Source organism: Lactuca sativa, chromosome 4 (assembly GCF_002870075.4).
Source record: "Lactuca sativa cultivar Salinas chromosome 4, Lsat_Salinas_v11, whole genome shotgun sequence".
Classification (NCBI taxonomy): domain Eukaryota; kingdom Viridiplantae; phylum Streptophyta; class Magnoliopsida; order Asterales; family Asteraceae; genus Lactuca; species Lactuca sativa.
Window position 1 is genome coordinate 298,571,933 of NC_056626.2, and position 72,089 is coordinate 298,644,021.

At 38.5% G+C, this 72,089-nt stretch overlaps 2 protein-coding genes, 1 long non-coding RNA gene and 1 pseudogene across 6 annotated transcripts; all 4 read right to left on the reverse strand.

The window, feature by feature from the left end:
* Positions 1-1,649: 1,649 nt before the first annotated feature.
* LOC128134027 (5S ribosomal RNA) lies at positions 1,650-1,767 on the reverse strand (annotated as a pseudogene).
* A 19,055-nt stretch (positions 1,768-20,822) lies between these two features.
* On the reverse strand, positions 20,823-24,446 carry LOC111900913 (protein HEAT INTOLERANT 4). 2 transcript variants are annotated; one of them, XM_023896784.2, is made up of 15 exons: positions 24,341-24,443; positions 23,991-24,253; positions 23,567-23,605; positions 23,428-23,481; positions 23,244-23,307; positions 23,095-23,138; positions 22,850-22,974; positions 22,724-22,783; positions 22,575-22,633; positions 22,349-22,428; positions 22,207-22,245; positions 21,918-21,980; positions 21,703-21,750; positions 21,421-21,549; positions 20,823-21,261 (listed from the first exon to the last, which is right to left on the reverse strand). In XM_023896784.2, exons 2-15 carry the CDS (start codon positions 24,195-24,197, stop codon positions 21,214-21,216), a joined length of 1,059 nt encoding a protein of 352 aa, XP_023752552.1. In that variant the 5' UTR covers positions 24,198-24,253; positions 24,341-24,443; the 3' UTR covers positions 20,823-21,213. The 2 variants fall into 2 exon arrangements, with proteins under 2 accessions (XP_023752552.1, XP_023752551.1); XM_023896783.3 differs by having other exon boundaries at positions 23,991-24,446.
* A 1,285-nt stretch (positions 24,447-25,731) lies between these two features.
* Positions 25,732-31,501, reverse strand: LOC111900915 (protein BONZAI 3). 3 transcript variants are annotated; one of them, XM_023896787.3, is made up of 17 exons: positions 31,302-31,501; positions 31,013-31,209; positions 29,504-29,551; positions 29,277-29,425; positions 29,140-29,188; positions 28,779-28,835; positions 28,479-28,652; positions 28,244-28,378; positions 27,987-28,048; positions 27,784-27,883; positions 27,523-27,637; positions 27,365-27,441; positions 27,144-27,272; positions 26,894-27,058; positions 26,687-26,800; positions 26,151-26,247; positions 25,732-26,002 (listed from the first exon to the last, which is right to left on the reverse strand). In XM_023896787.3, the coding sequence occupies exons 2-17, from the start codon at positions 31,196-31,198 to the stop codon at positions 25,863-25,865; spliced, it is 1,797 nt and encodes a 598-aa protein (XP_023752555.1). In that variant the 5' UTR covers positions 31,199-31,209; positions 31,302-31,501; the 3' UTR covers positions 25,732-25,862. The 3 variants fall into 3 exon arrangements, with proteins under 3 accessions (XP_023752555.1, XP_023752554.1, XP_023752553.1); XM_023896786.3 differs by having other exon boundaries at positions 31,013-31,199; positions 31,302-31,500; XM_023896785.3 differs by having other exon boundaries at positions 31,013-31,501.
* Positions 31,502-42,464: 10,963 nt separating this feature from the next.
* Positions 42,465-43,879, reverse strand: LOC111900916 (uncharacterized). Its single transcript, XR_002853347.3, has 2 exons — positions 43,115-43,879; positions 42,465-43,024 (listed from the first exon to the last, which is right to left on the reverse strand). It is a non-coding gene; the product is annotated as an uncharacterized LOC111900916 (long non-coding RNA).
* Positions 43,880-72,089: the final 28,210 nt, after the last annotated feature.

The window sequence follows — 72,089 nt, forward strand, 5'->3', positions numbered from 1 at the left end:
TGAATGTCCTAGATCTACCTTCTTAGCCCTTAATCCCTATTCTATGCATTTCTACACGTAAAGTTGGAAACTTTACGTGAAAATCCTGCCCTAAGAACCCAGATCTATGAATGGCATGAGCTGGATCCAAGCAGAATCGCGTGTATAGTTTTTGCATGTGGCCGACTCGGCGAGTCGTTCATCTGAATCGGCGAGTCGAGTCGTGAGTCCCCGAGTTTCCCCCTTTTCGCATTTCCGGGTTGAGAGTAATGAGTCATTAGGTGTGACTCAGTGGGTCGGAAGCTAGACTCACTCATGAAGTCACTCGGCGAGTCAATGCCATGACTCGGCGAGTTCAAGGCAACCTTCTTAGATCAAGAACAGACTCGACGAGTTGTTCATACAACTCGGCGAGTCATAGCATAAAGTGTTCATCGGATGAAGATGAACTCGGCGAGTTGTTCATACAACTCGGCGAGTAGGATGAAGGACTATTGGCCTTGGGTATAGAAGGAAAACTCGTCGAGTCTACGTCTAACTCGACGAGTAGAGACGAATTTATGGTCAGACTAAGGGAAAGGGACTCGGCGAGTTAGCAAAGCCAACTCGGCGAGTCTGGTCAACTGGCAGTTGACTGTGACTTGACTCTTGATTTGTAAGGGTAAATGGTCAATTTACCCTGAAGTCGGTTAGCAGTATTTGACTAAGGGTTTTGTGGGAATTATAGCCGGAGGATTTCCGGAGCGGCAGTAGCAGCAGACAGTCAGTTCCCACACAGATCGGCAGGGACTTTGAGGTGAGTTTCCTTCCAGTAGTAACGGGTCTAAGGCGCCAAGGCCGGCCCGTATAGACGAGATGTTACTATTAGAGTGTGGGCCGAGCCCGTATCTCTTGGTTGAGTTGATTATGATATATGCCAGTATGATAGAGATGTCTATACTCGTTGTCTGTGTGATACTTGTATACTATGGGTTAGCGGATGAGTGTAGGCGAGGTGTCACATCCCCCTCTGGCACGTATCACAATATTGTCCGCTTTGGGCCACTCGGCACGAGGACTTCCCAGGGGGTCACCCATCCCGGTACTACTCCCGCCCGAGCACGCTTAACTGCAGAGTTCTTATGGGATCTGCTGCCCTCATGGCTTTAAAACGCGTTGTGACAAGGAAGGTATCCACACCCCTTATATGCAGATGTTTCGTTCTCCTTCCAAGCCGATGTGGGATCAGATCTAACCCACTTTCACCCCCCATTATAGGGTTCGACGTCCCCGTCGAACACATCGACCCGTGCCCTAGCTCTGATACCATTTGTCACATCCCCCTCTGGCACGTATCACAATATTGTCCGCTTTGGGCCACTCGGCACGAGGACTTCCCAGGGGGTCACCCATCCCGGTACTACTCTCGCCCGAGCACGCTTAACTGCAGAGTTCTTATGGGATCTGCTGCCCTCACGGCTTTAAAACGCGTTGTGACAAGGAAGGTATCCACACCCCTTATATAGAGATGTTTCGTTCTCCTTCCAAGCCAATGTAGGATCAGGTGCAACCCACCTTCACCCCCCACTATAGGGTTCGACGTCCCTGTCGAACACATCGACCCGTGCCCTAGCTCTGATACCATTTGTAACACCCCCCTCTGGCACGTATCACAATATTGTCCGCTTTGGGCCACTCGGCACGAGGACTTCCCAGGGGGTCACCCATCCTGGTACTACTCCCGCCCGAGCGCGCTTAACTGCAGAGTTCTTATGGGATCTGCTGCCCTCACGGCTTTAAAACGCGTTGTGAGAATGGGTCTCTCAGTCGTTCCGGAATGGATAAAGTGGGATTCAGATCGGGGATCCGATGGTTCATGGCTTTCTAGCCCTTATGGGTCGATCGGTTGTTGATATTTGGAGCAGTGATACATCTCGGGTAATTCTCGATTGTTGAGTGTGATTATCAGAGGGTACAGCCGGTGCCTGGTTTGAGACGGTGGTCAGGACACCGCAAGGAAAGAGGAAGTGAGTTCGAGTACGATGGTTATGCTTTGATGAACCTGGTCCAGTTAGGGCCAGGTGGCGCGCCGTGGGAGTATTTTGGAGTTGAGTTGCCATAGGCTTCGAGGACGAAGCATAATTTAAGTGGGGGAGAATTGTAACATCCTGAAATATCAAGAGTAGAGTTGAAGGGCTAAAAGAGTAAGTTGTGAAAGAGTGACTCGGCGAGTCCATGGATGGACTCGGCGAGTAGAGTCGCGACTGGGTCGCGTGCTAAGTAGCCGACTCGGCGAGTCAGTGAGGAGGACTCGACGAGTAGGCGCTGATTGGAGAAAACCCTAATTCTCGGGGTTGAGCCCTATATAAAGAACATTATGTTTTCCTCCCAGCCTCCTTATCACCCCTTGAGCCCCAGAAAACCCTAAATCGCGGAGAAGCACCATTGTTGAGTGGATTGGAGCTTGGAGAAGTAATTGTTGAAGGAATTTTGGGAGATTGAAGGCTTGGAGGAAGGGGCTTTGCTTGGATTCGAATTACATTGCAGTTGGGGCATCTCTTGGAGGTAATATCTCGTTCTTGGGCTGTTATTATGTGTTTCTTCATTTTGGGGTTTGTGGGAACTTGTCTATGGATGTAATGGGAAGTCTAGAGGTTAGATCTGAGGTTGCTACCTCAGATCTAGAAGGGAGAAGAATCAGAGAGCATGAAAGTCCCTGTGTTGGAGTGTTTAGTGAAGCTTTCATGTCCCAAACCCTATCCCAATGTGCAAATGGCCTAGATCTCTTTGGATTCACGTAAAGTTTGCCACTTTACGTGATGGATGAGTGGTAGGAGGCTAGATCTATGTTTTGGAGCAATTGCATGGCCTGGAATGCTTCCGAATGGATTCAGACCGGTGGTACTCGGCGAGTCACATGGGTGTACTCGACGAGTTGGATGAAGATGGCCTGGAACTCGGCGAGTTGTATGAACAACTCGACGAGTAGGTTGATGATAGTCTTGGACTCGGCGAGTCTGTTCTTGGACTCGACGAGTCTTGTCGAAGAGTCCCGATATTCCCTGGTTGAGTCGAGAATCGGTGAGTCAAGGGATGACTCGGTGAGTTGTGTGCGAGTGGACTCAGAGTTGTTGGACTCGGCGAGTTAGGTCGCGGATTGAGTGAAGTTCTGATTATAGAAACTCGGCGAGTCATAGAGTTGACTCGGCGAGTAGGGTCAGTCAGGGGTTGACTTTTACTGAGGACTTTGACTTTGACCAAGGGTAAAAGAGTCATTTTACCCCAAGTGCAGTGTTTAGTATTTGATTGAGTGTGTTCATGGGCTTGTAGCCGAGGAGATTCAGGAGCAGCAGCCGGTAGCTTTCAGAGACACACACTCAGCCGCCAGTTTACGAGGTGAGTTTCCTTCAAGTAGGGACGGGTCTAAGGCCACAATGCCGGCCCGTCCAGTTAGCAGTAGTTTCCGGACTTCGGTCCGATGTAGCAGTTAGAATGTTTGATGCCTTCGTGGCTCAGACAGGAATTATGTGCTATGTTTTATGTGTTACGTGTTATGTGTTCCGGGCTACGGCTCGATGTAGTATGCAGTATATGTGTTCATGCTAGTTGATATGTCATGATATGTTCAGCCAGTTCCGGACTCCGGTCCGATGCAGGGGACAAGGTCCCAGCTAGTTCCGGACTTCGGTCCGATGCAGTTAGTTCCGGACTTCGGTCTGATGCAGTTAGTTCCGGACTTCGGTCCGATGCAGTTAATTCCGGACTTGGGTCCGATGCAGGGGACAAGGTCCCAGTCAGTTCCAGATTTTGGTCCGATGCAGTTTCCGGGCTTCGGCCCGATGCAGTGGGCAAGGCCCAATATGTGTTATATGCTATTGTATGGTATGTGGTATTTTGGGGGAGCTCACTAAGCTTCGTGCTTACGGTTTCAGTTTTGGTTTCAGGTACTTCCGCAAGCAAAGGGAAGAGCTCGGGATGATGGCATCGCACACACCACCGCCTCAGCTTTAGCCTGGGATTGATTTAGATGTTTTGATCTGATGTAGTATGATACAGTTTTTCCGCACAGTATTTTATTATGTTTTGGAATACATCACGTATGGTTTTATTATATGATGCTCTGATTACAGTTTTGATTATATTAAAAACAAAAATTTTTGGGTCGTTTCAAGTTGGTATCAGAGCTAGGGCACGGGTCGATGTGTTCGACAGGGACGTCGAACCCTATAGTGGGGGGTGAAGGTGGGTTGCACCTGATCCTACATCGGCTTGGAAGGAGAACGAAACATCTCTATATAAGGGGTGTGGATACCTTGTCACAACGCGTTTTAAAGCCGTGAGGGCAGCAGATCCCATAAGAACTCTGCAGTTAAGCGTGCTCGGGCGGGAGTAGTACCAGGATGGGTGACCCCCTGGGAAGTCCTCGTGCCGAGTGGCCCAAAGCGGACAATATTGTGATACGTGCCAGAGGGGGGTGTTACACGAGGCCTGTATCTCTCCGAGAGTGGAGTGTGGGCGAGGCCCGTATCTCCCAGATAGTAGAGTGTGGGCGAGGCCCGTATCTCCCGACTAGCGGAGTGTAGGCAAGGCCCGTATCTTCCTGAGTGTGGGCGAGGCCCGTATCTCCTAGCTGTACGTTGTATGCTTGCATGGTATGAGGTATTATGGGGGAACTCACTAAGCTTCGTGCTTACAGTTTTCAGTTTTGGTTTCAGGTACCTCTTCGTCGAAGGGGAAGGAGCTGGCGCGGTAGCGTTACATCACACACACCTGCTTGTATTCCGCATTATGACATCTACCTGGGAGATTGTACTCTGACATTTTTATGATTATTACAATGTTTTCTGACATGCAACATCTTTTGTGAAATGAAATGGTTGTTGAATGATTTATTTCTAAATGTTTTGCTAAGTACATGTTTTAAAAACGAAATTTTTGGCTCGTATTTTTGGGATGTTACAACTACGAAGGAAGACTCACCTCAAATTGTACTTAGCGGATGACTCGCGAACTCCTTTCCCTATTGTACAAGCATAAAACCATATACGTACTAGCTGGCACTCACAATCAATCATCACCCTATTAAGGCTCAACAAATCCATCCCCAATATAACCTTGTTCTAGCGCAAAGGAATGAGAACTAAGTCAATCAGATACCGCTTGGTAAACATCCCCATAACACAATCTCGATGAACCCGCGATGCTCGAACGGAGAAATAGAGCTTTCAGTTTAGAAGTTCTGTCTGCGCAAAGTCCGGTTTTTCACTAAACCACCTGTAAGTTGAGTTATGCTTACCGTGCTTTAAGTATAACTTATATTTAAGTTTATTATCGTTATTATGAACCTATAAACAAGATTTATCAGTGATTCCAATTCGTGATACTGATTGATCTACTTACGGGGATGATCACCTGCTAGATTTAGTGAGGTGTTTAAAGTGGACTTTCCAAACAGTATACTCTGTATACAAAAATGGACCATACCTCTAATATGATCTTACCTGGTTGTCCCTTATCGACTATAGATCATTAGACTTTGAATTAATGATGAATCTAGACTAATAATTAGTCGCAATAAATATTAGACTAGAACTTAGTGATAATGATACTAGGTTATGTCAAAGGAAAAAACAGTTGCTAGAAGCGAAGCGCTGCCTGAATTTCGAGCCTTCACTTTAACAAGTGAGTGAATAGTTACTTTCATCTTACACATAGATATGAAGTATCTAATTAATTAATTGCTATATATGCTTATGTGCAAAGATGTTATGTGTTAGATGAAATGTAATAAATATAAATTATATGATTTATACTGCATATGTATTTTTATAGATATAATACATTGGGTAACGAAGGGTAGTGAAAGATGTCATAGTACGATGAAATATAGGATGTCATAGTATGTATGCAAAGATAGGATGCCACAAATTTAGGAATGGTACTGGAGTACCAACGATGTAGTCAATTAGCAAAACATAGGTGACAACTACCGGACTAATTGATGACAATCCTGTAAAACATAGGAAGTTATGGATTTAGTGCCTATTAGATAAACAATGGAAACTATGGTCTTAGTGTCTATTAGATAAACACTGACAACTATGAACTTAGTGCCTATTAGATAAATAGTACTAGCTATAGACTTAGTGTCTATTAGATAAACACTGATAGCTATGGACTTAGTGCCTATTAGATAAACACCGATAATGATGGACTTCATTCCTATTCCTTAGGACAAACCTATAGGAATGAAAATAGAATAAAACCTACTGACAAGTATCATGGAGTAATCCCTGAACTAGTATTGTCAGCATAGATGATCCTTAGGGTAGATCCTTAAGAATACAGAAGATAATGAGGATGGGAAATTGGGTTAATTGTTTGATGGTTAAGCATATTAATTATATTATTATGGGTTGAAAATCTTATATACTCACCATGTTTCTCAGCCTGACCCACTCAGTTTATTGTGTCACAGGTAGCAATATAAAAGATACATTTTGTTGAGAGATTCGAGGAGTAAGGCTTGTAATATTTCGTTATGTTTATGTTTTTGTATTGAAGATGACACCCCAATGTTTTATTATAAATAAAATACATTTCTTCACAAATTCTTTGATAATATCATTATCATGTTTTTTGGAACAAATTCCACAATATTATTCCTAAAAAAGAATACTCTGATTTTAAATAAACATAAACAAATCGGTCTTTTCTGACTGTGAAATTGGGGATGTCATAATAACTGACTATGAACTTTTAAAATAATAAGATTATTCATGGATTAAACATGTTAATATAGAACACAACAATTATTGATGTCATGATCATATCCTAATATATCAAAACATTATATAATAGTTGTTGCCACAATGTTCCAATATCCAAATACTAAATCCAAATCAAAATCTCATTTCTAAAACAATGAAGTTTTGTAGATGAAGTGTGAAAATTCACGCTTAGCTCCATCGAATACGACTCTAGGAGAGTTATATTTATAGTTACAGGTAGGGGTGTGCAAAAAACCGCATAAACCGCCCACACCGCACCGCATAATGCGGTTTAGAATTTCGCGGTGCGGTTTGTGGTTCGTAATTTTGTCAAACCGCACTATGCGGTGCGGTTTGCGGTTTATAGTTAACAAACCGCGGTTCAAACCGTACCGCATCGTATTAATAAAAATTATATATATATATATATATATATATATATATATATATATATATATATATATATATATATATATATATATATATATATATATATATATATATATATATATATATATCAAAGTTTCCAATCACCAAATACTTTATACTGTCGAATAACATTTTTCTATATCACGATGGTGAAATATAGTAATTAAAGACTTAAAAGACTAAGATATCAAATTTCATAAGTCACAACAACTTAGCAAAACATTTTGTGGTATTTTTGTTTGCAATATCTATGCCTTTTAAAGGGTATGCAATATAAATAATAAATTTTGAAAGTGTTTAAATGGAATGAATAACAACAAAAGTTATAAATTGGAACAATTTATCAAACCGCACACAAACCGCCTGCATGAAACCGCACCACATAATATGGTTTAGAGATTCCGCGGTGCGGTTTGCGGTTTCAACTCTAAACCGCACCGCGGACACCCCTAGTTACAGGAACCGGAACCCTGTAAGGCCTAAAACCATTCATTGACAATAATTATCATACAAACCATGATCTTTATTTGCATGTTATGGATTTTAATGGTGCTCCACCAACCTCTTCCTCTGGTACACTACTATTTTGGTCGAAAAGTTAACTTAAAATGTATTAACCAAATCCGTAAATATAATGTGATGTTTTGGAGAAAGATCCAAGATGTTTTAATGTAAAATCGTAAAATGTTAAAGATGCGCAAAAACTTTAAGATCTTAAAATACGTAAAAATACTAAGATATTTAAGATGCGTAAAAGCTTTAAAATATTTGGTACCATCCCTTCTAAAAACTATCACTGTCTTATATTTATTGTCTACTTTTGACTTTTGAGTCTTTATTCTTCAACTTTGAACTTAAATATTTTTATTTATGTTATATATTACTTGGTGAAACTTATAACAATGAAAAGACATTTAAAATACAATTCATTCATATATTTTTTTGCATCAAATATTATATATAAAAAAGTATTTCAGGTAAAGTTGAAAACTAATGACTTCAAAAGTAAAAAATGGACAATAAATACGAGATGTAGAGAATATAATATATAAACTCATATTACGTATAATACCTATTTTTAAATATAAATATGTTTTATATGTATTATTTATGTATTAATATGTATCTATACATATATATGAAGTGTTTTTATAAATGAATATGTATTTTTACATATAAATAGGTATATAAATACATTTTGTTAATATATTTACAACCAAAATTATATGTATAAATGCATAGTATTTATATATTACTATGTATAAATACACATAAAACATATTTTTATGTATAAACAAAGTATTTTACCAAATAAATATGTATTTCTTTTGCATATAAATACATAATTTTAAACTACAATAAAGTCCCTACATATTGGTCTCATAATCGATTTAGTCCTTATATATTTTTTTTTATTCAATTAAGTCCCAAATACCGGTAATCGTATTCAATTTAACCCTTTGACCCGGTCAACAGGTCATCCAACTTTCAAAAATTACATTTTTGGCCTAGATTTCAAATTTTATTACAAATTTGGTCCAAAATTTATACTTTTGGCCCATATTTTAATTTTTTTTTTTACAAATTTGGTCCAAAATTTACCCTTTTTGCCCAAATTGTAGAATTTTATTATGATCTTATCCTAACTTTAGTTTTTTTACAACTTTTTTTCTCAAAAATTTGTTTCTAATCTGTTTTTTCTCTATAAACTCATATTTATACAAAAAAACATATTTTCACATAAAAATCTTATTTTTTTTTATATAAAGTTTTTTTTTAAGTTTTTGTATATGAAATATCTACTTATAAAAATAGGTTTGAATTATTTGTGTGATTTCTCTTAAAAAATCAATTAAGAAATTAAAAGTAACCCTAAATTATACTATCAAATTATAATTTGTCAAAAACTAGTTACACTCATTTTAATATTATTTATTTGTTCTTTAATCACATTTATAGGACAAATGATGTTAGTTCTTAATTGTAGTTCATAGAAAAAAACCGTTGACATCATGTTTTTGAGTAGGTTGTGATACTTTTCTTGTGAAGCTAAACTCAATCATGTTTCAGGTGTTTGAGTAATTTTTTTTTAACCAAACTCATGTGTAAATTCTTTAGAACTTTAGTTAAAGTATTCTATTTTGTTATTGATAGTTATAATATTTTATATATTTATGTTGCTATTGTATTTTTGGTCATTTCTCACTCCCCTAAGAACATGTTTATCGATAATAAATTACAACCGATATTTCATATAACAAACATTAAAAAATAAATAAAAATACAAGATTATAAATAATCCAAGTAAGAAGAGGTTGAATGACAATAAAAAATTACAACTTAGATTGGACACGTGCCATGAATGAATATGTTTTATTTAGATAATATATTTATTAAAAAGTTATAAAAAATATATCAAAGTTATGATTTTAACTTTTTTCTTAAAAAAATTCTTACGAATAAAATATAATATTATTATATTATATATATTTTAAACTTTCATATACAATGTAACTAGTTTAAACTTTCATATAAATGTGATTAAAGATCAAATAATCCAAACGTGTTTTTATAATTTATGGATACTTTTAAAATCTTAATTGATTTTTTAAGAGATATCACTCAAATAATTCCAACCTATTTTTATAACTAGATATTTTATACTCAAAAAAAATTTTAAAAAAGTTTTTATATAGAAAAAATAAGATTTTTATGTGAAAATATGTTTTTTTTTGTATAAATATGAGTTTATAAAGAAAAAAGATATTAGAAACAAATTTTTGAGAAAAAAAAAAGTTACAAAAAAAACTAAAGTCGGGATGAATTCATAATAAAATTCTAATATTTGGGCAAAAAGGGTAAATTTTGGACCAAATTTGTAAAAAAAATTTAAAATCTAGGCCAAAAGTGTAAATTTTAGACCAAATTTGTAATAACTTTTGAAATCTGGGCCAAAAATGTAATTTTTAAAAGTTGGATGACCTGTTGACCGGGTCAAAGGGTTAAATTGAATACGATTACCGGTATTTGGGACTTAATTGAATAAAAAAAATATTTAAGGATTAAATCGATTATGAGGCCAATATGTAGGTACTTTATTGCAGTTTTCCATATATATATATATATATATATATATATATATATATATATATATATATATAACATATTTTTATGCAAAAATACACTCATTTGTAATAGAATACTTCATTTTATATGTAAAAATATGTTTTATATATACATTCATTTGTAATAGAATAGAGAAAGAGAAAAAGGCAAAGTCGTGTTTTAGCCCTGCTTTTATAACCACCGTGTTATTTTAGGGCGTTTTACTCATTGACTCGCCTAGTCCGCCTGACTCTTTTAAATATTTTAAAATTTTCCTTGATATTAAATTTTTTTTTTTTAAATAACTTACTCATATCCCGTTATGGTCCTGCTTGAATAGTCTTACTCATATCCCGTTATGGTCCTGCTTGAATCATGGTATCAGAGCCATGGAATACTATGTGATATTACCCCGATTTATTATGAGTATATTCAATAGATTTAAAAACAGTAATAAACAATTGATTAAAAACCAGTTAGTAGAAGAATATGAAATACCAAAAAATTTAGACCTTAATAAATGGACTATTCCTAGTATCCACCCTAAATTCATTTATGAATTAGGAACTTTTGAAGAATTAGGTTTTATCCAAACTGTTAAAACTACAGAAGAGAATTTAACTATGAATGAAGATGACATGACAGTTCAGTTAATAACTCCACAAGATATTAATAGATATAAACATATTTATAATTACTTGCATATTGGTTTAGTGCAAATTGCTTTTAAACCATTAACATTACAAGGATTACCTGAAAGTTTTTTAGCAGTTCTTAGGGATGCTAGAAATAAAAATTGGAAACAATCTTTAATGGGTATAATAGAATCTAGTTTGTCTCATGGACCGGTATATTTTAATGTTTACCCAAATTTACAACTTTCTTTGTCTGATAGGAATATTTTTCAAGCTTTAACATTAAATGTCAAAACTCATGGTTATAATTATTTACCAGGATCGGAAGTAATATGTATATGTTATCGTATATATTTTAAACCATTAAAAACGATGAATCCTAAATGTAAGAAAGTTAATAAACCTATAAATGAAACAATTTTAATAGAAAGTAATTTTGATATGTCAAAAATTACAACTAGAAAAGCCATAAAATGGGATGAAATAAAATTTCCCCAACACTGGATTTTAGAAGATAATATACCACCCACGCCTTTAATAAATAATAATATAGAAAGTATTATACAAACTTCTGATGGGGCTGTTACTATAGAATTTAACAAGGAAATAGAATATGAACACGACCTAATAAAACGAACAAGATCGGCAAGATCTTCACATTCATACATATCACCACTAGATTATAAGGTAGAAGTCCCATCTACTCGTGCTTCTGTTGATATCAGAAAAATAAATAATCTAAATATACATGATGATATTGTGTATGAGGCGGAGGCATCTACTCCTTCTGAAATGAATTTTACAGTTTAATGGATTTAGACGAAAAAATAGATTTTAGCCCTGGTTCTCAGGCAAGAAAAATTATTTCACAAGAATTTTATTCAACTAAATGGACATTTTTTAAAGATTGGTTATTTAGAAATTATTCTAAAGAAGAGTTACAAGAGATACAAAATAAATTTTATGAACATTTATCCTCTATAAATCAGATTATACATTTTATTCCTTGGTTTACTTATACTTTTCTACATGATATTCACAACATAGAAAGAGATTATACTCTATCAGGAGATAAGATAATAACAAGCATATTTCCACCTCAAATCCCTTTTACAATTACAAATAACAATGTTACCATAAAATTTTCAGCTTATCAAAAACTTTTTGAAGAAAAGACTCTTACTGTAGATATAAATCATATTAATAGTATGATCCAACAATTAAATTTCCATAATTTATATTCTATAATAATAGGAGAACAATTAATGGATTTACATAAAAAAATAGAAAAAATAAATAGTCAGAAAGAGATAATAATACAAAAAAAAGAGAAAGAAAAACAAATAAACGCTACTATTCAACCACCACCAAATATTACTGGTTATAAATTAAAAAACTACGATTATATACTGGATATTATACAAGAACAAATGAAAAAACTACACATTAATACCATAAATAAAGACTCGGATGATGAGTCAGACATAGATGATGCCCAAATAAATAAAATTAATAATTACGATAGTAAATTTGCTAGAAAGCCTGTCCAAAGATTATATTATTATCCAAGACCAAGTCCCCAAGATGTCCTACACGAGGAACAAGAATATGAAATTAATAATAGTTACAGTGGTAAAAATGTTTATGAATGGAATCTAGATGGATATACTGAAAGACAAATATATAATATGATTCATAGAATGTTAATGTATAGCACAATTGCTAAAAATACAGGAAATAGTGATAAACAAGTAGCTAACATGCTAATTGCCGGATTCACTGGCCAACTAAAAGGCTGGTGGGATAATTATGTGGATGAAAAAACTCAACAAGCTATTCTTAATACAGTAAAAACAGAAAATGGAGTAACTACTCCCAATGTAGTATACACTCTTACTTGTACCATAATAGAACATTTTACAGGAAGATGGTCAGATAATTCTGAAAACATTCGTACCTTATTAAATAGATTATTTTGTAAAACTCTTACGTCCTTTCGATGGTATAAGGATACTTTTCTAAGTAGAGTTATGGAGCTTAATGATTGTAATAGTGTTTATTGGAAATCAAAATTCATAGATGGTTTGCCAAATCTTTTTGCTGAAAGAGTTAAAAACCAACTAAGAATAGATAATACAATTCCTTACGAAGATTACACATATGGAAAATTAATAGGAACTTGTATACAGGAAGGTTTGGCCCTATGTAGTGAAATAAAACTCAACCATCAAATAAAAACCCAACATCTTAATGAAAAAAGACAATTAGGAGAATTTTGTGATCAGTTCGGAATAGAAACCAGTAAAAATAAGAAGAAACAGAGAAAAGAATTTCAACAGAAAAAAAGATTTTATAAAAGAAAACATAACGATTTTAATAGAAAAGATAAACACATAAAAAAGAAATTTATTAAAAAGGAAAATAAAAAACCTCCTACTTGCTTTTCATGTGGGAAAACCGGTCATTATGCTAATAAATGCAGAAATAAAAAAATAAAGAAACAAATTAATAATATGGATATAAGTGAGGACATAAAACTTCAGTTAATAAATTTAATAGATAATTCGTCAGACGGCGAGGAAATCTCAGACAATAATTCTGATATCAACATGACAGATTATGATTCTAATTATGATTCAGATTCTGAAGAAATTGAATGTAATTGTGATAATCTAGAACAATGTTCATGTAACATGGATCATCAATTATATCTAATCCAATCTCAATTTAAAGAAAATTTAACCATAAATGTAATTAGTAATGATATTGCAGACTTATTAAAAGAAGTTAATGATCCAGAAATAAGGCAAAAAATACTAGACAATTTAAATACCAAGGAACATAATATAAAAGAAGAAGGGATTTATTCAATGAAAAATGTACATAATATGTTAAGAGAAAGAAGAAATAAAAATTCTACTAATATACCTACAGTACAGGACTTACAAGATGAAATTCAATCTTTAAAACAGGATATATCCAAATTAAAAAGTGATCAATTAATAAACAATCAAAGAATTAATAAATTAGAAAAACTACAAAATAACCAGGATGTTGGTGCTAGCAATAATACTGATAATAATTTTCTTCAATCAATGGAACTAGTAATATCTAGAAAATGGCATGTTACAATTAATCTATTTATTACTTACAATTATCAAAGGAATTTTGTTGCCCTAATAGACAGCGGAGCAGATCTAAATTGCATAAGAGAAGGATTAATACCTACGAAATATTTTCAAAAATCGACACATACGTTAAGAGAAGTATCAGGTTCCAAATTAGATATTAGATATAAACTAACAGACGCAAAAATTTGCACAGAAAATGTCTGCATACCTATTAATTTCACTATAATTAAAAATATGACTAGTAATACAATGATTCTAGGAAATCCCTTTTTGGAAATGATATTACCTCTAACTATTGATAAAAACAAAATTGTAGGATCTTATAAGAATAAACCTGTTATATTAAATTTTGTCTCTGACCCTTACTCTATCTGGGTCAATGAGTTAAATTTAAAGAAAAACCAAATAAACTTTCTTAAAGAAGAAATTAGGACGGTTCATATAGATGAACAGTTAGAATAACCTAAATTACAGGAAAAAATTAAACTTTTAACAAACCAATTTTCCTTAAACATTTGTAATGACCATCCTAATGCTTTTTGGGAAAGAAAAAAACATATAGTTATGCTTCCCTATGAGGAAGGTTTCAATGAAAAACAAATTCCTACCAAGGCAAGACCATGTCAAATGAATTTTGAATATTTGAACATATGTAAAAAAGAAATAACTTCCTTATTAGATAAAAATTTAATACAACCTTCTAAATCTCCATGGTCGTGTACCGCGTTTTATGTGAACAAACATTCAGAACAAGAAAGGGGAGTACCAAGACTTGTTATCAATTATAAGCCACTAAATAAGGTCTTAAAATGGATTAGGTATCCCATTCCTAATAAGAAGGATTTATTAGATCGTTTACATGACTCTTTAATATTCTCAAAGTTTGACTTAAAATCAGGGTATTGGCAAATTCAAATTGATACCAAGGATAGATATAAAACTGCCTTTAATGTTCCCTTTGGACAATACGAATGGAATGTTATGCCATTCGGCCTAAAAAATGCCCCTTCGGAATTTCAAAATATAATGAATGATATATTTAATCCTTATAGCAATTTTATTATTGTTTATATAGATGATATTTTAGTATTCTCAAAAAATATTCAAGAACATTTTGATCATCTTCATACTTTTGAAAAAATAATAATAAACAATGGTCTGGTAATATCAAGATCTAAAATGTCTTTATTTCAAACAAAGGTAAGATTTTTGGGTCATAATATTGAAAAGGGACAAGTCATCCCTATTCAAAGAAGTATAGATTTTGCTGCAAAATTCCCAGATGAAATAAAAGATAAAACTCAGCTACAAAGATTTTTAGGTAGCCTGAATTATATATCACCTTTTTATAAAGATTTATCAACCGATAGTGCAATTCTTTATGACAGGTTGAAAAAGAACCCTGGTGCTTGGACTAATAATCATACCCAAGCGGTTAAAAGAATAAAAGACAAAGTAAAAAATCTACCATGCTTATCTTTGGCTAATCCTAATTGGGAAAAGATAGTTGAAACAGATGCCTCTGAAATAGGGTTTGGAGGAATTTTAAAACAAATTCACCCTAACAATAAGCATGAATTTTTAGTCAGGTTTCATTCTGGAAAATGGACTCCTAGTCAAAAGAATTATTCTACTACTGCTAAAGAAATTTTAGCATTAGTAAAATGTATTCTTAAATTTCAAGACGATTTATATAATCAACATTTCATTATAAAAACTGATTGTCAGGCAGCTAAATTCATGTTTAATAAAGACTTCAAACATGATGTTTCTAAACAAATGTTTACCAGATGACAAGCTACATTAGCATGTTTTGATTTTGAAATTCAATATAAAAAAGGAAGTGATAATAGTCTTCCCGATTTTTTAACTAGAGAATTTCTGAATGAGTTATAGCCAACTAAGACAGTTATCTCATGATATCATTAATACAAAAAATTTAATCAATGAAGCGGAAGTTGAATTAACCAATTTAACAAATGAACCATATTTCAGGAGAACAGTAATTAATTTAAGATTAATTGGTTTAAGAATTCAGCTCAAAAATTTGAGAACAAACTTATATTACTCTTAAATTGACATTTTCAGGTAAATTTCTTATGGGTGACTCAAGATTACAAGTAAAGAATAATCTTCATTGTAAACATATCAAGGTCTTAGAATCGTTTGTCAAACGAAGTTAAAAAGATAAAGATAGACCGATAACAAGAACTGACATGAAACGATATAACATTATGTTCAAATATCTTCATAAGAAAATCTCAGAAACCACATGCTAATTTGCAGGATGAATTCCAATCGTGGAAGTGGCCATCCTTCATACAGGGGTGGTTATAGTAGAGGTCGAGGAAATCCTGCGGCTTTAAGCAGTTCTTATAGACCTGGAAATTCGTCACAAGCAAATGATCAGTCTCTTCCAATTCCTGGAAGCCCATTATATGAGGAGTTTAAAGCATTTTTAGAATCAAAAAGGGAAAATATTCCTAGTTTCGCCCAAATGATCACAGATGGTGAAACCATCAACGATAATTTTGAATATAAGGAATCATCTCATAGAGATAATATTATTATCTTAGAACATAAAGATATAATGCTTTATTTTGAAAACAATGATGATCCATGGTTTTTAATGACAAGATACTTGGATACAGCAACATACGCTGGATATTCTTATAAACAAAGATTATATTATGAGAATATTTTGAAAATAACTGGATCAGTTGAATTTTCTCATTTTACATCCGGAGGTAATACCAGTGTTTATAATTTTAGCAAAGCCATTATCAAAAAGATCATATCACCTGAGGAATGGGGATTAAGTACCCTTAAAGAAAAAGAGTTTATACTCCCTCCTTCGAAGATACCAATGAAATTTACATACTGGGATTATATTGAAAGCTTTCATAAAGCCTTCCTATATGAGAACCCTCAAAGAAAACATACTTGGTTCTTTAAAGTATGTGAAAAGGTTTATAACCAAAGTAAAGATATACCAAATTGGTTCAGTAATTGGTGGATCTCATATGGCCCAAGTATAGATATTCTCCCTGAGGAACCATTTAGGAGATTATATGGGGAATGGTTACCCGTCTCTCCTAGATACCGAAACCAAGCCATTCCTTTGAAATCAGAAGGGCTGGAAGCAATATCTTCCATGCATTTTTTCATGGAATTCTCTATTCCTTGGATTTGGAAATGGTCCCCACATGTGGATTATACTCCCTCCAAATTTCCTTCTCTACAAAGGTCATACTTTACTAAATTTTGGCCTAAAATGCTTCATAAAAATCCAGAAACAAAAATTCTTAATGCACAGGAAACAATTGATCATATCAATCAGCAAATTAAGAAATACCAAGAACAGAAAAAATTCTCGGAAATAGCCTCCTCGGCAGAAGCAGCCCCCTCAACTTCTCAAAAGGTCAATCTAACTAAAGAAGAAATAATCAAGTCATTCAGGTTATACTGTTCTGAATTAAAAGAAAACCTTAAACGGTTTACAAAGAATGAAAATGCAAAAGATGAAGGTTCAAGTGAAGATATTTCAGATAATATGTCAGTTGATAACCACAACCAAACACAGTGTTTAGCGGGAGAATCCCAACCAGATGATGAAGAAATTCCAGAGGAAGACCTCCCCATTGATTGCATGATTGACATGATTGAGGAATCAATCACTCAAAGAAAGAATCTTTCCAAGACAAAAAGGACAGCACCACAATAGACTCAAGGTGACAAGTGGATGAACCAAAATAAAAGAGGATGATATTCTTCAAAAATTATTGAAGACAAAGAATAATATTCGTCAGATATTATTAAAGCAAGGGAATCAAACAAAGAGTCATTTCTACTTTTCTTAAAGCTGTTTGCCAATGCTACATGTAATAATTTAGGTTTTGTTTGTTTTTGTGGCCTCCTGATCTATTTATGTAGCCTCTCTCTTATGTTTGAGACAGGCCTGGAGCCATTTCTATATTTCTCTCTTGTAATCTCCTCTTGTAAGAAATCCTTCTGCAATAAATAGTTTGAAATAAATTTGGAGTATCAAAGTTTTACTACAAGACAATCTTGGATTCACCTTTCTAGTTAGTCTACTTCCTTATACTTCATTTTATTTGTAAGCCTAATGCAAGGCTAATTCGTTAATATCACATAGTATCCTCATGGAAGCAGTATTATGATCAGCAAATCATAATCAGATATGAGTAAAAAAAAAAAAAAAAAAAAAAAAAAAAAGAGTCTGGAGAAAGAGAAAAAGGCAAAGTCGTGTTTTAGCCCTGCTTTTATAACCACCGTGTTATTTTAGGGCGTTTTACTCATTGACTCGCCTAGTCCGCCTGACTCTTTTAAATATTTTAAAATTTTCCTTGATATTAAAATTTTTTTTTTAAATAACTTACTCATATCCCGTTATGGTCCTGCTTGAATAGTCTTACTCATATCCCGTTATGGATATATATATATATATATATATATATATATATATATATATATATATATATATATATATATATATATATATATATATAACATATTTTTATGCAAAAATACACTCATTTGTAATAGAATACTTCATTTTATATGTAAAAATATGTTTTATATATACATTCATTTGTAATAGAATATTATATTTATAAGTATGAATGCCTAACTAATACCTATAAATACGTATAATTATGGTTCTAAATATCGAAAATATATTTACACACCAAGACACTTTTAAATGTAAATTTATGCATTATTTGCTTGTAAAATAGTACATTTGTACATAAAAAATGTATTAATTTTTCAAAAATACTTTATTTACACGTAAAAAACACATATCTATGTATATGCATAGATATGATGAATAAATGAGATGTAAAAAACACATATCTATGTATAAAAAACTAGCAAGATGTTAGAAAGAGATTACAAAAAGTTTACGAGATACATGATGAATAAATGAGGGAACAACACCAATTCAAAGCGTTAAAAGTCGCCCTATGCTTTATTCAATTATACGAGAAAAGTTGAATATCGTACGTTGTTTTTAAAGCATTGCATCTCACCATTTTGAACATGAGGACATTTCCAGCCTTCCAAAAACCCATAAAACCGAGTACAGCAAGACCAAACACATTTGCTTCTTTTCTTGCTTAACTCCAGAGAGTCCATAATGGACATAATACCTGAGCATTTTATCGGAGGTACGAAACAACACCAAACCACTTGCAAAACCAAACCCATGTCTCCTTAGCATACTGATAATAAGCAAAGAATAAGTGATCGCCGTCTTCAATGCTATGTAAACAGAAGGGACAACATACAATTGACAAGTTGATAGATTTACCCCTCTAACACACATTTTACATACTACGGTTTGGTTAAACTCAAAATTTTGAGGAATCTTGGATCTAACCTTAAATTTTGTTCAACAAAAAAGTGAGAACTTAACCTCAATTTGCGTTCAACCATCGATTTAGGTGGCTAATTTATTTGAGCAATACATGATGTCTCTATATCTATCTTGATCCCATGACAAGTAAAAACTTTCATTGTTTTCTAACGAAAAAAAGAAAGAAATAAGAGAATTTACCAAGGTTCTGAATAATGTTAGACATGATTTGGTGGCAATGTCAGATTGGCGAGCCACATCGTTTGTAAGGCATGGTTTAAGGCAACATTTGTGTGTGTGTGTGTGTATATATATATATATATATATATATATATATATATATATATTCTACTATTATTCACTTTATATACACATATGATTCAATGCGACATTTTTTAGAACGTGACGTAAAATACAAGCCTTGAAGCCATGACAAAGTTTTTAGAACCTTGGAATTTACTTCCATTTTATTACATAGTATAAATGTCTTCACACAACTCGATACATAATCGCATGCATTGATGAGTCACACCATCCATGCATGTATATTTATACATACATGATGCCATGTTTGTATGTAAATATGGATGGATGAATGTATGTATGCATGCACAAACATATTTAATACAAAGTTGTAGGTTACACTTCATCAATAAAAAAAAAGTGAAAATGAACTTGTTCTATGATGAATAGACTCAATAAATTTCAATATTAGAAGACAAAGTTCCTACAACTACAAAAATCTTGATGTCACGGTCTTAAGGGTATTCTGGTCAAAATACTTCATATTCTTTTCCATAGTACTTATATATGAATTTAGACTGCGAGAAAAAAGACATTATAGTTAGCAGTGATAAATATAGCTTGATGATCTAATTCAAGGGCAAATAGGTCATTTTGTGTTGCGGGTCCAAACAAAGAAAAAAGATGGTTGACTACAAAAATTTCGGGTTGTTTTTTCTACTTAATGCAGAAAAAAAGACTTAATAGAGAAAATTTGGGAAATGAGATTTTCACCATCAAATCCCAACTTTTTACAAATTTGCTTTTGGACTAAAAATACGAGAAACAACAATGTGATTTCATTTATTTGTGTATTATGACATCCTTTTTTTCATTTATTTATATTATAACGCATTACACTTTGAGCATTTTTTTTGAAAAATCTACTTATTATCTTTCTTTTTAGACATTAATGAGAATTGCTTTGTAGATAGGGTGTTAATCGGGTTTCAAGTTATCTTGGTTGGGTTATTATCTTTCTTTTTAGACATTAATGAGAATTTGCTTTTAGTCGGGTTTATTTAGCTAATAGTAGCATACCACAAGCATAAAAAAAGTAACTTGTTCAGTTGTTTGATTACTTGAATTCATGGGGTACAAGCTGCAAGGGTAGTAGTACAACATACACGCATAATATGAAAATCTTTTAAAGTTGATGGCTAAAACGTGTTAATTGGGTTGACCAAACCCGAATAAACAAATCACATCCTACCTGAAACCCGACCCTCTTAAGATACGGGTTAATCAGGTTGACCCGATTTCATCGTCATACCCTACTAAACCCCACCCTATTAGTCTTATTCGGGTTCGGGTTTGTCAAGCATTTTTTACACCCCTATTTGTAGATGGATTATCTTGCTATAAGTAGATAAAGTTTTCAAAATAAAAGTTGTAATATTGCTACTTCATCAGATATGTTAAAGTTCCTAAAACTATAAACAAATATATAGCGCTACAAAAATCTCTTAATGTCTTCCAAAGAAAACCAGCTTGCATCTTTATCATCAGCCTTGAGGGTAATTCAGTCAAAGTACTTGATGTGCCTTTCCGTAATACCTATTTATGAATGGACTCTGAAAGTGCAAGAAAAACACACATGGTTAACAAATATCTCTAAACGGTGATGATAAACATAAGCTGTTGATCATCTAAATCAAGGGCAAATAGGTCATTTTGCATCAAAGGTCAAAAAGTGTATTCTTTTGTATAAAAGGAAAAAAAAAATATTGAACCTTTAAACACTCGGAATCTGGGGTGCTGGGTGTGTTAACAGGGTAGAATTTATAAAATTTGATGCTTTCAAATGCAGCCTTTTGCTCTTCACTCATCGACTCTCTTGCATTCTTCCTCTTTTCCCTTGCCTAATAAATGTCATAATAATAATATTAATATAAAAACCACAACAAAAGCTCAAGTATATATATATATATATATATATATATATATATATATATATATATATATATATACTAAATATAAATATATATAGTAAACAATTGATTTCACAATGTTACCTCGCGATTAGCTCTCTTTCCTTCTCGAACCTTTTCCTTGACAAATTCCTATATAAAAAGAAATATTTTATTTAGTAAATACTTCCAATAAAGACAACTGAACAAACTAAACAATAGGCTCTGCTTCTTTTTTCCATTAAAAATATTTGAGAAAATGATGGCCTACTAGGGATAATAGAAGGAAAAAATAAATGAGGTCAAAGTTTGACATTTACCTTAAAGGCATCCTTCTGATCTTCAGACAATTCCTCTGCTTTAATGAGGTCATCAGTGAATTCCTAAAAAAAAGTTACAAGAGTTTTAATGAATGACAAAAAAAGTAAGATGCTTTTACTATTTAACAATTAGCATTCACATGATTCTACAAAACAACATTGATTTTACAAAAATAGAAACAATTGTCAAAAACTATATGTATTTCTATCTGGTTTAGACTCTTTAGAAACATATATGAAAAAGTTAAGAAAGATATAAAAATTAGAAAAGGAAAGAAATATAGCTCACCTCAAGTTCATCCAGCTCCCAGTCAAACTCACAGACAACCTATAGAAAGTCAAAATTAAAGCAAATTAGTGACAACAAAAGTCAAAGTTGTATGAATGGATCATGATATATCATATGACAAATGCTAAAAAAGTCAACTTACAGGCTTTGGTTCTGTGGGATACATGAAGTTCACAATAGTACTTTGTTCTGTCTCATCATCCTTAAAAGGATGATAAAAGTCTGTAACAACAAAAACAACTTATTATTATATGTAAACACAATGAAAAGTTTTAACTCTTTTAAATAAATAACAGTGTATTATATTCAATAAAGATTATGATTCTTTTGTTAATTAATTCCAATGAATCCACATATTATGTACTTACATGGTAAGCAATATTCAAAATCCTTGACACGATATTCATCCAGTTGTTTTAATCCAGCCCTGATTCAAAATCAGATAGTGAGAATTCAAGAACTATTTAAAAAAAAAAGAAAAAAATGCAAAATAGAATTGTGATTTAACAAAGAATACCTTCTTTGGACACAGCTTAGAATGAAGATTTGAGATTTAAGTCTTTCAACTGAAGAACCTCTGTAAGAATGAGATTCATGGAAATGTAAACACCAACAAAATTGGAATTGAAGAATTGATAATTACCGTTTTCCTAATGGAATATATGGAACCCAATCCATTTTCATCCGTTTCATGTCAAGAATTGCTTCTTTCTCTCTTTGTACAGAATTAACTCCAATCTTATCAGAAGGTGGAAATGGAGATACAACCTGTGCTCAATATTTGAAAAAGGTAAATATAATAAATAAAACTAATAACAATCAACAATGCAATTGAAAAAATGCTCTTAACAATGACTATTAGAAGAATAAAGAAATTGTTCCACTTACAGCAACCACTGTAGGTATTAAGATTACTCCTGATTTACCACCTACTGCAAAAGACAAAAAAGAAAGGGTTACAATATTGAGTCAAAGTTCTAGGCTTTATGTATGAAACAATGAGTATTAAAAAAATTTAGTTTTTATTCACTACTTACACTCTGTACAACTGAAGAGATAGACTTTTTTCCCATGTAATACCCCACCCTCTTCAAATGCATCCTGTTGTATAATTGGAAAACCGATTTAAAGCTTGGTTGGTTATATTTCTAACCATTTATATTTTTCTCAATGCAATAAAACTTTGGGAAACAAGAATAACATATTAACAATGTAACTCACTTCAAGATTTGAGAAATTCCACTTGTATTCAGAAAGCAAGTCAAGCAGCTCCCACTGTCAAGAAAATGTAAAATCAAATGAGTATCCTGTTAACACAATCACAATGTAAAGAAATTAATGAGATTTAACATAAATATACCTCTGTTCCAACAGGGAAAACCTGCTTCCATAAATCCTCCTGCAAAAACAATAAGTAACAATACATTGAAGCTAAAATTAGATACAAACATCAAGTTTTGACATATTCAATCTTGATATGAGTTTATTCTAAAAACCTTTTTGAAAACTAAATTAACCCTTGAAAAGGCCAATGCACATTAGAGGCATCTGTAACAGAGTACATATCGATTTTAATTTTTAAAGGTCTTAACTTTTTACTTCAAAACCGAATCTGTAGAGCATAGGTGCATAACATAACACAAATGTTGACGTTACAGCACCAAAATATACACATATTTTCAATAATCATTCGCACTTTTGTTTATTTATGATATGCACGAAGAAGAAGTGTTTGCTGTGCAATACTTTCCATCAAAACACAATCAGCAAGACAGTTATTTTACCAGTTCACGTTGTTCGTCGAAGAACTCAGGCTCTGATTCAGGAGGCTTCAAAACCCTTGAACGTTTTGTTGGTCGACCAATTTTGGTGGGTTCCTTATTCTGTTGCTGATGCTGTTCTTCAATGGTGGTGACAGGTTCTGTTGAAGTAGAAGCTGTTTCATCCTTACGGGTTGCTTGAGCAGCCTTTCTCTTAGTTCCCTTCTTCATATGGATTGGATTGTGGGGATTCGAAAACTAGGCGTCAATCACACGCTAAGGGATTGCTGCAGAATTGAACAGATAGTGAGAGACACAGATTTGATCCGTCTCAAGATATTTATAGGTTTTAATTAGTAGGGGAACCAAATCACCAATCTTGTTATGCATTGTTGCGAAGATTATGATTTGGGCGTGAACAGCACGCTAAGGGTTTCTCTACAAAATTGAAGTAGACGGGGCATGCACAGTTATGATCCGTCATCCGTTCAAGCCATTTATTGGTTACTGACTAAATTACATGTTTGGTCCTTGATGTTAGGTGTTCATAACATCTTTTGTCCAACTATCTACTTTATTGAACATTTGGTACCTATTTCAAACTAAATTAACATGTTTAGTCTCTCATGCTAACCCCCAATAGTTTCTTACCATCAATAATCCTCATATGTTCTTGTCTTTGATTCTTAGTTCGTAAGTTTGATTGCATTTTGTTCGAACGCAAAAATAAAAATAAAAATAAGGGGGTGTATAATTCTTTTAAGGATGCACTACTATAAAAACTCATTTTTGACCGTAATTTATGTCACAAAATCATCAGTAAAAAGGTTACACAAACATATTTACTTTGAATTTACATTTATTAGGAATTAATTTGACGAATTTCCAATGGATTTGTGACGGATTTTGACGAATTTACATAAATTTTTGCACTTTACGGTAAATTTTGAGGGGTTATTAGTACCATCTGAAACACAATGTAAATCCACCCCTGATTTTGTGGCCTTTGTTTCTTGGTTCTTAAGCTTTGTTTGTAGCATTTTTTTTCTTGCCTATGATTATATATATTACAAGGTTATAACCCGTGGAAACCACGGTTGACATATTTATAATGACTATATGTAAATAATATTTCAAACTATAACGCCCGATGGTTTCAAGGTATTAATTAATTATTTAATCATTATTTATTTGTCTAATTATGCGAGTGGTGTGGGCTTAGGGAAATTGGGCCTTGCTGTGACCGTACGCTGGGCATAAGCCTGGTGTATGCGGGGCATAGAAGGATCACTAGGATCGCGGAGCCACGCACATGTACGCAAAACGTACGTGGCCAAACCATGTTTACCATATTAATGTTAGATTAGGTTGAGATTCCTATTCTTTTTCTCTTGTTTCTCTCGATAATAATTTCCATATCACATATTTTGGGGTTTGTACAATCCTCCTTTTTGGAAAGTTTAGAACTCCATTAGAGGAACCTCATGGAATCCAACTGAATGTTTGAATTCCAAATCCAACACCAAAGACCTACTAAACATTGAAATAAATCTACGATCATTATGTCTGGTTTTAGTTTGAATATGGATTGTGCTCCTTTTGGCCCTTTGCCTGATCAAACATCAAATCAACTTTTGCTAAAAGATTCAATAAATCTTGGAGTGTGTTCCAATTTCAATAAGCACTTCGCTTTTGACAGCCACCTACTGGATAGTAGCTATATAGTACCAGATTTCCATCTGATATGATGGGTCAACTCAAAGAATAACCTTTTTAAAGAAACATATCTAACCAATTGCAAAACAATTGTACCTAAAAATATGCATATTTAACCAATACTTTCATTTACTTAGGGTTTCCTGTACGAAAGAGGTTTGATATTAACAAGACAAGATTTCACGTGAATAACAGATCTGGTGGAATGGGAACTTGGTTTCCATCAAAGTTGAGTGGCTTCACACCTTTACTCCTCATGTATGTCAAGAATTGCCCTGGTAGCTCTTCCAATAGACCCTGCACCATCGATATATCTCCACCTACACAATAATATTCCCATGAATTTAATTATAGGTCAAACTTAAATTGCTTGTCGTTTTTTCAAACATTTTCAAACACAATTTATTCAGACAACACTTAATGGGAAACAAAAACAATGAAAATGGAAAATTTTTATTTATTACTTACGATGCACATCTCGTATGGGAACAAACTGAACAATATCGCGAGTAGCAATTCTTCCTGTCGAGCTCTCCAATCGTTGTCCATTATCAGCATCCAGAATCTGTTGGATCACATTGTTGGGGTTTCAAATCACACAGTGAATGATAAGAGCTACAGGACATGATAGAACACGTTGTACTGTGTTTGACATGCATCAGACTGATGTCAACGAGACAAAAAATTGTAACTTTTTGTCTCGTCCAAAAAGGCGGGATAGGGACTCCCTTTTCGTTTCTCTCATCTATGCAAAAGACAAGAATGACCTTGCCATCATCGAAATAGCCCTAGAAAGCTTGTCGAATCCCGTCTGGTCCAGAATGGACCAGACTGTACAAGCTTTCTAGGGTTATTTTCGATGATGACGGGAGCATTCTCGTCTTTTGCATAGGCGAGAGATACGAAAGCGAGTCAACGTTACCATTTTTTTATCTCATTGACATCAGTCCAATGCATGTCAGACACAGTACAACCTGTTCAATGCCAGTGTATTTAGTATTTACCTCCATTGCTCCAAAATCAGCATTACCCACTCCAACAATTAAAATGGAGAGGGGTAGATCAGAGGCCCTAACAAGTGCGTCTTTAGTTTCTTGCAAATCAGTAAGAGCTCCATCCTTAAAAAAAAAAAAAGCATAAAATTTTTATATTATATCATAAGAAAATAGATATGAAATAGAAAATATTATATTATATAAAAATTGTTTTACCGTTATAATTAGCAACACAAAGTACTTGCTGGAACTTTGTGAGAGGGAGTGAGCAGCAATTTGTGCAGCCTGATTTACTACATGACCAAATAAAGTGGGCCCATGAAGAGACACGGTATGCAATGCATTTTGATAAGCTGCCATTATTCCTTGTACTCCTTCAACCTACAAAACACGGATGACAAGGGCAATTACGTCTTTTTGCACATACAGGAGATTGAGAAACAGTCACATTCACAGAGTTACAGACCTCGGTGTTTCCACTGAGGTTGAAACAATGAGAAACAGGGCCATTATACATTCTTCCACCAAAACCCCAAGCAGGAAACTTTTTATCTGAATCATAAACTTGTATCACTTCCCCAACATCCATAATAGCCTGTAATCAATCACAAAACATAATTATATATTTATATTAATATTACCAACCACATGGGCATTCACATAAGGGTAAAATGGTCATTTACTCACTTGCTGATATGCATTTAAGCGACCAGAAGGATCAATGTAATGCAATGAATCCGGCCTTCGAGGATCTCCGTTTGAAGCTGCAAAGAGTTGGAAATTGTTATCAAGTAAATAATTACATTTTACTTTATTTAATTTCTGAAAGAGAAATAAAAACTTACCAGTAAAATCAATAGCAACCATGAAGTTAAGCTCAAATCCGCTAGAAATATAATCAAGAAAACTATAAATTTGCTTCTCGATAAATCCATCCACAAAAAGTTTGCCCTTGAGAATCTACAACATGTAAATGCAATTTTTTAGTTATAATGCATCACTAATGGAGAAATATATATTCCCATCTTTTTCTTATATAATCTTATAAAAATTGCAGAAAATGATAACTGTAGTAGAAAATAGAATGATAGATGAATACAACATACCTTTTCACGGTCTTGGTGACGAGAAGATGGAATTGCCAAATTTACCCCTATTTTTTCTTTGTAAAGCAGTTCCAACCCCTCAATTGATGTCTGAAGTTTACTGTCAACAATAAAAGATATGACATTTATGTTCTGTATGTGTCAATAAGTCATTTAGTTAATAAAACAACTTCTTTTTTGTGTTTAAATAACTAAATAATTACCCAATTAGTGTATGGTTGCCACTGCTATTGAAGTCAAAACACTCTATAACTAAAGGGTTCGCCTGTAAATTAAAAACAGTTGGAAATAATTACACAAATATAGCATTTTAACTTTCCATTTTTTCTTGTCAAGACATAGTAAAATGTTGTAATTGGAAGAAATGTAAGTAATATTTTATAATAAAAGTACACTGCTATTTCTTATATTTAATAAAATACAAAAAAAATGTTTAGTGAGAAGGGGTAAAGAGGTTCACCTTGCTAGTATATTGCTGCAAAGTTATACATAAGGGCTTCCACACTGGATCCAAATTGTTGTTCACAACTTCTGTTTTGCAAATTGGAACAGGGTTTCCAGACTCAACAACTCTAGAGATTCTTAAGAATGGATCCTGAAGTGGTAAAATAAGAGATTTAGAAAAATTAAAAAAAAAAAAAAAACAAAATTGACAATGAATATATATTTATTTCAGAATTGTTAAGAGGGATTACACTTTTGGAGAACAAGTCCTTGTTATCCAAGTTTGAACATCGGAGTCTTATCTCAGTAGCAATTTTTGAATCAATGGTTTCCTCTGCATGAACAGTTATTGAACCAAAATCCCCAATATGCCCTTCTTTACCATGTAGTTTTAAGGTCATACTTCGGTTTCTGAGAGTCATGATCTGTAAATGATTAAAGTAACATGAATTAGGTTTAATCAGGCTTTATTGCTAGTATCTACTTTCTGCTTTATTAATAGTATTTGTTTTTTTCTTTTTGCTCTATTATAAAACTGCAAATAATCTTACCTGTGATAAAACACAGGTGGCTTCTCCAAGAAAATCTTGCTCATTTAGTTTCAACACCTGTGTAACAAATACAAAAGTCAAGGATGATAAGTAATAGGACTAAATGCAAGAAGTAGCAACGTACTTATATTTATTTGTGTATTATAGCATCCTACTTATATTTCATTCTACTACAGCATTGTACTTTCAGTCTTTTTTTTTTCTTTTCTTATTAGATATAGCTGTGAAATTTGCTTTGCATTTGAATGACATTGCTATGATTAGGTAGACTATTTAAAGGATAATGATGTAATGGGAATAAATGAAAGTAAAATGATGTAATAAGAGAAGTTGTATGGGTAAAAAGAGAAGTTATATGCACCTTTGTTGACAAATTATGATATTTTGAATCCACATCATACACCTGAAAGCTGCAAAAAGAAACAGAGAATTTACAAAATCTTGAATAGGGTGCAACAGATTTTAAAAACAAGTAAACAAACTAAATAGAATGCTTACATCAATGGTTGAACAATCTCAAAGTGAAATAAAACATTTATTTTCTGAATCCACATGGGATCTAAGCTGTTCATGATCACTTCTGTTCTTCCAAGTTCCTCCAGAGTTCCATTTCTTTTCTGGGCATATACTACTGCCATAGGGTCACTCTACAAAGAAGAGGATTAGCATCAAAACAATACATAAATTTTTTAAATATTATGAATTTTAAGACTTAGTTATAGTACCTTTGACATGAGGTCACGATCACGTAATTTTGAAGCTGATAAAGACAACTGCAAAAATATTGGTTTATTATTTCGATCAGGAGAGTGTGACATGCCAAATTTAATAGAATAGCCAAGTGTGCTATAGTAAAACGATTGATTTAAAAAAAGTGCTTATATACAGTAGGTTTTTGAATATGAAAACAAAGGAACCTAGTCAAGCTAGAGAGTAACAAACAAACAAAAAAAAAATATCTACTGTAGTCTGCATTAAATCCCAAAAAAAGGACCACCAAAATAGTTAGAACCACTAAAAGCCACTTGGTTTGACCAAGACATGTTGACTTGCATGCAATACTGGAGTCAACTTCAAGTTGGCATAATAATCTATTAACTGAATCACGTGTTATGAAAATCTTCTCTAACGATGTTTTATACTTTTATGCTTTTCCTAGCACAAAATTTCATACGTACAAAAAAGAAAATAATGAAGAATTAAACAAGCAATCCAAAACAGTCTTGAATAACTAAGTACAGGTTTAGAGCACATCAATACAATAATCACTACAAACAACATCAATATCACTACAAACATTACAAGAAACCTGTAATAATCATAATAAACCAAGGACATAATGATATGTTTTATGAAAAATGATTGTACCAAAGTAAAAGCTCTAAATCTGTTTACCCAACTACAAGTTTGACTTTATGAGTGGTTAAAACTCTTAAAAGAATTCAAAATAGTGGAATAAAATAGGAAGTTGAGTAGTTGAACCTCTAAAAAGAGTTTTAGTGATTTTAGGTGGAACAACTGTGAAACTTAGTCACTCTTTGGTAATATGGACCCAACTTAGCAACCCAAAATAACCAGTTTTGCAGTAAAAAGATAGAAAAATACAATATTGGGACAAAATTGGAGGTTGAGTGGTCAAACTTACGAAAAAAGTTAAGAGTAACCTAGATTGAACAATTGTTACACTTGGTTACTGTTTTTTTTACATTGACTCCACTTAATGAATAGGATATAGTAGAGAACATAAGATAATATAAGAATAAAAACAAAGTGATATAAGGGAATGGGATGATAATGCCTAACAATGAGTGGTAGTAATCAAATGGCCCATGGAATAAACATGCTAGCTAAGAACCACTACATGCATGTGACCATATACGAATTCCCTGACAGAAAATAAGACAGATAAAACCATTGTACAGTATATGCTTGGGCATGCTTTTAGCCATGGTCTGAGTGTAACCATAGAATGCAACTCACAATCCATGGACCATATGCAACCTACTTTCAGATGAAAGGCAAAAGTTGCTTAAACTTGTTTTCCAACACTTAACACTCACGAACCCTAGAAGTTTGGGTGCACTATCTATATAAGAAGTTGTAGAATTTGATGTTTTGTGGCTAAAACGGCTACGCTGTTAGGTTTTCAAACAATGCCCCAAACTACATTCAACGAACCAGAAGCAATTTGAACTTAGAAAACACGATCAGTTAATTTACGAACATATATATACCTCAATTCGAGTGAAGAGGGGTTGAAGGCCTTTGGAACGAAAGAAGAAATCGACAGCTTCATTCTCAGCCGTACCAGAGGAGGAAGCGACAGCGACGTTACTACTCGGACCGCTTTGATGTTGTAGGTTATGGATTCCTCCGACTGCTGCTTTTCCTCCGCTCACGTCCGAAAAACATCCTCCCATTCTGTGAAATTCTAATCAAAATCAATCAACTTATTTCTCCCTTCAAATTGCAGCAACCTACGGTTGGTTCGACCAAGAAGATTATGAAAAGTTGGCAGTTTACCAATCGTAATCTGTGTACAGTATTGTTCTGGTCGCCTTCAATTGCAATATATACGTGCCAGTACCATAAAAGTTTGTTGAGGGAAAAGCGTATGATCAGGATGATGAAGAAGTTTCCGATGCTTTTCCTGGAATTAACATCTCTATTTGATATTTGAAACGGAGTTTCAAATTTGAAAGCTGTTTTGGTCTTTTGAAACGGAAAATTACAAATATAGTGGAATACATTAATCATATCTTTTTTTAGAAGGAATTTTTGTAAAAGAATCTTTAAAAAGTATTTGGATTAGTCAAATGACTTTTAGCTTAACTTTTACATGTAAAATCACAAAAAATCAGACTTTTGTGACTTTTTGAAACCCCAGACACCCCTATATTAAAAGACCAAATTGTGTATATTCCACGGATTTGTTAAAAAAATATGAAGATCTACCAACTTAGGAAATTTGAATTTTCAAAGAATAAAAAAAAAATATTGAATTATTAAAATCTAATGTTTAATTTGTTATTTGGAACCTTTTTTATTCCTTTTTTTAAATTTAAACAAATAATTTAAATAAATAGATTAAAGTTAAAACTTAAAAATTAAAAAGAAAGTTACATTAATTAAATTGATATGCATATATTATTACACTTATTATAATTATTATATTTTTAAATATTATATAAAATTTAATAAAATGGAAAAACACCACAAAACAACAGGTAGAAAAACAATAAATAAAAAAATATTAGAAAATGACATGTGTCAAATGCAATAATGATATGACATTTGGCTAAAATGATTTTACATTATTAGGATAGATTATTTTGATAATGTTATCTTAAAATAAATTAAATTAAATTAATCTCGACTAAATTTAAAAGTTGGCTAACTGATTTTATATTAACATCATTTATAAAACTAATGTATTCAACTCATTTAAATTTCATCATAATTTTTGAAAGTAATTTCGTTCATTCCTAATTAAAATCACGTTCTTACCTGACGTGTTTCGTATATACTTTCAATTTATATGAAACGTATCTACAAGATTACGGGATATCGTCGTTCAATTTCAAAGAATCAAAGAATTTGAAATTTGATATTCTTTTCATAATCATTGTTGAAAGTTATGTATAAATCATGTGCTGCTATTCGTAAATTATGTTTTCTTCAGACTCTTTGCAGCATAACGTTTGAACATCATCACCCTTTGCAGCATCACATTTGTCATCCTCATTCTTTAATTTGATGTTCTTAATTTTTATTAATTGTATTCGATTTTTTGATTCTCATTAGTGTTGTATTTTACTGTGATCTTTGAATGCATTAATAATCTTGATTATAAATGTTAATATTAATTTTCGAATCTTTTATTTTTGTCTTTTTAACCTTGAACTTGATGTTGCACTCTACATGTTTTATCAAAACGCTCATGAGAAAATCACAATGACTTTTGATTAACTGTATGTATGTATGCGTGTCTTACGTAATTAAATTTTCTTGAGATTGTTTGGATTGGACGGTAGTTGATGATTGAAAACTACCATTTATCCTTTAGTGTTTTTAATTATCAATATTATATTGCTATTAATTTGATATATTTTCCCATAATTCTTGGTTTTTAACATATTTAGTTAATACTAATGTACTTTGACTTTAATCTATAATGTTTTGAATTGCAATTTCTAAATTTCTTTTGAGTTGTTGTGATTGTGTTCACTAGATACAAAATGCATTGTAATTTCTATTTTGTTTTTAACATATTTAGTAATAGCAATGTGTGTGTGGTTTTTTTTTATTTAAAAAGCCAAAGCACTTACTTCAGTATTTTTCCCTAATTTATCCCTATTTTTGAAATGTCATATCTCGGTTATGGGAAACCTTTTTTGGTCGAAATCAGTGAACAAAATTTCGTATTTAAGACGATCAATCTTGAAAATAACATAGTTTTGAAAAACCATAAAGTAAGATAAAAAAATTATAAGATATCAAGGGATTTGTAAAAAAGTATAATTAGTAAAAACGTTACGATTATTTGAAAAAAATAAGACCGTTAACATTAGCAAAAAATGCAATATATAAACTAAATTATCACAACAGTAATTGTAACAGCCCGAAATCTCAGGTATTGTTTAATTATGTTTTTGGGGTGAGTTAAGAGGGGACTCGGCGAGTTGGAGCCTAGACTCGCCGAGTAGGGTCGCAGACTTGGTCGCGGGTCCGCGACTGGACTCGACGAGTCCATATATGGACTCGGCGAGTCGACGCTGTTCAACGGAAACCCTAACCGTTCGGTTTTGGATCGTATATAATGCTCTTATAGGTCGTCATTGTCCGTCTTTAGTCGATTGAGAGGAACCCTAAACGGCTGTGGGCATCTAGAGCAAGATTGGAGGATATTAGGGCTTGAAGAAATTGTTGGGCAAGGAGGAGAAGGGTTTTGGCTAAAGGAACAGCAAGGGATTCGAGTTCTGCGGTTTGGAGGCACAGAGAGGGCATATTCCAGGTAATATTTCGGATTCCTTTCTGTTATTTTGTTGTGTATACGAATCTAGGGTTTATGAAACCCATTTAGTGATTAGATGGGTTATTATGTTATTACCCACACGTTTATACCCCAGTAATAAGGTGTTTAGAAGTCCAGAAAGTCCCATGATTGTATATCTCGGGACCATACGTAATTCAGGAAGCAGTTGATCGTCTGCATGGCATGGACTCGCCGAGTTGTTCTTCAGACTCGGCGAGTAGCTTGAAGATTTACTGGGACTCGCCGAGTTGTTCTTCAGACTCGGCGAGTGGAGTCGGGGTGGCCCCGCGATTCTTCCAGGAGTAACTCGTCGGGTCGAGGAGGATACTCGACGAGTAGATAAGGAATCTCAGAAAGTTGGAGGACGTCTAGACTCGCCGAGTCACCATGGTACTCGCCGAGTCCGGTCGAGTTGACCGTTGACTAGAGTTGACCTAAGTCTGACTTCTTAGGGATAGTCACACTTAGAAGATATAAGTATTAATGAGATATGTGATATTATAGGGAGGTTGTAGCTCGTCGGTTGTGCACGAGTCATTTCGGGATTTGCTAGCGTTCAGCTTTTACGAGGTGAGTCTTCTCACTATACTGTACCCGGAAGGGTTTGACTGTGTGACCGGAAGGTCGGATATGATATGTGATATGTATGCTATATGTGGTAAGTTATTTGTTATATGTGCTATGTATGTTATGGGCCGGAAGGCGATTATATTATGGGCCGGAAGGCAATATGTTATGGGCCGGAAGGCGATATGTTGTGTGATGGACCGGAAGGTCGGCGTGGGTAGGACCGGAAGGTTTACCCAGCAGGGACGGAAGTCCCCTGAGACACATGGACCGGAAGGTCGGGCCTGGAAAGGCGTATGTGCGTAAGTTGTATATTGGGGAACTCACTAAGCATTTATGCTTACAGTTGTTGTGCATGTATTTCAGGTACTAGTGAGGACCGTGGGAAGGCGCCGGCGTGATCGATACACACTGAAGAATGCTTTTATGATCTTGGGATTTTGATTATTTGTATTTGACAGAATACTTAAACTATTTATGCCTTGTTATGAATGAAAATAAATATTTTTTTAAAAATGAAAAATTTGTTTAAAAATTTGCGTTGTTACAGTAATGGAATGTCGTTATTTGATATTTCATATAATTGAAAGATACATACCAAATTACATTGATGATATACAAAAATTATTCAAAGTTACGTTAAGTCTAATGCAAAATTCTTGCGAACACCAAATAAATAAGAACAAACATAAAAGTTAACATTTATATTCATAATCAATTTAAAATATACCAATAATGATTTAGTAAATAATTTCCATTGATGATATAGAAAAATTAAATCCATATAACATTTAACATTTCATAAATTATACTCTATAACTTTACTTGAATAAATACAATAGTTGTCGATATTTAACGCAATGAAAAAATGGTATATTGGTTGTCAATATAAATTTAAATTAAGTAAACTTATATATATATATATATATATATATATATATATATATATATATATATATATATATATATATATATATATATATATATATATATATATAGGGATGGGGAATATACATTACAACCCCACCCAAGCTTAGGTACTAAACCTTTAAATATGTCATTTTAACTTAGTAATTATACTCGATTTGGTTTTCACTTGGTAAATATATCGTCCTCAATAACATTTCTTCCCTCCATTATCGTTTTACTATCGTTGTTTTCCTTACTCCATTATCGTTTATTACTTCACCCTAGTAAACAATATTGTTTTATATTGTCACGAAGGTCGAAGATAAACAATGTTCTTGCTTATATATATATATATATATATATATATATATATATATATATATATATATATATATATATATATATATATATATATATATATATATATAGAGAGAGAGAGAGAGAGAGGTAGGTTCCGTTGAGATTAAAAATAAAATAGAGATCTTGAGATTCAACCTCAACCACATATTTCAGGTCTGCCGTTCTAACCCTCTGACGTACCGGCGCGAGAGGTCTGTTATAATCATAAATGATTATATAGCGTCACTCGTTCCTTTCTCTTCCACCAGCAAGGACGGTTCTAAGGGGTTCCCGGTGCGGCACCGGCAACCCCTAACTTTTCTGGCCGTAGTGAAATTTTTTTCGATTTTTCAACTTTTCTACTTATTTTTCATGTATCGACAACACCTATTCATCCCGGCAACACCTACCATGTATTCCTCCGTCCGTCCCTGTCCGCCACCGCCACCACCATTACCACCACCTCTGATACCAGCCGATATCACCACTGTCACCTCTGTCACTTATATCACAACCACCTTTGTCACCACCATATTTTTTGCCACCAGCTGTGTAATCATATATGATTACTCGGTCTGTGAAAAGACATATATCATTTTATCTATATTTCCAAACCTTACAAACTCAAATTTTGCTATAATATTTTTATGTTAGGCCGTTTAAATATACAAATATCAAGGTCACTACTTGATTGCTACATTAGGTTCGTTTACACCTATTAGGATAACAAAAAAATAAAAATAAAAATTATTTTATATTTGTATAATGCTTAAAAGTTAAAACACATTGAAATTACACGGGTATCAAACAATATGGAAAATGAGGGACCGGTTGTTAAGCCGCTGCGACGTCATAAAAGGACGAGGTCAGGGTGATGACCCAGTATAGAAATTATGAAAACAAAGAAGGAAATTGGATAAAGTCGCACGTCGATATAATGAAATTTAAGCTTCATACCGATTTTCATAACAACTTAATATTTAATTAACTATTTCAGTTTTACAGATAATTATTTTCTATTTTAAACTAATCAAAAGAACATGGTAGGGATAATAAGAGTAGATAAAGATAAATTATTGAATCTTCAACATTATACGCGTCAATATGCAGCTTCAAAGCAAGTTACATGATATAAAATAATTTATAATTTTATAATTATTTATATATGAAATAACTTTTTAGAAATCTTTATCTCCATTCATATTTTTTATTTTTATATCTCTATTATTTTTTATATGGTTAGTGATCAGTTAAAAAGGGGATATATAGGGGTGAGCATCGGAACAAGGTATCCGCTTTCGAAACCAAAACCGCCTCGGAATTGCCGGTTCCGGAACCGAAACCGCCTTATGCGGTTTCGGTTCCGGTTCCTATATTATTGGAACCGCCTTAAGCGGTTCCGGTTCTGGTTCTCATTTTTCCGGAACCGCTACCCGCCGGGTAACCGTCGGAACCGTTATATATATATATATATATATATATATATATATATATATATATATATATATATATATATATATATATATATATATATATATATATATATATATATATATATATATATATATATATATATATAGACAAACTGTCAATTTTCTTTGTATATAATTCGTTTATTGTTTTTAGAATCTGCAAAAGTTTTACCATCTGTGGTTTGCCTCCTCACAATATTGGCATCAAAAAGTCGATTATTCTCCTTCATTTCAAATGAATTTATAATATGGGACATGTGCCAGGCCTACACTACATGTAATGATACAAACAATAATACATGAGCTAAAAGATAAATACAAATACATACAATATGCATGTACACTAACAAATCGAATTTCTTGTTGCAACAGATAAGCTGAATCACAATAAGCAGAGCTCAATAGAAGCTAAAATATTACTTAAGAAAGCGATTCGTTAAACTGTGGAGTCACAAATTATTACTCTGCAAATCTCACTAGTTTTTAGTTACACCATTTACAACAATATTGAAATTTATTTAATGTTAGAATGCATGGGATTTTCAGAACGTGTTATTTTTTCTGATTGCAACAAAACATCTTTATTTTATTTGAAATAGACGCACCAAAAGTCTGTAAAAATAGCTTTATAATGTAATTTTGTGATTCTTACTTTTCAAAAATTAGACGCCGGGTACCCGGAACCGGAACCGGAACCGGTTCCGGCGGTTCCAAAATCTTAGGAACCGATGTAACCGGTTCCAACATCCTAGGAACCGCCGGTTCCGGTTCCAGCAAATTCGGCCGGGTACCCACCTATGCTCACCCCTAGATATATATAACGTTAGGTTCATGTGAGACAGTTTAATTTTGCGAGACCGTGGGACGCGATCCTAGTCACTAATTTAGTAGATAAAAAAATATTTTTAAAATGCAAAATAATTGAAAATTTTTGAAAAAAAACTTTCAAATATTATTATCGGAATTTAAATTTTTCAAAAAAAAATACATTTTTTTTACATATTGTAGTAAAATATTATAATATTTTATATATCTGACAAATCTAGTAGAATGTTCTAACATTCTAAAAATCACATTAGAATATTCACAGTGTAATATTCTATTAGAATATTTCAAATATTTTTCAAAAAAACAGTAATTTTTTTTAGGTAATTAAAGTTCTGAAAATAATGATTAATTTTTTTTTTGGATTTTTCCTTATATTTTGCATTTTAAAATTATTTTTATATTTGGTTTCATGGTCTCACAAAATTAGCATGATCTCAAATGATTTTAAAATTCTTTTATATCTCTATTATTTTTTATATGGTTAGTGATCAATTAAAAAGGCGATATAACCTAACCCTAATATCTTTAGCCTCCATCTCTCTAAACCCTAGAAATCGACCCTAAGCCTCCATTTGAGTGATTCTTGAGCTTTTTGGTGATTTAGTGAAGTTTTGGTGCTTATTGTGGAAGAAGGAGTTCCTTGAGGAAGCATTGTTTGGCTTGGAGCTTGTGGATCCAATGCCTAATCATATTGATCTAGCTCCAGAAAGCATAAAGATTAAATCTTGGTGACTTTCTCATGTGGATCTAGTGGGGTGATGACTTGTTATGTTTGTCCATTAAAGAAGAATGAGCCTTGAAAGAGAATAGCTTGAGCATCCAGCTTTTGGATCTGAGTTATACACTTGTTGGTGCATCTTCCAGAGGTATCAAGTTCGAAACTTGCTCATTGTTGTGCTAGTTCTTGTTTTGAGTCCATTTTTAGGGTTTTATGTCCAAAGATTGTAACTTTATGAGTTTGATGAACTCCAGAGTGTAATACCTGTCCTTTTAGATGCTTTTAGCCATTTGGAGTCATAAAAATGAGATCTTGGTCGTCAAGATCTCTCCATGCATGAGATATGAGCATTTTTGGAGTAAAGAGTGAGCGTATTTGGGTTTAGGACTTTATCAGCCATGCAAAGGCTTAAAGTCACTGACTTTATGGAGTAAGAGCCATTAGGGAGTCCGGACATAGGATTTCAGTTAATGTCTTAACTGATTAAGACCAAATGAGTAGAAGAGTGAAGCTGGGGAGTACGTTGAGCATAATTCCTGTACACCCCGTGTACTGCCCAGTGTCCCCGATGGCCAATCTGGATTCGTGAGTACGTTGAGCGTACCAAGGGAGGTACGCCCCACGTAACCTCACTGTGGACTTTTGGGCTAAGACTCATTTTTGGGCCTTAAGTGTTGGGCCTGGAGTTTGGGCTTGTTGCAATAGATTTTTGGACCAGAAGAATATATATATATATATATATATATATATATATATATATATATATATATATATATATATATATATATATATATATATATATATATTTATGCGCCTTGGGCCCTTGAGTTGGGTTTGTAACACCCAAAAATCTGGTATGTCTTGAACCTTAAAGAATTATATTTTTGCATAAATGGTCCCTTAAGTACGCTGGGCGTACTTAAGTGTACGCTTAGCGTACTACGCTTTGTTGGACGCGGAGAAATTAAGGTACGCTGGGCGTACGCGTCAGTGGTTCAAAATCCTCATTCCTGGACTTGAGGCCTATTTAAACGACTTTAAGTCCCTTGGACTTAACCCTAGAGAGCCCCCACAACTTTAGAACATCCTTGCACACCAGAGAAACTTGTGAGATCATTTTTTAGCTTTAAAGAGTGCATTTGTGGCCTTTTAGTGCTCATTGCAAGAGGAGGAGGTGGTCAAGCAAGCTTGGATCAAGTGGGTCCTTCAAGATCCTGCATCATATTCATCTTGCAAAGCTTCTGGAGGTAAAAAGCTTGCACCTTTCCATTTTAATCTTTTGATATAGCTAGGGTTTTGGTAGTTTGTACCTTTGATGAACTTTGAACCTCTTTTGTTGAGCTAAGCACCCCCCATATGATAAAAAAAAAGGCAGATATGAGGTCCCTTAGTCATTTAGAAGCATAAAAATGTGATCTTGATGGAAGTATTGGCCTTATGCATGGGTTAAAGACTTTGGAAAGGTCTTAATGATGGTTTTGGGGGTGTGAGGGAGATGCAAAGACATAAAGTTTGCAACTTTATGCCTTAGGACGTATTGAACAACTCAGATCTAACTTTTGGACGTGAAAGTTTTGGATATTAAGCACTTAATGGAGAAAGTGCTAAACCTGGACGTACTCAGTGTATGTTGCGCGTAGTCCTTGAGCCCCTAGTACGCCGCTCGTACCAGAATGGTACGCTGAGCGTACGCATTGCAGACTGGGCCATTTCTGTTTTGGGCTGGCGAACTCTTGGACCTCATTTTGATTATCGGACTGACTGAATTCTGTGAATTATGGGTTGTCTGATCAGATTTGGGTCATAGACTTTTTGTTGGGCCTTAATGGGCCAAGAGGCCCATTAGTAATTTTGGACTTGGATTTTGGGCCCATTAGTAAGGATGGAATATTGGGCCTCATGGATAGGGTTAGGGTTTGAGTTTTCCCTTTGATTAATCTAAGGTCCTAACGTTAGTTGATATTATCATTTAGCCCCGGAGATTTCGGACGGTTAGGAGATCAGCTTTGGCATTTGGTAGACGGAGGTGAGTCTCCTCACCATACCAATGAGTCTAAGGCACCAAGGCTGACCCATTATGTGTTTACGATATATGTGTTAGCCTTTTCTATGAATTTATATGTTTTGTGATTGTGCTTGCATGAAAGACCTTGGGGGGTTCCCGAGCACTTAGGTTTAAGACCTTGGAAGGTTTCCTTGGCATCCTAGGTCAAAGACCTCGGGGGGGGGGGGGGGGGGGGGGGGGGTTCCCATGACACTCGGAGTAAGACCCTGGAGGGTTTCCAGGGATTCCTTATGTGACTGGCATGCATGGTTTATATGTTATGTATAGTGATGATTTATGGTCCATTAGCATGGCCTAGACCACTCTAGAGCGCCAGCCTGGCATGACACACTCCTGCCAGCATTGCCTGGCGTCCCCTTGCCAGCCTTGCCTGGTGCTCCTTTGTCAGCCATGCTGGGGACTCTCCTGCCGGCCCGGCCCGATGCTCCCTTGCCTGGCGCTCGCCAGCCTTTCCTGGGGCGCTCTCGCTAGCCCCGCCCGGCGCCTCCGGGCGGCCTTGCCCAACTCCTTGCTAGTTGGGCCTGAATTGGGCTGGCCCAAGGCCTGAACTAATTTTTCTTGACCTAATTGTCCACTATAAATAGAATAGTGTCTCCTCCTCCATGAAGGAGGACCTTTCCCTGGACTCTTCCCCCATGGCTTAGCCGCCACTATAATCCGGTCGGGTGGCTCGGCCGCCATCCGCCGCCGTCAGCCACCATACACCATCACCAGCACCAATATGGTTCTCTCCAGCTACGGAGGACCATATCAGGTCTATCAGCTGATCTGACTTGATCATCAGAGTCCACTCCCGGGGCACAGTCCCTGGGACGGCTCTAACGCATCTCTTTGATTGTGACTAGCAGATCTCCGCCGCAGTAGAAGACCATGAGAGCCGCTGGAGGTCCAGGTCGCATCATTTGGCGCCATCCCGGACCCGAGCAAGTAGCAAAAGCCTCAGCTAGTTGCAAGCTCGTTTTTCCCTCAGATCTGTTCAGATCTATTGTGCTTCAGCTTAGGTTTGCTAAGATCTGTTCATGTTTAGCATCATCTGGTTCAGATCCGCTTGATTCTTGCCGAGATCTGTCTAGATCTGATTATCCACCTTTCTGATCTCTCAATCTGATATGCTCTATCTTTCAGATCTCTTTATGTGCTTAGTGTTCTTGCTCAGATCCTTAGATTTGTTTCCGTTTTTAAGCTCAGATCTAAATATTTGTTCAAGTTTTCAGCTCATCTGAGCATTTATGGAGCTTGGAAAGATATTTTAGATCCAGTTTCGTTTATAGTTTGAGGGTTTTTTTCAAAAAGTGGAGAAGAAATGAAGTTTTCATGGTTTTTACCTCATCTCTACTCGTTTTCCAAAAATCGTTTTTGGTTTATGATTTTCTTGGCAAAACAATGTTGAAGTTGTTTATTTAATGTTTCCTTCAAAGCTTCAAGAAGGAAAACAAAGTTTTTTCCAGATCTTTTCTTGCCCACATCTTGATAGCTTGTTGAGCAAGCTGAAGAAGAAAAGAAGTTTTATGAGCAACATCCCACCTCAGACCCGTTTTTTCACTTGTAATATGGGATTTGTTCAGCAAATGGGGAGAAAAGATGTTTTTAAGAGTTTTTATTTCATCTTCAGTCCACATATTATCAAAAATCGTTTTTAGCTATGATTTTTGTTGTGTAATTCTATCTCTGCAATAGTTGGTTGTACACTACCTAGTTATGTTACTGCTGCACATCTCAAAACTTTCAAAAAAAAAATAGAGGAGAAGAGAAGTTTTGATGAGTCTGTCTTTCAGTTTATATATCGTCAAAAAATCATTTCAGTAATAAGTCTAAATATACAACGCTATTTATGCTATGCTGTAACTCTTGTACACTACAAAGGGTTAATTACTTTTACCCTATGGTTTACCATTTTAATTAATGGATTTCAGAAAAACAATGTAGACAAAAGCTAGTGTGTAGACAGAGAGAAAAACATTTACAGCTCATACTTTTTCTATATTGAACACGCACCAGCAAAGTCAAAAGGTGGGTCCACATGGTCACCAAACACCACTACCGTCGATCACCTCTGACCATCAAACAATGGAATCCGTTCACCACTCGTTCCAACTCCGACGAGCAGAGCAAACCACCACAGTTTGTTTACCAATCGATCACCAACGCCAAGAATCGGCAACCCACCTGGTCCATGACCATTTTGAGAGCAGTCAACGACCGCCGAACAACATATCGCCGCCACAATTAGGCAGCCGGTGACGCCCATAGAACCACCGAGCAATTGCCCTCGTTCCCCGTCGGCAACAATTTGTCATTACCGGTCGACAAAAGCTAAAAAAACAAAACAAAAAAAAGGATTAGCTGATAAGTCAGCAAAGAAAAGCAAAAAAAAAAGAGGGGGGGGGGGGGATCGGTCCCCACCTGAATCATCTTCTTCACCAGGAAGTTTTTGGAAATCAATTTACTCCAAACCCCGTTTAACCCCTCCGGTAGCAGGTCGCCGGAACCATTACCGGTCGGTCCCAACTCATCGAGAAGACTATCTGGAACATCCAACTCCACCACCCACCTTCAGCACAGGTGACGAAGAACGTCCAGCTCCGACGAAGTAGCGTATGTCGGACCACTTGTTTCCTGTTCGTCGCCGGTAAATAAAGCAACAACATCGCTGGTCGATCCGAGTACCGAAGCAGCCCAACACTACCACTCCTTCACTGCTCTTCACAGACCAACAACAGCTCCAACTTTGGTTGTCATCAGAATAAGCAGATCGATTGCAGCCACTGGTCATAACCACCGTCAGACCACTCTTGTAGGCGATCTTCCACAACTTTCGACTAGACATGGCAGCGCCTACGACAAGAGCCACAATCTGCGATCGTTTCCTTTTATCACCTCCTCATCAAAGCGTGAGGGTTTATACACGTAAAAAGAAAAAAAGAAAGAAACTGGGCTCCAAATGGGCTACAACAATTCTACCGGGCCCCATAAATTTTATTTTGGACTTAGCCAATCATTTTATTGAGCTGATGGGCTGCACTTAGTTTGGGCTTCCTTGGTTTTCACGATTGAGTCATCTCGGCAGCAATAAATTGGGCCAATTTTACAAGACAAAATAAATCACTTAACGATCTCACACCGCAAGCCCCGCTCAATAGAATACACATTGTGGCCCGGATAGCCCGGCGTTTCATCAAAAAAAAAAAGAAGGAAGGGAGAAGAGTAGTACATTACTACTACTACTCGTGAAGCATTCTGAAATAGCCATCAGCAACTGCGTTGCACGGTCATCAGCAGTCGTGTTGACTAATCCCGGGAAGTCTTGCTAATCAACTCTTACATTCATGTGAATGGCCCCCGCTAGTCTTACCGCCCAACTTTTAGTAGCCGCACAGCTCGACCTTCAGCAGCGACATGATCTAGCTCAGCAGCTGCAAAGCCTAACCATCAACAGCTACTTTGTCTGACTCCCAGCAGTCGCGTTGCTTAGCTCGCCAGTCGTGCTACCCAGTTTTGTTAGTACTTGGGTTGCCTAGCTCTCTCCAGCAGATATGTATCTCGCCTTTCAGCGGTTATACATCCGTCTTTCCCTTTTCTTCGCCTCCTCTAAAAAAAGGAGGGGGAGTAGGGTTGGTACGACACTATGAAGAAGTGATTCTTATTCCCAAGGGGAAAAGTTAAAGTACTTGAAGAACTAACACTATGCATGATGGTGCACCCCCGAGGTGACAGTGGTATTTCGGATTAAAAGAGTAGCCTCGTGGTCCAACTCTCGGTAGTCTTGTTGCCTAACTCTCAATAGTCGTGTTACTCACCTATCACTAGCAGCTCGCTGCTCGGGCCTCAGAGGCCCTGCTGACCAGTTCCTGACAGCAGCCTCGTTACGCACCTCTTAACAGTAGCTACATTATCAAGCTCTAAGTAGCACTGCTACATAGCTCTCCGCAAATAGCCAAGACACTGAGGCATCAATTATTAGTACGACTATCGAGGTAGCAAAGCATCAGGTACCATTCCGCTTTAACCCAGAGCGGTCACACGAGCTAGACAGATAGATTGTAGGGTGCTACGCCCAGTCGTGCGAGGTTCAGTACCCTCGCCTCGAATTGCTTGGCTTCTTAGCCCGACTCCATTATAGCGGCACACTCCGCATGCAAGGTTCAGCACCCTCGCCTCGAGTCGCCTAGCTTCTCAGCCTGACTCCAATATAGCGGCAAGCTCTGCATGCAAGGTTCAACACCCTCGCCTCGAGTCGCCTGGCTTCTCAGCCTGACTCCATTATAGCGGTAAGCTCCGCATGCGAGGTTCAGTACCCTCGCCTCGAGTCGCCTGGCTTCTCAGCCCGACTCCATTATAACGGCAAGCTCCGCATGCAAGGTTCAGTACCCTCGCCTCGAGTCTCCTGGCTACTCAGCCCAACTTCATTATAGCGGCACGCTCCGCATGCAAGGTTCAGCACCCTTGCCTTGGGTCGCTTGGCTTTTCATCCCGACTCTATTATAGTGGCAAGCTCTGCATGCGAGGTTCAGTACCCTCGCCTCGAGTCGCCTGGCCTCTCAGCCCAACTTCATTATAGCGGCACGCTCCACATGCAAGGTTCAGCACCCTTGCCTTGAGTCTCCTGACTTCTCATCCCGACTCCATTATAGCGGAAAGCTTTGCATGCAAGGTTCGGCACCCTCACCTTGAGTTGTCTGGCTTCCCATCCTGACTCCATTATAGCGGAACGCTTCGCATGCAAGGTTCAACACCCTTGCCTTGAGTCGCCTGACTTCTCATCCCGACTCCATTATAGCAGCAAGCTCCGCATGCAAGGTTCAGCACCCTCACCTTGAGTCGTCTGACTTCCCAACCTGACTCCATTATAGCGGCACGCTCCGCATGCAAGGTTCAACACCCTTGCCTTGAGTCGCCTGACTTCTCAGCTCGACTCCATTATAGTGGCATGCTCTGCCAACGAGGCTCAAAGGCTCGCAACCTGCCTATATGAATCCACATGATGCTTTCTCGCGTGATGTACTTACGATCCCTGACAGCCAAGCCCGATCCATTCCGCGTGATGCTCTCCCATGTAACATCTCCATGATTGTTGGCTACTAAGTCCAAATTATTCTCCTAAGTCGCGCAACATAAGTCGCGCATCGTCGCACACCATAAGTCGCGCATCACAAGCTTATTCCATGACTAACACCATGATCTCGGTGCTTCCTATCTCATGGTCATCATGGTTCTTTTGTGCTCGGACGATCGATGAAGTGTTATCCACATTACAACCTGCTATAGTGAGGTTACTCTCCAGCAAGAAGGTCATCCCGACAACGGCCCTGCTACCTCCTACCTTTTAGCATTTCTGTTTCCTGGCTCTCGGAAACGGTCTTGCTATGCAACCTTACCTGTAGCCTCGCCGCGTACCCCACAACAACTCTGTTTCATGGCTCTCGGAAACGGTCTTGCTGCGTAAGCCTACTTGTAGCCTCGCTGCGTATCCCTCAGCATTACTATTGCTTGGCCCTCAAAAACGGTCTTGTTGCGCAACCCATACCTCTGGCCTCACCGCTCATCCCTTAGCACCTTTGTTGTCTGGCTCTCGACAACAGTCTTACTGCATATTTCCTACCTATAGCCTCACTGCCTGTTCCTCAAGAATTCTGTTGTCTGGCTATCGACAATAGTCTCACTACGTGACCCTCGCTAGCAACCTAATCGCCCAGCTCTCAGAATCTATGCCTCTTATATTATGGTTAGCAACCTTACAGTTTATTGGTTCGATGACATACTCTAACGCGGCTTGTCACACCCCAAAACCAAGAACGACGGAAACGTTTTGGGGCGGAGGACGTCATGTAAAGTATCACAACACAGTAAAAGTAAATAAGCAAACAACATCATCCATTGCATTAAATATATAATTTTAATACAAGCGTGTTCTGTACAGTTTTAGACACCAAAAATATAATGTAAATCAAAATAATAATATGAGTCTTGGATGCGCTCCATCTTCTCAAAAGCTGGCCTCGGTACCTGTCTACTGATGACCTGAGAATACAAGTTATTTTGAAAGAGTTTATCAGCATTAAGTTGGTGAGTTCATAAGTATTTTAGTGTCGGTGTTTGTTATCAAAACGTTTGAACATGTCTCAAGTGTAAGTTTGTAAAATGTAAGTAAATGTTTGTAAGTGTTTGTAAAAGTTTGAATCTCACAGAAAAACCTATATTTTCTATTAAAGTAGCCTTCGACCAAGGCTTAACTGTTTTGTATGCTCGTTTGTTTTAAAAGTGTGTAATTTCCCAAGTGTAACTATCATTTAACAAAATATAGTTTGTACATTAATGTTTAAGTGAAATAATCACTAAATATATGTAATGGGTAAATTAATGTAGTACTGTAGTGTTGTATTATAGGAACTACTGCTGTACTAACTACCTTAAACCGGATTTATATTAAGGTATCATGTGATTAATTGCACCTTACTATCGACTGGTAACAACGACATACAAATGGTCGCAATAACGGAATGACGTTTGGCACCTGCAGACCTGCAGGTCCGGCTGTAGCTAGCAGCAAGGTGTAGGATAGTCAATCCAGTATAGATCTATACGCAAACTCACGCTCTCCCTCCAAGAGAATTCTGGCTACAACTCGGGACATGACATTTAAGGCATACTCCGATACAGTGGATCACAATTGTTAATGTATTCATGTATATGTAATGTAATGTTACTCGTTCTAGTATCGTTGTATATGTTCTCGTCCTAGTATAGTTGTATATGTTCTCTTTCTAGTATAGTTGTATATGTTCTCTTTCTAGTATAGTTGTATATGTACTCATAGTAATAAGTATTGACTCATGAATGAACTGACTCATTGATCTAGAAATTGTAATAGTATGATCCTGTGTTACCCCGATGGTAACTTACTAATGATGTGACTAATACGCATGAATATGGAAGTACTTTTATGTCTATATATGTACATTTGATATATATAATTAATATTGAAACGACCTTCGGACGGTTACCCGAAATCCCACCAGACCACATCCAAATCGAGAAAAAGGAAATAGGGCGGATGGCCTTCCTAAACCCTTTAAACATTGCTTATATATCTATACATATATGGGCATGCAATTTATAAGAAGTAAAACAAAGTTTAAATAAAAGTATTTGATAAGTAAAAGAGTTTGTAAACATTTTGAAGTAAAGTAGTTTGATAAACAGTTTGAACAGTGATAAAATCATTGGTTTTCTAGTTATTAATCACATGTGATTGATGTAATAACTATAAGTATTTAACTTGTATTCCCCCCATAAAAGTATTTAAAACATTTAAAAGTATTTCAAAGGTTAATTAAAGGGGTATGAACTCACTTGCGGTGAGTGGATTGGATTGAAGTGTCGGATACCGTGCTAGGTGGCAAACGGAGACTTGTTCACACGTACGAGCCTAGTTATCATATAATGAGCATATATATAACTAATTAGCCAAATAATAACTAATGAAATAAGTTGGGACACTCAGGAACATGTAAACACTTTCTATAAGTGTTATAGGTCCTAATGGTTGCATCTAAGTTGTTATGGGACAAGGCTAAAGGGGTTTAATGTACCAAAGGGCCTTATATAAGTGTTTACTTCTCAATAAACCCCACACAAGGAGTTTACGGTCGTAAACCCTTGAGTTTACGGCCGTGAACTCCAATCTTGGTGGTAATTGATGTTTTGAAGTGCTATTTGATTTCTAGAATAAGCCTTGCTTGGTTGTTTAATCCTTTGGGTAGTTTAGGGCATAGAAATACTCCTTTGAGGAGTTTACGGCCCCAAGGCCAAATCCCTTAGAGTTTATGGCCGTAAACTCTCATGGGATGGGTGTTTTTATTCTTTCAAGTCCCAAGCACAAGTAGGATAATTTATTGTCATTTGTTTAAGGTTAATGAGGACCCTAGGCACACTTTGGTGCCCTTATGTGGTGTTTACGGCCTAAGTGTATTTCCTTGGCTGTAAACTCCCTTTAAGGGGTGCTTTTGATGATTTAAAGTACACAAATTAGCTAGGAGTAAATGGGTATTAATGTCTAAAGCCTTAGGAGTGATTAGGGCACATTTTGGCCCTTGAATTTAGAGTTCACGGTCCAAGAAGTTCTTGGGCCGTGAACACCCTAAGCTAGGTGTTTTTGATTGTTTTCTAGTCTCAAATATACATACATATAATCCTAAGCTAGTTACTTAACAAGGAAATGGGACTAGATAGCCTTTAAGCTTCATTTTGGAGTTTACTCCCCAAGAACGTTCTTGGGCAGTAAACTCCCGAATCTCATATATTTGACATGTAATCTATGTTATTAAGCATATAACAAGCATTATAACACAACTAGAGAAGTGTACTTACGATTTGGGATGAAAACCCGAAGATCCGTGAGAGAGAAAATGGCTTTTCTCTAGTTGGAAATGTGAATAATGAATGAATTTGGTTCAGAAATCTATTTATAGTCCTGAAATATTTTTGGCAGAAAATATTTTTATTCCGGAATTGAACTCTAACATTAAGAAGTTTTGAAATACTCAAGTTTCACAAACCCATGAGCATCCACTCTCCTGATATCTCCTTAAACATAAACCCTAATGTACACAAACTTATTCAGAAAAGTCTGAAATTCATTGAAACTGGTCTAGATTCTATTGAATAGATAATGTTCGTACAAAATGGAAATTTCGGGTTGTCACATCATCCCCCCGTTAGAAGGAATTTCGTCCCGAAATTAGAATTTAAGCAAATAAGAAGTTACAAACAATTAAGCGAAAAGATGAGGGTATTTCAGTTTCATCTGATCCTCGCATTCCCAAGTGAATTCCGGTCCTCACTTGGCGTTCCAGCGAACCTTCACGATAGGGATACGGCTTTGCTTCGTCTGCTTGACCTCACGGTCCATGATCTCTATCGGTTCTTCCACGAAGTTGAGGCTCTCGTTGATCTCGATCTCGTCGAGTGGGATTACAAGAGTCTTGTCGAACAGACACTTTTTCAAGTTAGATACGTGGAATGTAGAATGTACGTTACGAAGTGCGTCGGGTAGGTCGAGTTTGTAAGCTACGGGGCTGACTCTTGCAAGAATCTCGAAAGGCCCTATGTACCTCGGATTAAGCTTGCCACGCTTGCCGAAGCGTATCAAGCCTTTCCAGGGTGAGACTTTGAGGAGGACTCGGTCTCCCACCTGGAATTCCAAAGGTTTTCTTCGCTTATCAGCGTAGCTCTTCTGTCGGTCTCTAGAGGCTTTTAATCGTTCATGAACCTGAACGATTTTCTCTGTCGTTTCCCGAATGATCTCCGGACCGGTGAGAGTACTGTCGGAAGCTTGCCCCTGGCTAATTGGGTATCACCCACCTCAGCCCAGCACAGAGGGGATCTGCACTTTCGGCCGTAGAGGGCTTCAAATGGAGCAACCTTGATGCTCGTGTGATAACTGTTATTATAGGAAAACTCGACAAGGGGTAAATGAGTATCCCATGCCTTTCCAAAGTCAATCACACAGGCTCGCAACATATCTTCCAGTGTTTGGATGGTCCTCTGACTCTGTTCGTCGGTCTGTGGATGGTATGCTGTGCTCATGTCCAGCCTTGTTCCTAGGGAATGTTGTAGTGATTGTCAGAATCTTGAGGTGAACCTACTATCTATATCGGAGATAATGGACATAGGCACACCATGTAGCCGTACGATTTCCCTAATGTATGTTCTCGTAAGTTTCTCCATCTTGTCAGTTTCTTTGATAGGCAGGAAGTGTGCAGACTTGGTCAATCTATCGACGATGACCCATATGGTACAAAGTCCACTCGTTGTCTTGGGAAACTTGGTTATGAAATCCATAGTGATCCGCTCCCACTTCCATTCTGGAATCTCTGGTTGTTGCAGTAAACCGGAGGGCTTCTGGTACTCGACCTTAACCTTTGCGCAAGTAAGGCATTTACTTACGAAGGTAGCAATCTCTGCTTTCATATTAGGCCACCAGTATAACTTTTTAAGATCCAGATACATCTTATCTGAACCTGGGTGGACGGAATACCGAGTGTTGTGCGCCTCGGTCATGACCAAGTCTCGGAAACCACCGTGTTTCGGTGTCCAGATCCGATTCATGAAATATAAGGCTCCATCACCCTTGGCTTCTAAATTCTTGTCCATTCCTCTAAGGGATTCACTCGTCACATTATTAGGTTTCATGGCTTCCAGTTGGGCCGCCTGAATTTGCTTAGACAAGTGTGAATGGATGGTTATTGACGATGACTTGACGCCGCGACCAGAATATTCCTTCCGACTTAGGGCGTCTGCTACCACGTTGGCTTTACCCGGATGATAACGAATATCGCATTCGTAGTCACTGAGTAGCTCGACCCACCGTCGTTGTCTCATGTTGAGCTCCTTCTGATCGAAAATGTGTTGTAAACTCTTGTGGTCGGTAAACATAGTGCTTTTCATTCCGTACAAGTAATGTCTCCAGATCTTCAGAGCAAACACCATTGCTCCTAGTTCAAGATCATGGGTCGTGTAGTTAACTCCGTGTGTCTTCAAATGTCTAGAGGCGTAGGCGATGACCTTACCTCCCTGCATCAGAACACACCCGAGCCCTTGATTCGATGCATCGCAATAGACTACGAAGTCTTCTATTCACTAGAAAATATTGAATCAACACATCATCTCATAAAATTAAGTATCATGTTTCGAACCCACATCATAAGCAAATAACATATCAGAGTACAATCCCAGAAAACACCGTGCGGAAAATCAAATGTGTGTGTGATGCCATGCTACGCCGTCAGCTCCTTCCCCTTAGATGAAGAGGTACCTGAAACCAAAAACTGAAACCATAAGCACAAAGCTTAGTGAGTTCCCCCATCATACCACATACCATAAAATACCAACCGATAATCGCCATCGGTATTTTTCAACCGGTAACTGGGGACTATTCCACCCTACCACTAGCATACAAATAGCAAGATATAAGCACACAGTCAGGCATATCCGGGTACTGACCTACCCCTTGGTCCTAAGGACCACTATCAGGGAAACTATCACTATCATGTATCATACATATATAACTCATAACCAAACGCATACCAGACCAAGATAAATTATCACAAAGACAATTATCTTCTAAATACTCCTCAATGGTGGGCCAGCATTGTGGCCTTAGACCCACCCCTACTGGAAAGGTTACTCACCTCGTACAAGTAGCTGCTGATAATCAGTGCGGGAAACCTCCGTCCGCTGCTGCTCCGGAAATCCTCCGGCTACAAACCCCACAACACTCAGTGATGGGGTGCCTAGGGCAGTATATCCCCGACTTGGATTGTGAACCCGACGTGATAAAATTATGGCTGCTTGTTCAACAGAAGCAAGGTCTTAGGAGGGCCGTTTTGGGCGAAGGAAGTTCTACAACAGCCGCCGGAAACGCTTCACAACCGTCATTTCCTCAGCAAGAAACAACTCCGGTGGAGCCACTTCCGTCTACACAGCTTCAGATGTCACCGTTATTCGCGCCGCCGCTGCAACAGGCACGAGCAATCCACTCGACAACACCCCCTTCGAACCACATTTTCAACATTTCGCCATCGTTTGCAACACCATCGCCTTTTCAGATTACGGGTGGACAGAGTTCCGCAACCCTATTACCACCATTGGCGCAAACTATGATGAACCACTCGCCACCCATTTACCCGACGGCCGGCACATGGACCGGACCGACTATCCCTGCCAACAACAACCTGCAACAATCGGTAATGATCAACTCCGCTACATCCATACACCCATTCTCCACTAGTTATCCCCTTCAGTTACCATTCCAGCCATACCCCTTTTATGGACCAAGTCCGGGATACCTTACGCCACCGCCACATGGTATGAACTCCCAATACCAGCAGGGGACGTCGACTATCCCAGGCCAGGATGGTTTTTCCTGAAGCATAACGTCTCCGTTCGTCAAAGAGCTGTTGGATTATAAAATACCAAATACCGCAAAGCTCCCAACACTCAAAACGTATAATGGAACCACCGACCCGGACAGCCACATCGACACATATGAATGGACGATGACGTCGCTAAAGCTTAACGAGAAGTTCTGGTGCACATACTTCCCGACAACACTCGAGGGCAACGTCGGCATGTGGTTCAAAACGTTACAACCGGGCAGCATTTCAAACTTTGCTCAACTCAAGTACCTTTTCCTCACCAACTTCATGCAGTTACGCAAATACAAGGGGGACTCCCATTCCATTATAGGTTGTAAACAAAGATAGGGGGAAACTGTGCGAGAATACTTTACAAGATTCACAAATGCCACGTTGGATGTACCAGGGCATGACGAAGGCCTTATAGCCGGTGCCTTCACGTGGGGACTCTTGCCAGGTGCTTTGTCTCAAAAACTCGTAGGAAAGAAGCCCTTAACACGAGCTGAGTTGAAAGAAAGGGTAAAGCGATATCTACGGCAGGAGGATGGTGAAGCAGCCAAGCAAGCCTACTTAAATGCCATGACGACCAGGCATCACCACCCGAGTCATACGAATTTCCGAGGGGGAGGAAGACACTATGGCCAGACAAGAAGACCACCGATGCGTTTTCGACCATTTGTTAAAGACGACAGACGGGGTCGCCGCCTAGAAGTGTATGCGGTGTCTGAGAAACAGCAGCCGGCCAAGTCGCCCAAGAGCCGGTACTATGAATACCACAAAAGTAAGACGCATGATACGGTTAACTATTCAGTACTAAAGAAGGAGATGGAGGAGAAACAACTCAAAGGAGATCTGGTGGAGGTGGCGCGAAGCCTGCACGCCAAGTTTGATGCTGAGAACGCCAAGGGCCCACCCCGCGAAGGGGTTCAGCCTAGGGAGATACTCATGATACGTAGAAAAAGAAGTAGGGAGGAACAACGGGGAGAGAAAGCGACCGTTAAACCTTCAGCATGCGCGCTCACGTTCTCCGTTCAAGATCCTCGGCCGGATGGTTGGAAAGGCGACAACCCACTGATAATACAAGCATCTATCAAAGACGTGACTATCCATAGGGTCTATGTTGACACCGGGAGCTCAGCAGACATCATCTATGAACATTGTTTCCAGCTCCTCCCAAATCGCTGTAAAGACAACTTGTGACCTACGAATGGTAGGCTGGTGGGATTCACCGGCCATAGTCTGTGGCCTCTGGGCACAATCCATCTCCCCCTGACAATCACTAGCCATGACAAGCAGTGAAAGAAAACTACCCTGATAGACTTTGTGGTCATCCGACATTCAGCAGAACACAATATCATCCTAGGAAGGACAACCCTCTTGAAGCTAGGGGAGGTACCATCAACCATGCATGGGATCATGAAATTCAACACACCGAAAGGCGAAGCCACGATACTGGCCACTCCACCCAAAGAATTGCAATGGTATACTGTCATGAAGCTAGCAGAAATAACCAAAGGGTCTAAAAGACCCAGGGGAAGTCCCATAAAGGGAAAGGAAGTAACCAATGAAAGATACCCTGATCAGCCAGTTAGCGTTGGATGTGACCTCCCAAATCACACGAGAGGAGCGCTGGTCGACTTGCTCAAACGCTACAAACATGTGTTCGCATGGACTCCTACAGACATGGTGGGAGTAGAAAGGAAGGTCATCGAACATAAACTGATGATCAGGTCGGGAGTAAAAGAAGTTAAGTAGAAGAAAAGGGTCCAGGGCGGAGACCGTAATAGAGTGATTAATGCAGAAGTGACTAAGCTGATGGAGGCCAGGATATTGAGGGAGGAAATATTCCCGACGTGGATTGCGAACCCAGTTATGGTTCGCAAACAGGATGGATCGTGTCGTATGTGCATAGACTTCTCCGATCTAAACAAGGCATGCCCTAAGGATTGTTACCCGCTCCCGGAGATCGATCAGAAGGTAGAATTGCTACAGGGATTTAAGCTGAAATGTTTTTTGGACGCATATAAAGGGTATCACTAGATTTTGATGAGCAAGGAAGACGAAGAAAAAATAGCCTTCTATACAGACCATGGCACTTTCTGCTACACTAAGATGCCTTTCGGATTAAAGAACGCAGGGGCAACATATCAACGTCTGGTTGACTCGATATTCGCTAAGCAAATTGGAAGGAACATTGACGTGTACGTGGACGATATGGTAATTAAAAGCCTGGATGAGGAAAAAAATGCTACAAGACATTGAGGAAAATTTCCAGACATTAGAAGCGGTCAATATGAAGCTAAACCCAGCCAAGTGCACGTTTGGAGTGGAAGTGGGGCAATTCCTGGGATACTACGTCACCAGACAAGGCATCCAGCCCAGCTCGACCAAGGTCGATGAGTTCATCGAGATGCTAACCCCAAACTCCCTCCGAGATGCACAGGGTATGAACGGGAAGCTTACAGCTCTAAGCAGGTTCATTTCGAAATCCGCTGACAAGGCTATGCCATTGTTCCACACCTTAAAGGGGTGCATCGAGAAGAACAACTTCCAGTGGACGAATGAGGCAGAAAAGGCGCTCCAGAAAATCAAGGAAGCGCTACATGAGTTGCCAACTCTGGCCACCCCTATCCCTAGAGAAACATTACAAGTGTATCTTTGAACATTAGGTGATGCGATATCCTCGGTATTGGCTGTAGAAAGGGAGGGGGAACAGAGGCCGGTGTACTTTGTTAGTAGAGCGCTGAAAGGACCAGAGCTCAACTATCCCACGCTAGAAAAGTTAGTATTAGCACTCATCTACGCCGCAAGACGACTAAGGTGATACTTCCAGGCACATGAAATCGAGGTGCTCACGAGCTACCCCATTAAACAAATCTTGCTAAAGCCGGAGACGTCAGGCCGGCTGGCCAAGTGGGCAATTGAGCTGGGAGAACATGACATAAACTACCGCCCAAGAACAAGCATCAAAGGGTAGGCTCTGGCTGAAATCTTACTGGAGATCCCAGACGGAGGGAACCCGGCGAAAGAGAAGGTGTGGGTAGTTGGAGAGGCCCCGGTTGACCATGGTTCATGGACCCTATATACGGATGGAGCATCCAGCAGGGAAGGCTCGAGGGCGGGGCTGATCCTGACTAGCCCAGAAAGAGAGGAGGTAACCTATGCCCTCCGCTTTGACTTCCATACATCAAACAACGAGGCGGAGTACGAAGCAGTTCTTACAGGATTACGGTTAGCCAAGCAGATGGGTGCGAAAGCTGTAACAGCCTTAACCGACTTGAGACTAGCAGCAAACCAAGTCAATGGAAGTTTCGAGGTAAGAGATCAAAGAATGGGAAGATATTTAAATATGGTGAAACAACTGGTAGGATCATTCGGCCGGTTTACAATCAAGCAGATACCCAGAAGCGACAACAAGAGGGCAGACGCTTTGAGTAAGCTGGCGTCCACATGCTTTGACCACCTATCAAAAAAAGTTTTAGTAGAGGTACTTCGAGAAAGGAGTATAGATAAGCAACAAGTGAACACCCTAACCCCCGCTGGGCCCACATGGATGACACCGTTCCGGGAATACCTTCAAAGAGGAGTGTTGCCGGACGATCATGATGAGGCCAGGAAAATACGTATAAAAGCGCCTTCATACGCAATGGTGAATGGAGAACTGTACAAGAAGGGGTTCACGTCTCCATGGTTAAAATGTGTGGATCAGGCCAATGGGGTAGAGATATTGCAGGAGGCACACTCAGGACAGGTGGGTGCACACGAAGGGGCGCGGGCCTTGACAGGCAAGGTGTTACGAATGGGGATATACTGGCCAACGATACAACAGGATGCGATAGAAGTAACCAGGAAATGTGGGGAGTTTCAGTCTTACGCCCCAGTCCAGGCGAACCCCCCGCCCCCGCTAAGCAACATATCCAGCCCATGGCCTTTCTACAAGTGGGCATATATATAGTGGGTCCATTCCCAGAAGCACAGGGAACCTAAAGTATATGGTGGTAGCTGTAGACTACTTCACAAAGTGGATTGAAGCTGAGCCTCTGGCGTGTATATCTGGGAGGCACATGATAAAATTCGTATGGAAAAACATCATGACAAGATTCAGAACGCCTAAGGTTCTCATCAGCGACAATGGCTTGCAGTTTGCTGAGAACCCGTTCAGAGAATGGTGCACCGCCAAAGGGATAAGCCAAGGCTTCACATCGGTGGCACACCCTCAAGCGAACGGCCAAACGGAGGTGTCCAACCGAACCATTGTCAATGGGATTAAGAAGAGGTTGGGCAAAGCAACGGGGAATTGGGCAGAAGAGATACCAATGGTGTTGTGGTCATACATAACTACACCACGGAATAGCACAAAGGAAACCCGTTTCAGCTTGACGTATGGAACCGAAGCCATGCTTCCCATGGAGGTGGTAGTGAACACACTGAGGGTGGCCAACAAGGATGAGGAAAGCAACATAAAAGACTTGAGGATAAACCTAGATATCCTAGAGGAGAAGCGTGAAGAATCGGGTGTATGCCAAGCCACGTATAAACATGCAACAGAAAGATATTACAACCAAAGGCTAAAGGAGAAGGCCTTCAAAGTCAGTGAATATGTTTTGAGGAAAAATAAGGCAAGCCGAGCCAATCCTCAAGGAAAGTTGGGCCCAACATGGGAAGGCCCATACAAAGTCACAAAGGCAAATAGGAATGGTGCATACGTGTTAGAGACAATAGGAAGGCCCATTCCAAGAACATGGAATGCTAGGAACTTAAAGAAATATTTTTTCTAAGGCAAGGAAAGGAAGGAAAGGGAGGCAACCCCAGTCGGTTGACGTCTGATTGAATGTATCGCACCCCGAATACTTAGAGTATATTTGTTCATGCTAAGAGACATGAGTTCAATACTTAGTGTATTTAAAATTCCATGCTAAGAGACATGAATATGATACTTAGAGTATTTAAAATTCCATACTAAGAGACATGAGTTCAATACTTAGTGTATTTAAAATTCCATGCTAAGAGACATGAACCTGATACTTAGTGTATTTAAAATTTCATGCTAAGAGACATGAGTTCAATACTTAGTGTATATATAATTCCATGCTAAGAGACATGAGTCCAATACTTAGTGTATTTAAAAATACCATGCTAAGCGTCATAAGTTCAACACTTAGTGTAGTCAAAAAACCTGCGGTTAATGAAAGGATAATGCAATTGTTGATTTTTATATACTTAGCATATTAGTCTGATGATTGAATGATTACATGCGAAATCCAATCATGGATGTCAAGTGCGTCCAAAACGGACACTTAGTGTGTCAATAGTAGCAAGGGCAAAGCAAAGCGCCCGACGCATCAAGGCGCTGTATATCCTGAATAGTGCGCAATAAACGAGCAAGCCAAACACAAAACAAAACAGGAAGACAATAAATAACGCCTAAAACAGGCCAAATATACATCCAAGAAAGTGAAATACTGTTTTAGAAGTTCAAGCATTACACATCAAAACACCACATACTAAGCTAACAGAAAAAGAGAAACCTTACGACTCCAGACCATCCCCACGAACATCCTTCTCACCTGCCACAACCTCCTCCCCAACACTCTTTTCAACATTTTCCCCAAGCACCCCACCATCGCCTTCTCTATCATCCACAACTACTTCACTAACATTGCTATCACCAATACCCGTCCCAAAATCACGCTCACCACCACCACCAGACCCATGATCCTTGCCATCACCTTCCATGTCAGCACCCGTCACCAACACCATCTCATGACCCACAACACTCTCAGGCGTACCCTCTGAACCACCAAAGGAGCATAACTCCCGCAAACCTTCAATACCCACCTCCCCCAAACCTAACAGACTTGCATGATCCATACTAGCGAAAGACAAAAGAGCATCATTTATACTAACCACGGGACCAACAGACGACGCACCAACAACCGCATCCCCACTCCTACCGCCACCTGAAGTCTTCTGAACAGACTTAACCCCAGCCATGTACGCAGCATGGCGGATAAGACTGATGGCGTTGGTAAAGTTAGGGTGCTCTATATGTTTATTAACAATACGGACAACACCGATGTGCAACAACCAATCCAAGTCTCGCCGAGTAGCGTCCACATCTGACTGCAGTGACGATACATGCTTATCGCGATCAACAACATCACGCTCAAGACTTTCACCCTGGATCATTAAACCTTCATTCATTTGTGTGAGAGAGTCAACCTTGGTTTCCAATGCAGCCCTAGCCTCGTAAAGAATGTTCTTCTTGGATGCTAGCAACTCAGATTTCTTCTCAGAAGAACAAAGATCATCACCAAGCTCACTCAGACGATGCTCCAAACTAGCCACACGCGATCCACAGGTGGCATGTGTGGCCTCCAACTCGCCAAGGGTATGGATACGCCGGGAACCTACAACAAGATAAAACATATCCTGTGCAGCAGCGTAAGCCATATTATGAGCAAGGGCAGGATTACCCATCGCCTCCATATCCTCAACTGCAGCTAGAGGGAAGGTGTGGCGCGGGAATTCCAAAGCATTGGCACGCACAGAAAGACGAGAATCGTTGCGAAGATCCCAAGATGGCACAAAAACTGTAGACCCAGAAGCACCATCACCAGGGCCACCATCTTTGGAAACTATAACCGGCCCATGGGGACCAAAGCCCTTCGCCGGGGAAAGCTTGGAGGGAACAAACGGAATAGTTAGAGAGAATGGAAGAAAAATCTGAAATAACGGGTTGTTCAGTCGCCCTGTTGATTCCCTCAGACTGTTGCGCATGATCATCGGGAATCACAACCACACCAGTGGATGTGGAACTCACTGGTGTGGAACTCATCGAACTCAGCAGGCGAGAAAAGTTGCGCCTAGTATGCACTCTCTTGGTGGCAGGGGAGCACCAATAACCGGCTCCCCCATGGCTTGCATAGCTTTCTGTTTCGCCTGCATCCGCCGAGCATCAGCAATGATACCTTCTTTGTTATCTTCACTGTCTTCCAGAGAGGAAAAGGAAATGCCGCCCAGGGGCATGACAGAGGAGATGGGGCGAGCGTGCAACGATTCCTCTTTAGACACCGATGAGCTTACTGGAGGAACAGGAGGAGCAGTGGTTAGAGCAAGCCGGTCTGCCCGACGAGGAGGGGGAAGGCCATCGACCAGGTCTACCTCACGAAACTCCAGTTTGCCCCGATAGCGCTTACGCAGCACCTCATCCATAGACAAAGAAGACTCAGTGCCTGGGGGAAAGCAGAATGGAAATATTAAAAATACGGAAGCAACAACGAGAAACAAGAAAAGAAAAGCGGGAAGATACTACACTGACCATCAACGACAGAGAAGAACACCGTCATCTTGCCACACCGCCTCCAGGAAGGACTCATCCCCACCCCAGAAAGAAGCGCCTCAGAGTAATCCTCATCGGATACTTGCACACTCTTCAGATAATCGGCAACACCCAGGTTGTGGGGGAAAAGCTTAGGAATGGTATCAGCGAATGCATTGTCACAGTAGTGGCCACTTCCAACCAGCTCCTGATTCACCCATAACCACTTATCCTGCCAGTTCTTGGTAGTATGCTCATCGGGAACTAAGGCGTGTCCCCCTCGCCGGACTGAGAAAGTACATTTGTCTCCGGTGATGCAAAATCGAAAGAAGAACTTGAAGACAAAGTAGTCGGGAAGGTACCCATTTGCCCTACATATCATCTCAAAGGCAACCACTTTGTTGACAGCATTGGGGGTCAATATATGAAGACTACAATCATCCTTTTGAAGGACTTCCTCCTGAAAGTCCGTCAGGGGAAATCGTATACCGGCGTCCAGGGTTTTCAGGAAAACCCTAATTTTTCCAGGGGGAGAGGAAGAGATGATAGAGCTAGGAGAGGGAAATTCCACACCTTCTGAGGAAGATAAGCCATACGTGGCCTCCAATTGTCGATACTCGGCAGCAGAGGGGACGATTCCGGGAAGGTAAGCCATGAAAGGGAAAGAAGGATGATCACGAAGAGAAAGGGAGGAACAGATGAAGCGAAAGAAACTGTGCAAATACCCTCTTAAGGAAAGGGAAGGGGCGGGACATTTAAATGTTTGATGTAATGACGTAACTGCCAGCAGCCACACACAGTAACGTCGCCATTAAAAACGGAGCGGCGGGTAGAGGAAAACGAACACGCGTCAATCAATTAAGTCCAGAATGCCATAACTAGCGCTGCAACGCTACAACTACTGGACTGGGGGACTTGATGGTGTGCCTAGGGCAGCACAACAGAGCCGCGTCCAAGCCCTAGAGCCGGGCACACCAGCTAGGCCCAGCCCAGCAGGCTCAGCGCCCGCTGGCGCCCCTGGGAGCGAAACGCCCAGGCGGAAGGCTCGCGCCCACCAAGTGACGCTCCTTGCTCCAAGACAAAAGATACGGTCAGGAGATAAACAGTAGGATCAGAGCATTACCATAGGAGCCAATGAGAGCGCTCTAGCGGTTGAGGGCGCATGACCCTCCAATCAGCGCCTCTGATCCTGTCTCCCCAAAAGCGATCCTGTCTAGTACGGACCAGGCAAGAGCGCAAGGTATAAAAGGATGCATTCTTAGACCAGCGAGGTAAGTTCTCCGGCCCTTCTAGAGAATGCATACATAAACCCTAAATCATCTTCTAACTTGACCATCAGAGTGTTCTTCCGGGGGCCCCTCCCGAAAAGCGGCTGACGGCCCTTGTTCTCTGTGATCTTGCAGTGATAACCAGGCAACCAAGAAGAGTTCATCCTTGAAATAGAAGCAAGGTCTTAGGAGGGACAAGGTTCCATCACTCAGTTAGAAATGGATCTCTATACTTAGGGTAAAATGACCATTTTACCCTCAACCAAGTCAAGTCAAAGTCAAAGTCAACTTCCAGTGGACTCGACTCGCCGATTTAGGCCATCAACTCGTCGAGTCCCTCACACTCTACTCGTCCCCATCCGCGACTCTACTCGTCGAGTTGGGCCGACAACTCGACGAGTTCTTCTCCCATTCGAAAGTCACCAGGAAACTCATCCGACTCGCCGAGTTTGAAGAACAACTCGCCGAGTCCCACGAACAGATCCCCTACTCGCTTCCAAATCCTCACCTGAGCATCCATCTAGAGGATTTGGGTTTCTGGGGCTATCGCTACTCGATAAATTGCTAATTACGCGAGTAGTGACGAAGGGTTGGACCTTCTACACTTAAACCCCTCTTAACTCAGTAACTGTTCATATGACTTGCCGAGTTTGAAGAACAACTTGTCGAGTTCCAGGCAATCTTCATAGGACTCGCCGAGTGGCTCATCCAACTCGCCGAGTCTAAAACCATCTTCATAGAACTCGCCGAGTCCCTTCGACCCACTTCCCATACAGACCAAATCTGAGACATGCAACGCTTCTAAATCATAGATCTATGTTCCTAGGGCATGCTTATCATGTAAAGTTGCAAACTTTACATGCATGCATGGCCCTATTAGCTCAAAAAGGCAAATCCAAGCTCTTTATGAGGTCAAACACTTAATAGGGACCTCAATCACTTCAACCACAGAAACTTTACACTTCTAAGATGTCCATAAGGCCCAGATCTGAAGTCCTTTCAGAACATAGATCATAAACACATAGAGTTTAAGGTTTTAGGGATTAAAACCCACAAATTAGGGACAAAAGGGGATCTAATGAACTAGAGATAAAGGTAGGATCTTTTCTACCTGAGTGGAAGCCTTTCACAGAGTAGATTTCGTATCTACTTCCCCTCCTTGTACCCTTCAACCTTCTCCTTCTTCTTCTAAGCTTGAAACTTCCTTCACAAAGCCAAAATCACTCACAAGAACAATATGGGGGCTAGGGTTTCGTTCTACAGCTCTTCTCGAAGTGTTAGGGGCAAGGGAGGCTGAGTTAGAGTGTTTAAATAGGGTGCACACTCCTGGATTAGGGTTTTTGTCCGAACAACAGCTTACTCGCCGAGTCCGGGACCCGACTCGGCGAGTCCACAACTTAAATCCCGTGCCCCTTCCCGCTGCTACTTGGCGAGTCGATCCTCTGACTCGCCGAGTCCAAGGACAAGATGCAAAATGCACAAGGAATTAAATAAGAGAATATGTACCAAGAATCAGGTGCTACAAATCTCCCTCACTTATTTTAGACTTCGTCCTCGAAGTATGCTGCTCGTTCCTGAAACAGCTCGGGGTAATGCTCCATCACCTCGTCTACTGGCTCCCAAGTCCACTCCGACCCCTTACGGTGCTGCCATTGCACCTTCACGAGTTCCACTATCTTGTTCCTCAGATCCTTCGACTTCCGGTCGAGGATCGCTACAGGCCGCTCGATGTAATTCAGGTTGTCATCAACCTAAATGTCCTCCAAAGGTACCACTGCTAAGTCGTCCACCAGGCACTTCCGCAGATGAGAGACGTGGAAAGTGCTGTGGATCTGACTGAGTTCGGCTGGCAGATCCAGCCGGTACGCCACCTTGCCCACCCGGGCTACAACCCTGAATTGTCCAATGAACCTGGGGCCCAACTTGCCCCGCTTCCTAAATCGGATGACGCCCTTCCATGGAGACACCTTCAGGAGAAACATATCCCCAACCTGAAATTCCAGGTCTGATCGGTGCTTGTTAGCATAAAGTTTCTGCCGACTCTAAGCAGTTTGAAGCCTATTCCGGACTTGCTGAATCTTTTCTGTCGTCTTGAGCACTACTTCGGTGCTCCCCACTACCCTCTGGCCAACCTCGCCCCAGCATATCGAGGTCCTGCACCTCCTCCCATACAACATCTCGAAGGGAGGACGGCCGATACTCGCATGATAGCTATTATTATACGAGAACTCCGCCAACGGGAGGTAGGTATCCCAAATACCTCCGAAATCTAAAACACATGCTCGCAACATATCCTCCAGAGTCTGGATGGTCTGCTCGCTCTGGCCATCCGTCTGCGGGTGAAAAGCGATGCTAAAATGCAGACGAGTACCCAGCTTGTCATGAAAATTCTTCCAAAACCTGGAAGTAAACCGCACATCTCTGTCTGAAATCACCGAAACTGGCACTCCGTGCCGTGCCACCACCTCCCTGATATAGATATTGGCCAATTTCTCGGCCGAGATACTCTCCTGAATCGGGATAAAGTGGGTGCTCTTGGTCAATCGATCGACAATGACCCAGATCGAATCCACTCCCCGCGCGGTCCTGGGAAGCTTGGTGATAAAGTCCATCGTGATGTCTTCCCATTTCCACAGCGGAATATCCAACGACTGCATCTTGTCGTGTGGTCTCTGATGCTCGGCCTTGACCTTTCTGCAGGTCAAGCACTGCTCCACGTACCATGCCACATCCCGCTTCATGTAGGGCCACCAATAGTCCAGACGAAGATCCCTATACATATTCGTCGCCCCGGGATGAATGGAGAATCGGGATTTGTGCGCCTCCTCCATCAGGACCTAGCGCACGCCTCCATGATAAGGGACCCACACCCTACGGTGAAGAGTCAATAACCCTCGACTATCATAGTCAAAAGAGGAAACCTGCCCCACAAGCCGCTCACTCTTCCGATGTTCCTCCTTCATAGCCTCCTGCTGAGCCTCCCAGATCTGCTCCAGAAGCGGAGTCACCACTGTCATCCTCAGACATATATCCTTGATCGGCGCTGCCTTGCGGCTAAGCGCATCGACCACGACATTGGCCTTCCCCGGATGGTAAAGTATCTCACAATCATAATCTTTTACCACATCAAGCCACTGACGCTGTCTCATATTCAGATTTGGCTGGTCCATGAGATACCTCAAACTTTTTTGATCCGTGTAAATCGTACAACGAACCCCATAGAGGTAATGACGTCAAATCTTGAGGGCTAAAACAACAGCCCCCAACTCCAAATCATGCGTCGAGTAGTTCGCCTCGTGAGGCTTCAGCTGCCTTGACACATGGGCGATGACATGCCCTCTCTGCATCAATACCGCGCCCAAACCTGCGATGGATGCATCGCATTACACAACAAAATCCTCCATGCCCTCTGGCAGGGCTAAAATTGGCGCCTCGCACAACCTCTGTCTCAATGCCTCAAATGCGGGCTGCTGCTCAGGCCCCTAGCGATACACCATCGACTTCTTTGTCAGTCGGGTGAGTGGAACTGCTATCCTGGAGAAGTCCTGAATGAATCTTCGATAGTAGCCTGCCAGTCCTAGAAAGCTCCGAATCTCAGATGGAGACCTCGGAACCTCCCAACTACACCTCGCGCAACCAAAACTCACACTTGGAGAACTTAACATACAAGTTCTCCCTCCTCAAAGTCTCCAAAACCTCCCGTAGATGCTCCCCATGCTGCTCTTGCGTCTTGGAGTAAACCAAGATATCGTCGATAAACTATCACAGACCGGTCTAACATCGGTCTACATACACGGTTCATGAGGTCCATGAACGCGGCAGGAGTATTGGTGAGCCCGAAGGGCATCACCACAAACTCATAGTGGCCATAACGCGTCCGAAACGCAGTCTTCTGCACATCCTCCTCTCTGACCCTCATCTGATGATACCCTGAACGCAAGTCAATATAAGAGAACCAAGATGCTCCTTGTAGCTGGTCAAAGAGGTCATCAATCCTCGGGAGTGGGTAGCGGTTCTTCACCGTTACCTTATTCAGCTCCCGATAATCTATACACATCCGATACGACCCGTCCTTCTTTCTCACAAACAGAATCGGGGCTCCCCAGGGTGAACATTCTCGGTCTAATAAAACCCTTGTCTAACAGCTCCTCCAACTATGTAGACAACTCCTGCATCTCAGGAGGAGCCAACCGATATGGTGCCTTGGCTATCGGAGCCGCACCAGGGACTTGGTCGATCTTGAACTCCACCTGTCGCTCCGGAGGTATCCCAGGCAACTCCTCGGGGAATACATCCGCAAACTCTCGTACCATAGGTACATCGTCCACCATCACCCTACCCGTCTCCTGGGTATCCATAACATACGCGACATAACCTGCGCAACCCTGCTGGAGGTAACACCTAGCTCTCGCTGCTGAACATAAAGCTGGTCCTCGCTGTGGCCTCTCGCCCTGAGTCACTAGTTCTCCCCCACTTGGGGTCCTAACCCGCACCAACTGCTGCGCACATTCGATCACTGCCCCATTAGGGCTGAGCCAATCCATGCCTATAATCACCTTGTTCACATGCAATGGAATGGGAACCAAGTCTACCAAGTAGCGCTCCTCAAATAACCTCAGCACACAATCCCGGAAAACCTCAGACGCTTGCACTGACCGATCGTCCGCAATCTCGACCTCTAGAGGGCAATCCAACATGTCCGAAGACTCAGAAAACTTCTTGCTAAGCGCAAGAGAAACAAATGATCGGGTAGTATCCGAATCAAACAATACCTGAACCGGGATGCCGTTCACGTGGAACGATCCTAAAAAAAGCACATATTAATATCTCAAACATCATATACATAAATCAGAGGGAAAGAATCATACCTGTCACCACATCGGGTGCAGCGCGTGCCTCCTCGGCTGTCAGCTGAAATTCTCGGCTCCTCACCACTGGACCCTCTATCTTGACCTTCCGTCCATCTGTAACCCATGCCGTCGCTGAGACCGGCGCCGCTGCTGACACTGTTGTCAATCTTGGGCAATTGGTCCTTTTGTGGCCCCTCTGATTGCAATGGAAGCAAATCAGGTCTGTCATTTGTACCGCAGGGGCGGGGGCAGTATGATGCCTGCCAAAATGCCCCACCTTGCCACACTTATAGCAGCCCGAAACAGGCCCAGTGCGACAAGCTCCCTCGTGTGACCGACCTCATTTCCCACAACGGTCCCGTCCTGCCTGGCCTTTCAGCCTACCATCAGATCCCTTGGGCTTCTTCCCCGAAGCCCCGGTCATCAGCCCCTCCACTGTCTTCCTCTTTTGGACGTGGTCCATATCAATCTCCCTCTCCCTAGCCCTGGAAATCATGGAATCTAAGGTAGGGCAAGATGAAAAGCTAACATGCTCCCGAATGTCAGCTCGTAACATGTCATGGTAGCGGGTCCTCCTCATATCCTCATCACCCGCATACTGGGGCACCAGCAATGCCCTATACCAGAACTTGGCGGTGATCTCCGCCACAGTCTCCGTAGTCTAACTTATATCCAAAAACTCCTTGGCCAGCCGCTGAAGCTCCATAGCTGGCACAAACTCCGCCCTGAATCTGCTCATAAAGTCCGACCAAGTCATAGCCTCAACAGCCGAGGCTCCCAATGAGTCACCAATAGACTCCCACCAATCTCTAGCCCTGTCTCGCAAGCATCCTGCTGCATATCTCACCTTCGACCCTTCTGGACAGAAGCTCATCAGCTGCGCATACTCAATGTCTGTGATCCATCTCCTAACAGCAATGAGGTCTTTCACCTCATGGAAATCCGGCGAACCATTTCCGTGAAAGTCCTTAAAGGATTGATGGTGTGCCTAGGGCAGCACAACAGAGCCGTGTCCAAGCCCTAGAGCCGGGCACACCAGCCAGGCCAGCTCAGTAGGCTCAGCGCTCGCTAGCGCCCCTGGGAGCGAAACGCCCAGGCGGAAGGCTCGCGCCCGCCAAGTGACGCTCCTTGCTCCAAGACAAAAGATACGATCAGGAGACAAACAGTAGGATCAAAGCATTACTGTCGGAGCCAATGAGAGCGCTCAAGCGGTTGAGGGCGCACGACCCTCCAATCAGTGTGTCTGATCCTGTCTCCCCAAAAGCGATCCTGTCTGGTACGGACCAGGCAAGAGCGCTAGATATAAAAGGATGAATTCTTAGACCAGCGAGGTAAGTGTTGGATTAATGTCTAAGTCCATAACTATATTTGGTAAGACTTGACCCGACCCGGCATGGTCCATTTGGGTTGCATACCATCATGCACTTGAATGAGAGAAATAAGACACTTATGGTTATTAATATATTATAAGTTCTAGTATATTAATAATAAGAATAATAAGATTATTTAATTAGTATTGATCAAGAATTAATCTAGGATTAATTAAGTGATCAAAAGAAGACTAATTAAATATATGGGTTGATTGTGTAAATCATCCATACTTGTATAGTGGGCTAATGCTCCATGGATAATCAAGTTGGGCTAAAACCCATAAGATGGTCCATGGATGCTCCATGGTGTATTTGTACCCATGGATCCAAGGAAATGGAAAGCCATGACAATTAAGAGTTTACCCTAATTGTGTAACTATATAAGCATCTTATTATTGAGGAAAAATCGGCCACTAGAGATAGTGAAGAAAGGGCTAGCCGATTTTGAAGAGTGTAGAATTCTCTCAAGTTATTCTAAGTGTTTTGATGATTGTGATTCCATTTGAGGTGTCACACTTGGGGCACTAGGCACTCAAGCTTCATGAAGACATTCTACACCAAAGAGGTATGTATTCTATCTTGCTATAGTCATTGTTTTGTATGCTAGATTAGGATAATACCTTGGAAGTTCTTATTTGCATGTATAATAGAGAAAACATAGATCCAAGGTATTTAGGGTTGCATGTACACTTAGGAGTGTTAGAATGCTCAAAACCCAACAGTGGTATCAGAGCCACGGGTTGTTTTCTGTTATATTGATGCAAATATTTTATTTTCAAAGTTGAAAAAAAAAAGAAAAAAAAAACATGAAGTTCGTCAAATTTTAAGATAATACTTGTTCTTGGAAAAACTAATTATTTGTAAAATTTGAATAATTTGCTTTATGAGTTGAATTAGGTCAAATTTAATAAAAGATAAAATAATATGATTATTTTATTAGTTTTAAAAGTTTGATCTAAAGAGTTTTATTTTTTGAAACCTCCATAAGTTATGGATATGAAAAGGTTTTTAAAAAAAAAAAAATTGATTCAAAGTTTTATGGAGTTACAAAAAATTTGGTGTTAATGTTTTAAAGGATTCCATAACTTAAGAATAAGTTATGGATCACCAAAAGTTTTTTGTGTTACTTTGTTTTATGAGTGAATTTAGATTAATGAATAAAATTATGTGATAGTTGGTTTTAATCCAAATTAATCTAAGAATTGATTCTAAAATGTGTTTTTGTAACTTGTCCTCAAGTTATATGAAAAGTCACATTTAAGAATCATAAAACTCATAAAAATTGGCAAAGGTTACAAAAATGAAGAGTCTAGTTCTAATTAAATGGTTTTATGACTCCATAACTTGTCCTCAAGTTATGGAGGACCAAGAGTCTCTTCATTTAATAAAATAAAATAAAATAAAAAAAAAGGTGTAACCTTAATTAATTCCATAAGTTATAAAATAAAGAAAAGTTAATTCTTTTATTAGTTTAAAGTCTTCCATAACTTGTCCTCAAGTTATGGAACTTGAAGAGTTTTTGGATTAAAACTACTTTAAACACATAAGTTATGGAATTAATTAGTTTTGAATAGTTTCAAAACTTGCCCTCAAGTTTTGGAATTTGTAAAGTTTTCTCTAATGAATACTTTAATTCCAAGTTAGCCCTTAGAATTTTAAAAGTTAAAATTCAACCCTTATACTTTATAATATTATAAGTTAATAATATATATATGTATAAGAGTAAAGTCAGTCTTACCGCTAGTACGCCTCATTCACGAAGCCGGTCTATAAGGTGGGTATAAGGTTGTTGCCTATAAAATGGCAACTTAATGGGTGTCCACTCTCACCCACCGCTTGCTTGACTGGTGGAGGGTCGTTAGCCGAACGGGTTTGACAGGACTAGAATTCTCCCTTCATTAAAAGTATTAATGAAAAATACTAAGTAACTAAACTCTTAATAATACCCAATCTTAGTTACTTAGGAAAAATGTGAATAAGGTGCTAATCCATGAAATTACACTTTACACTTTGTCTAAGTCGTTAGTGGAGCGTGTGTGGTTAACCGGCACACTAACTTGGACTTAACAAGGTAGGTAAAGGGTGACTTAATATTTATCATAATATCGATGGAGCGTGTGTGGTTAACCGGCACATCGACTGAGGGGTAATTTATTAAGGGTACCAAGTGATTTGCATGGTTACTTCACACCTTGTTTTGTGATCCTCGGCATCCCAGTCACAAAACCTGAAGGGCACACTCGAGATTGAAACATGCCTTTGAAAAGTTCAATGAATCTCAAAGATCTAGGAGTTTCAAAACCAATTAAAACCTAATAATACATTTCGTTTATCTTGGTGGAAATTGGTGAATCGTCATTCACCTACCTTCAAATATTTTATAGCTTGGATTACGGCATACCTCTTCTAAGTTATAAAATAGTTTGTTGGGTCCTAGCCTTAATATTTTCATATTGGGTGTCATATTAAGGACTTTAAAATCAACTATCTTGAATATCTCCCAAAAGATGTCTGGTTTAGACACCTATGATCTTCCCAAATCTCTTGAAACAAGGTTTCCTAATGAAGATGATGTCCCATGGATATCATACTTCTTCACCTCTTCAAATTATTCTCCCTAACCCACAAGTTCTTGAAAAGTTTAAGGTCACTCAGGCCCTATTAGGCAAGGCAAGGTCTAGGTGTGGTCACATCTTGGAGATGTAATCACATATTGACAAGCCGGGAGAGTTGGGTGTCAAAGTCTTGAGAAAGTTGGTGGTTCAACTACTTTCTAAGTCACATAGTGAGTTCTTTTGGAACACCTATGAAAAAGACTATGACAAGACCCTTAATGATCTTATCTATTTGTTAAGATCAACTTCCTAAAACTTTATGGACATTGACAATGATGACATTGGATATCCAGTAAAGCATTCTCTTCCCAATGGAAAGGGATCGGCTATAGTCAACTCTGTTGACCAAATGGTAAAGAGAAAAGCTAAGTCTGTGATAGTCCTGTGTACCATTATCAAAGGGTCCATATGTTTGTATTGCCAAAGAAAGGGCATTGGTTGCGAAGCTGCCAAATTTACCTAAGGATGTTAAAGTCAATAAGTTTGACTCTACTTCAGGTAAAATCCACTATCTAACTCTGTTAAGTTTCTATTATGAGATTCTTGATACATGATGTGACCGGGTCGCATGGTGATGGTTTAAGAATCAAAGGAAAGTGAAGAAACTTAAAGGAAGAATATGCTGAATCTGATCGCATAGATGGATTTCTATCGCATAGTTTGAAAAATCGGATTCTTGAGCTACTTCTTAGGAGTTATGAGATATTGCTTAGGAATAGATAACAACAAGTTTTCATATGGATTGTAAGGATAGTTTTTCCGCAAAGTTTTAAAATAAAAGGAAATTTTTGATTTTATTTATTTTAAAATATCCTTACAATGGCATCTGTGGAAATTTTTGTTGCTTATAAGATTCCATTAGTAGCAAGAGTGGAAGTATGAAATTGATTCTTTCATTTGTGGTAATGTCTAAATTTACCAAATAAGGAAAGATTCTCATCACCCAAGTTTTAATTGGACCGGAACTTGGAATCATGCAAGTTGTATAGCATGATGAATGAGAACTTTCAAGTTTTGGAAAATTAAGACTAATTACTTGTTCACATGGATGTGTGAGTCAAGTAAAGGACTTAGGGATCGAGTACACATTCTTGTGCACTGATTAAGTCCACCACTAAAGATCGATAAGAAGAATCAAATAAGGCAGAAGGATAAAAGTTTCTCAAATCTGAAAAGATGGGAGAGTACTTTAGTATCAGCTTTTGTGATCATCTTAATGATTAAGAAACCATAGCACAATTAGTTCTCTAAGGAAATCTTAGTGCATTCTTATGACTAAGAAGAGGGATCTTGAATTGTTGAAGTGGTTAAATCAAGAAGATGAGTCATACTTCGTTCCAATACAAGTCTTAGAGTCATACTCCAAGATTGTAATTTGAGTGACATGTCTCAAAAGAAGGTTAAAACACTTGTCAAATGTAAGAGTAAAAGTTTTTCTACTCTTGTACATTTGAAATTGGTAAGTTCTGATGTTTTGGATAAAACAAAGACCAACTTAGGCCAATTGTGTGAAGTGTTTGTCTTGATTAGAATCCTCACTATCTCTTGGATATTTGACAAGGGAGTCTTATATGTCAAGAGGATAGTGGGAGTCTTAAAGGTCTTGAAAGTCTCAAGAACTAATCAAGAGTAAAACCTGAAGTTCTTCACTAGCACACGACTTGAGGTTTATAACCTATCGTGTTGACATATTCTGTGCCCATTCCAGTTAAAGTTGGTCTTGCATATGAGTTCTTAGAGTTCTCAGTTTGTTGCATAACAACTTGGAAGCAATGGTAGGCCCTTGAGTTGCCAGGTGGCAAGAAATTAAGATTGAGTTCAATCCATATGAGTTTGGATTTGTCATTATCCTTGTCTTGTGGCTATGGTTTTGACAATTCACATGGATAAGAACACATACACCGTTAAATCTAAGTGTCATAAGGTTTCTCTCCGATTCATGAAAATGATGGTGAGGAAACACTTTCACTAAGTAGATTTTAGCTAGATAGCAATTGTGATATTTGCATTCTCAAAGTCGTTAGTGGAGCGCGTGTGGT

Bases quoted from the DNA above. Each gene is read 5' to 3' on its own strand.
- LOC111900915 (XM_023896787.3), bottom strand. From the start codon at position 31,198: ATGGGAGGATGTTTTTCGGACGTGAGCGGAGGAAAAGCAGCAGTCGGA. The intron at 28,653-28,778 runs GTAAGATTATTT...AATCATTTACAG, and splicing joins CCACCTGTGTTTTATCACAG to ATCATGACTCTCAGAAACCG. The intron at 27,442-27,522 runs GTAAGTTTTTAT...AACTCTTTGCAG, and splicing joins GGTTGCTATTGATTTTACTG to CTTCAAACGGAGATCCTCGA.
- LOC111900913 (XM_023896783.3), bottom strand. From the start codon at position 24,197: ATGAAGAAGGGAACTAAGAGAAAGGCTGCTCAAGCAACCCGTAAGGAT. The intron at 22,784-22,849 runs GTAATTATCAAT...TCATTCTTACAG, and splicing joins TATATTCCATTAGGAAAACG to AGGTTCTTCAGTTGAAAGAC. The intron at 21,550-21,702 runs GTAACATTGTGA...GACATTTATTAG, and splicing joins GAAAGAGAGCTAATCGCGAG to GCAAGGGAAAAGAGGAAGAA.